Raw genomic sequence first — 70,713 nt, 5'->3', positions numbered from 1 at the left:
TAAGCTATAAGTTGTTTTCATGAGTTATCCTGGAAGATTATGGAAGTAAGCTAAAAACAACTTATATATGTCGTAAGTTGTTTCGTAAGATCTCGTGGATAATATCAGACAAGTTAATACAAACAGACCCTAAATTACAGAAAGTACAAAGAAAAACAAAACAAAAAACAAACACAATTTGAAAGGTTTAATGGTGAAGATGAAATTAAGCACTTGTAGCATAAGTGCTAATCAAATGAGTTTTATGTACAAGTTACTTTTATGACAAAAGATAAAATGAAATTAAACCAATTTTGTTGGTAAGTAGACAAAGTGACAAAAAACACAAAACATCACATGAAACTTATACACACAACTTATGCATTGTCAATTGAGCTAGGCTTTACCGATGAAATCAAACTATTTTCCTATAAGCTATAATTTAGGGAAATAAGTTGAAATCAGCTTATATACATCCTAAACCATTTACATAAACTCTGAAACACTCACACAAGCGTAATGCAAGTGGATAAAGTAAAAACAAAGCAAAAAACAAACAGAAACTGAAAAGCTAAAGCATGAAAATGAAATTACCAGGAATAGGAATAGCAAGAATATCACCAGCAGAGATCCCAGTAGTCCCCATAGCATTAACATTCATCAAATCAGTAAGAGTAGTAAAATACCTAGCAGCAATATTATTCAAACTATCCAACGGCTGAACAACATAAGACATGTAAATCGCGGGCAACCCATTATCAGAACCATTAAAACAAGTACAAGGAAGAGGAACAACAAGGTTCTGACCAACATCAAGAACATTCGGATCCGTAACAGAGTTAGCTTCTCTAAGCTGATCAGAAGAAACCAAACCACCGTAAATGGAATCAGCAATAGATGAAAGAGTGTCAGAAGGACGGATTTTGTAGTTGGTTGAAACGGATTTTCGGATTCCGTCTATGCAAGAGCATTGGATTGGGATTTTGAGGTAGAGTTTTGAAGGAAGGATGTGGTGTTCAACGTCAGGGTAAGAAATGTCTATGGAGTTTGCAGTGAGGAGTGAGATTGGGTCGATTTGGAAGAGGGAAGAGAGTTCGGAGACTTTGAGGTCTGTGTAGAGAGTGTAACCTAGGAGAGAGTTGCATGTGTCGGAGGTTGTGCATGGTTCTATTGTTGATTTTGAGGTTGTTGTTATTAAGAGTTTGAAGAGGAGGAACAATAATAGAATGTTTTTGTTCTGCATTGTTGAAATGCTGTGATGGGTTTAGGGTTTTTGAGTTGTTCTCACTAACTTTCAGAAGGAAAAAGAAAAGGAAAGTTTCAGTTTGAAAGAGAGAAGAGAAAAGGGAAGTAGTGGAAACAGGTGTGTTGCATTATATGCATAGAATAGAAGAGGACAAGTAAAAAAACACTGGTCGCATAGTCAGACAGATCCTCGATCATTGAGATTTCAACGTTAGCTGGACTGTTTTGTCCCTCTGTCCGAATTTATCTTTTTTATGTATGCTAACTATAAAGATTAATAATTTTTGGGTTTTTCTATCATGTGTAAATTTACACATGTTAAGAAGTTTAAATTAATAACTTTAATTTGAAACTTGTGTTTTTTATATTAAATATGTAATATTTAACTAATAATTATTGATTTTCAATGAAAAGTTACTACTTTTAATTACCTTAACATGTGTAATATTGCACATGTTAGATAAACCTATAATTTATAGAGCTGTGATGACAAAATTCTTTTGATATTTAAGTATTCTCTAAGCTGGCTTGGAATTCAGATCCATGAAATTGTTAATCTAAAAATATTTTTTACCATCTCATCTAAATATGTCCAAATTATTCAATTCCTTTCATCATTTTGTATTGCATATAATTGATAATTTGCTTTTTTACTCTCATCTAAATATGGTTTAGATAAAAAAAAAAGTTGCTAATTTTAGAGCTGTATTTTAAGGATATTTTAATTTTGTCTTTTTCATGGTTAGATCTACGGGTAGAGGGGTGTTATTGTAATTTAGAGGTTTGCTTTTCTAGTTTGTGGACAATCTGCTGTGCCCCACGTTGGAGCTGTATTGGTTGGTATGGTAAGATTATGGTATACTTTTCTAAGCATTTGGGCAAAGTATTAAAAACTGCGTTGCCATCACATTTATTTGCGAAAATACTTTTTATTTTCATGAAGAAGGTCTTGGATTAACTAGAGAAAAAAACTGAGGTAGAATCTTTGGCATCATTTTTTTTTTTTGAAGTTCAGAATCTTTGGCATCATTAGGGTGGAGATAGAAGATCTTTGGCATCATTAATACTTTTTTTTTTAAATATGGAAATAAACTTTTGTAGAAGTTTATTTGTAGCTAAACTCCGATTTATTATAGTGTTTTTTTTTCTCCTGACAATCGAATGGTTGACACAAGAAAGAAAAAGTCAAATTTCTTTAAAATATCATATTAAACACATTAATATAAAATATATGTTTTTAAGTATGCTAATTGTCATATAAGACTTTCACAATGTCATACAAAAAAAAATATAACTTTATGACAAGTTAGAGATTACACTTAGATTTTAGAGCATCCAGAATGGTAGTTCCTTAATAGAGACTCTTTAAATAGATCCCACATTATACATCACTTATTTATAATATTTTAATAAAGGTACTTATTAAGGACTCAATGACTCCAATGAGAGTACACTAATAAGGACTCCAATGAAAAATACTTAAATAGGTCCCATTAACTTTACATCATTAAACAAAAAAAAATTATTTATAAATTACCTCATAATATTTAATGGAAAATGGAAAAATTAACATTACAAATTTTACATTCCTTCGTTAAAAAATAATAATAATAATTTGCATGAATTACATTTCATTTAAAATGATGACAAATAGATAAAATAATCTTTAAAACAACTATTAATTTTTTTTTAAATCAAAACAACTATTAATTATTAGAATATTACTTCTTTTGTAAGCGGGACCACATAATACATGTTTTATTACTTCTTTAAAACGTCCGTTAGTTGCATAGGGGAGAGAAAACCCTTATACAATTACCCGTTTTTTAATGGAGATTCATTTTTTCTTCCTCCAATGGAGGGTCCTTAACAGAGAGTGGTCCTTGTTAAGTAAGGACCTCCCATTGAATATGCTATATGATAAATTAATCGAATAGAAGAGCAACATGCTCAACAATGTTGATTGAAAAAAAAGAAGTGGATGGGCAATATGCCAGCATATGAAAAATACTTATTAGTTACTTGTTGCGAAAAACAGATAGAACTAGTCTAATCTATCATACGTAGTATCGTGAAAACTTCCTCAAGCGTAAGATAAATAGGAGGTAGAGATTGTATCGGTTGTCTTGGTCTATTATATACAATAAGAGAATTCTAAAAAAATGTTTCAAACCAAGTTTCTCCACCACAATGATTTTAGTTCGCAATGCCCACATTTTCACACAAAAGAGAGTCGTTGAAAATAAGTTTATAGGAAAAAAACTTTTGTAGAACGATTGTGATGATCACGAAAAAACTTTTATGAAAAGACGATCGACAATCGAGATCAAGAAAATACCACTAATAATCTTGACAATTGTTTGGAATACTTAACTAAAGAAAACCAAAGAGTCCGGAACATATGAGTTTATAATTTATAATAACAATTATCTTTTCCCTTATACTATCACTAGCCAATAAAATAATGATTTTATTTCTTAAGGAAAAAGAAAAATAATGATTTTACATTGGGAAAAACATGAATGAAAATTGAATATCACACATATAGCCTAAGGCGGGAACAAATCCGAATTCCCTCCATTTTTTGTTGCGATAAAATTTCAACTTTCACTCATACTCCCCTTTTCTCTTTCAACCATTACCCTCAAATTCCAAAACCCTAATCAATCAATCGCACAATTTCAATTCTACGCAATGGCCGATCCCGTCACAGATCTCAGTCCCTCCGGCGACGACGCCCCGGTCCGTAACGTCCGCCGGAGATTAGTCCAATCGACGCTCTTCCCTCTCAAGCCACCGCTCAACAAGCCAGAAGAAAACGACGATAGCGGCGATGAACAAGATGAGGATTATTGCGACACGAAGAAGAATCGTAGGAAGAGAAAATCCAAAGGAAAAATTACTCCGTTAAATAAAGGTTCTAAGGTCAGTGGTCCTCTTTTTGATTTTCAATTTTTCAATTTTATATCATGGTGTTATTCAAATTCATACAGTATTGAGTTTGAATTTAGTTATTTTTATTTGTGTGTACATTAACAGAGTGCCACACCAAAGAAAAGTGCTAGTGGAAAGAAGACTAATGAAAAAACCTCTATAGCTAATGGAATTATGGGGTCAACTTCGCGGAATGTTTTGTCTGATTTCGATAAAGTTGTTACACCGAAGCCTGATCTGCGGTTAGAGGCAAAATTGTCAGCTGAGGTTAGTGTGGATTGGTTCTGCATTGTTGGTGTTTGTTGATTTGACGGGCTATTGTAAGTGGTCGAGCGAAATTCATTGAGAACACTGTCTTTAGGATTAGGGTTGTCGATGAATTTTATGATTTGAATTGTGTGGATTGGCGAAATAATATCAACATATGCATGCTATAATTGTATTTCAGTGAAGACTTAAGCTTGAAACTTTCATGAATGTAGTTTTGGTTCGATACTTCTCTTTTTAATTTGATGCAATGTAACAATCTGACTCTTCTGGGCTTGTTTCTTTCTTTTTGGTTAGGAAAATTCAAGGTTGTTTGCAGGACGGAAAGTACATCCACTTTTTTCATCGTGTAAAGCGGGGAAGAAAGTTCAGGAGCTGTCTGAATCAGGACGTAATTTATTCAAAGCTAAGAGTGGGGATGAAAGTATTACCTGCGGTCCTATTCATGTATTTGAAAATATCAAGGTAGCATATAAGTACTTTATCTCTGGGTTTTGAATTCTATAATATCACATTCTTTCATTAAGGTGTAAAATTCGTTAATGCAGGATGATACCTCATCCCTAGACTGGAGAAACTGGACATTTTTGGGAAATTCCACCTATGTGAATGGTTGTTCAGAAAGTTCAAATTCATCTGTTTTGGAGGGTTCTGTTGAATGCTTAAATTTTGAGAAGATTCTCAGTACTCTGAATCCAGCGGCAGCTTCAAATTTTCATAATGCCTCAACTTCTTTGGATAGTTTTTCTGTGCTTCCAGAAAATCTGCAAGAAACAGAGGAGCAAACAATAAGTGCTTCGATGCCAAAAGATGCCAAAGTGGTATATAATTTGTTGTTCTATTTTTAATTTTTTTTACGAATGCCATTGCCTCTGTATTACTGTGCCATTAAGTAGAAGCTATTTCAGAGGGACAGTATACACTCTCACCCAAGTCACCTTTCTTCATTTGCTAAGGAACACTTATGTAGTCACAACCCTAAATATAAATCATTTGGGCACACTCACAACTTGAAAAAGGTGAAATAGAAAACAATTTAATAATGTGGTAATTTGAAATAATTAAATGATATGTGTTGTTATGTTTGTGTTCCTAAGTGATTTTTATTTAGGCTTGTAACCATGTAAGTATTTCTCTTGCTAAATGTTGACCATTTTCTTTTTCCAGGACTTTGGGGTGGATGAATCTCTTGCTTTTTCACTGCAAGCTGGCTATTTTAGAAAATCATATACTGAACCATTGAGTAGATTTCTTCAAGAAAGGTAAATCCATGCCAGAATCATGCAACATCAATATAATCATGGCAATCAATAATATCCGTACATTTGACCATCACCATTATGCATTTATTTTTTTCATTTTTATTTGTTTCATGCATCTGCTAATGCTTATGGGTAGGTAAGACCTTCTGTTAAAAGTTTTCTTTGCTATCATATGTATAATCTGGGTGAAATATGTGGAAGTTCTTTGTAAATGATACGGTGAAGAGATGGGTATTTATTTCATTAAATTTCCAGAAGTTCTATGCAAATGCTTATGCTCATTATAGTTCTTTGCTAATGCTTATTATTCGATTAAACTTGTTAAAATTTTCCCCGTTATCTCTTTTACTTGTCTGTTCAAATAAGCATGTTTATAACTAAAGTAGTTGCCCGAATTTTACAGGAGAAATGTAATGCTTCTTCCATATAAATCCCAAATTGCCTTTTGACTCATCATAAGTCTTTTAGCATAAATTAATAACATGGTAGGAAAGTTCCCAACTCTTACTTTAATTTGTGCTGAAATCAACCCTGTAGTACTAATGCTAGGTTCTTAAAATGTACCCAAGAAAGTGAAATGGTTTTGAAATACTAGAAAGTCTTGCAATGGTTTCAGTCCTTCAGTTCAATCATCTTTTCACTACCATTGTAGTCAGCAAATTGAATTTTGAATTGCAATTGCGTGACACCTAATGTCATTAAAAATTTATGCCCTTATCGATGGGTCTATTTGTGATTCTCTTGGTTTAAATCAAAGTGGTTGTGCAGTAATTTTTGGTGATGATATATTGATATTCAGCATTTCCTGATGCCAACAATTTATCTCTGCTATCTTCACTTTCTCTACTCTCTTTTAGTCTGCTTTAGCATGGTTTGGTGTACTTGAATTCCATGGGTAGTTAAGTGTTCAGAAGTGGAATTTATTAATCATTAAAGATAAAATATTTTATACTCTGTTGTTTTTCTAACGAGTCTTGCTTCATTTTTTAGATCAGTGAGCTATATGATTGACTATAATTTTCCCCCCTGATAGTGGACTGTCCTTGTGTTCTATGCTGCAGTATGAGGTCATCCTATGTTGGTTGTGAGGATAAGGCAGAAGGCAGCTTATGGACATACAGATACAAGCCTACTAAGGCCGTCGAGGTAAACTTTTTTTAATCAATCTTGTATTTTTTTTATTTTCATGGTCTGAAATTGCGCTTTCTTGTTTCATGATTTTTTGTTGTTGCAGGTATGTGGTAATGATGAAGCTATGAATTTCTTGAGTGACTGGCTACATCAGTGGCATGAAAGACGTTACAAACCCAGGAAGGATACGTCTAATAGGGATACAAGGATCATGCAAGACGACGACGATGATGATTATATCTGTTCTGACAGTGACTATGATTCGGAAGATATGAATGAAGAGGATTCCCTGCAGAATGTTCTTTTAATTACAGGACCAACAGGGGTACGTGGAAATCTAATTTGTCAAAACTGTGGCATGCACTTCATTAAATGAATTGCTTCATGTGCTCGCCATTTATGCATCTATTCAAGGCAACTATTGTTCTATAATATAATTGTCAGTTTCTGAAAACAGTATTAAAATACGGGGGTATAGTATAGTTCCAGGAAAAGAACCAGATCTTGAGATTCAAGGAACCTTTAAATAAATATTTCTGTCAAAATAAAAATAGAAGCTGATGCTGAATTGAAAAAGGTGAATCCATGGGGAAGTAGCATGCAAAAGATCAAATGAACAAAGTGAAAAATAATACAATCACTACATTGAGCTATTCGAACTGTACCAATATAATTTGATGACTGCACAAGATATGGGGACTTTTTTATTCTTAAACAAATGGAGACTAACTATCATTGCATATTTCACTTAAAGACCTTGAAAAAACACCACATCTGGTTTCTTGTGCCCCTGTTACAAAACCATTTTGCTAATAAACAGAGCCCCAGTGCTCTTGAATTTCCATGGGCCATTACTCGTTAGCAAATCTACATTTACACTTTGTACCGTTTATACTTTTAGTGTATGGGCCATTACTCGTTAATGACCCTTCCTGGCTCCAAGTTTATTTGGCCATCACCCTGTTAGTAATTTATCTATATCTACCAGTTCGTAGAATTGATGTTTCATATCGGTAGCTAAGGCACAAGTCTATCATTTTGCAGAGTGGCAAGTCTGCAGGAGTCTATGCTTGTGCCCAAGAGCAAGGTTTTGACATATTAGAGGTATGACTGGCTATTAATATATTTTGACTAATTAATTTGTCATAACTGATGCACTTTTGTAATGATATTCATTTTTTTTTACGAATTGTAATGATATTCATTGATCGTGTACATTCTGTAAATAACCACCTCAGCTTTTTAAAAGCATTAATAAAGATCAAACATAATAGTTTATCAGCAAGATTTGGATTTAGTCTGATGTATTATGAATTCGAACTTTGTATTATGATAATAGTGGCCAAACATGAGAAAGCGTGTTCGGACAATCAACATACTTTTATACCATTTGCTTTTGACACTTTCAGTTTCCTAGCACCAAAGGCTGTTGACCTTCTACATAGAGTTCAAAAAGTCATGCATAGTAATGTCATGTCTCCTAGGTCCATGAATGTTGTGTTCACGAGGATTGGTTTTGCCATCCAAAAAGGTCTAGCGGCGCAGCTTGTTGCCCGCTTGCCTTCTATTCAAGTGTAAATAATGGTTTATATATATAAATAATCAATTATATTCTCTGAACAAAAATTTAAGACTGTCATTCGCTGCCCAATGTGAAGAATGTTAGTCTGAAAGATTGCTATTTGTTATAGTTGAAAAATCGTCCAGAAGTTATGGTAGAAAATGTTACCTGTATCGTCCAGTTACTGTCCTGGTCTTCACTAGAAAGTTACTGGAAACAGCTGTGCATGTGCACAATTCCCCTAACACCTTTCAACTTATTTCTTAGAATTTCTACTATCTGTTTTCATTTCACCCAAAACAGAAAACAAAAGCATCTGTTTTCTTATGCCTGTCCTGTTACCCATGAATATACCCAAATATAACGGAGTTTATGGCTTGTATTGCTTTGCTTCAACAGCTCAATACATCAGATTGTAGAAATGGGACTGCTGTCAAGGAGTTTTTTGGAGAGGCTCTTGGTTCACACGGGATCAAAAGGTTTGTTTATCTGTGCTGTCTATGCTTGCTGATAACTTCATGTTATAGATATATAGTATAAAAACTCTTCATGTATTTTAACATAATAGCTTCAGCTTTAGGGATAGTTAGTTCAAACATGGCATTAGAACCTTTATGGTCAAGTGATGGCTCGATCCTTATCACCCCCATTCTTCAAATAAAAATGTTGAACCTCTACGCATATTGAGTGGGCCTATGCACCAGACTTCATGTTTGAAGGACCCTTGTGGAAGCGTGTTAGAGATATAATGAAGAAACCCTTTATGAATCTTCACCGAACAGTTTAAGCTTGAGTTATTATAATCAAATGTACTTGCCTTATATTATGCATACTTTTTACTTATCTTCAGTACTTTGTTGGGGTAGTTGAGTGTTCTTTTCTGAGTAAGAACATTTCATATTTCACAGTAAACTGTTACTTTAATAAACATGAGAATGTAGATCCGTTTTTACAAATGGATAAAAATTAGTGTATTCCATATTACAAAAACGAGTTGTTAGTTGCTACACTGCAAAACCACAGGTCTTCTCTGTTTATTGTCTCCGTGCCACTAGTTGGAGATTTTTACGTTATATTATTGTGATCATCCAATGGGTGCGCCAGAGAACCAAATTTGTTTGTTAAGGAAAATAAGAGTATGTCACTTGTAATAAGATTGTACCTTGATTCAATCTAATCCTTAGTAGGACCAAGGTACTCATTATAAGCTTTTTCTGTGAATCTATTCTGTGATATTAATATCTTACTTGATGTTAATATTTAGGTTTTCAGAACACACTGTGAGTTCGCAAAAGATAACTACAAAGTTGCCCCCAGCTCCTGCTTTAGTTAACTGTAAAACTGCGGATGAGGTGAATGACGGAGTAGTTGAACTGATAACCTTATTTGATGATGAAGCCAGCCCTGGTGAAACATCACAAAAGTTAATTGGCAAGAATAATGTAGCTTGTGATAAAGGCCAAACTTTAATTTTGGTTGAGGACGTGGACATACTTTTTCCTGAAGATCGTGGATGTATTGCTGCCATACAACAGATTGCTGAGACAGCAAAGGGGCCAATTATATTGACCAGCAATTGTAAGATTACTAGTTAAAATAATGTATTTTTGCTTAAGATAGGGCTTTTATCAGTTATTCACATTTATGAAAATGTATTGTTGTATAGGTGATAATCCTGGCCTGCCAGATAATTTTGATAGGCTTCATATTTCGTTCTCATTGCCAACACCAAAGGAGTTGCTTTGCCATTTGTACTCTGTATGTGCACGAGGACTTTCCTGCTTCCTCCCTCAAAAGTAATAAAGCAAAATTGTTGTCCAAATTAGTATTAATGTTATATATTATGTCAATGACCTACAGGTTTGTCTCAGAGAAGGAGTCAGCATCCATCCTCTTCTACTGGAGAAGTTTATACAGTCCTGTGATGGAGACATCCGGAAAACCCTTATGCATCTCCAGTTCTGGTTGCAGAGTAAAATATTTAGAAAAGGTGTGCCATGCAGCATACAGTTATTCTCGTTGTCGGACATATACTTGTTTATTGATATTCAATTAAGACCAGCTATTGTTAATTCGTATTAGCATAACCCATAGCATGTGCACATCAAGGATTTGTTTTTTAGTGCATGTAATTGCTATGGTACAATTTTAAGGTAAAACTATGAAAAGTAAAACTATGGGGCCAGCAAAATTAATTGCATGTCGGTGATTTGTCTTCATATTTCCATGATCAGAGTTATTTTCTGGATCAGCATCAACATGTATCCACCCCCTTCCCCTCTTTCTGTCTTGCTCTTTCTTTTGGTGTTGGTACATGGTAAAGTTGATTTTTGGTTTCCACGTGGTTTTAAGAAGTGTAAAGTGTTTAAGAAAGTGTTAAGTAATTTACATAAGTAATTTTCTAGTCATAGGATTAGCATAATACACTATTAGGTACCCAGTGCTATTTACTCCATAAATGTTCTAGTAAATATGTTTTCTCCATAAATGTTCTGGTACCAGTGCTATTTTTTCACCTAAGATGCAATCAGAGTTAACTCTTAAAGCTTTTTTTGTTATGATGTTTGTGCTTCGGGAATTAATTTTGGAAAATATTATTATATGTCATTCCATTTATCTTATTACCACTCTAATTGCTTAGGAAACCTTATGAGTGCACCTTTTTTGTACAGATCGAAAAGTGCAGACGGGCTATGTCTCACTTCCATTTGATCTTGAGGTTGGTCATCAGATACTACCAAAGATAATGCCGTGGGATTTCCCCTCAGAGATATCCGAACTAGTTGAGAACGAATTTGTCAAATCAATAAATAAAATGGAAGAGGATTCCAGTGTGCAATGGTTAGTTGATGACGAGCTTCACATAAATGAAAGTCAAAATGATTTAGATGAGCAGTATATGGAGACTGATTATATAAAAGCCAAGAAGGTGGAGATGATTCAGAGAAATGGGTCTATAACAGATTACAGTGAGCTTGAAATTCAATGCAAAGTTATATCTGAGTTTTCCAATTCTTCTGGATCCCCTGTAGCATCCTATCTGCAAAATGGTCGAAGGAAACTTGTAGTAATGTCCTCTGATTCTGAGGAGGAGGATTCAAATAACCGATATCCTCGAGACACCGAAGATGAAGCTAACCAGAGACATTCCATCAAAGGAAACAATGAATGTACGTCTGAGTTTCAGTTAAACGATAACTGCCCCAGCACATCTGTTCGTAAACTGGTTTGTTCTGAATTGGAGGATTCAGTAGAGGAGCATGTTAAATATTCAGAAATAGCTAATGTTACCCCAATAAATGAGACATCTGAAACGTTTGATATATCCTGTGTACCAGAATCAACATATGTTCCTGAGACTGCAATTGAAAGTGGAACAGATACAATGTCTGGAGTGGTATCTTATGGCCACTGTTTAGAAGCTTCTATGAATAATGAGTTGAAACCGTTAACTTTCAGTGTTCGCAGGCGCTTATCAAAATTGTCAGAAAATTCAGATATGCTTATGGATACTGAAATTCCAGAAACTACAATTATCAAGGTGATGGATGAGTGCAGTCGTGTGGATTTCAAACTGAAGTCAACATTTGTCGAGTCCAGTCCATCACTGGAAACAGATATGGTACAGAATTTGTGGAAAAAACTCCGACAAATGGATTTAAAGCAGCATACTATCTCAGAACAGCTAGGTGCTTCTCAAGTTGTTAAACTTGCTAGCGGATTGAGCAATCTCATTTCAGAAGCGGATTTGTTTCACAATTACCAGCATAAACATGTAAGTGCCTTTTATAGCTGAAATGAAAATTGTGAAAGTTTTCTTTCTTTTGATGTTCTTCACTAAATTACGACAATTCATGAATTTGCAGGATATTTTGGAGCCCCAAAGCTTCGTTTCTAATGAAGCTACAACCAGTTCGTACAATGATGAAACAATGACGTCCACCATTGCTGTACATGGGTTTTGTTTTTTTGTTAAACTTATAGCAGATGTTGGATCAACGTTGGGTTGTGCAAACAAGATTGATTTAACTTCTGAGATGTTGGCCTCCACAACTAATAGTATGGCATTGGGGAAATTATCCGGACTGGATCTTGCCAAAAGCACGGGTATTTATACTGGGAAGGAGTTAGAGTTAAACAACCCAACAAATAATATGAAGAAGAGGTATATAGACTTCCTTTATTTTACTATGGTTAAATACACAATTTCATCAGTGTTGTGACACTTTGTTTGAATTTTTTTCCTTTTATTTTTATGGTTTTTGGGGTCAAACCCTTACTTTGGGAAAATCTGTAATACAGTGAAAATAAAGCATCTCTGTTTGAGGTTGTCCAATCCATTGTTCCTGCAAGAATATCCTTAGCATTGAAAGGTGATATCTTCAATGAATATCTATCTTCATTGCGCCAAATTTCAAGGTCAGAAGCAGCCTGTGTTTCACAAGGAGTTGAAAAGAGAAAAGCAAGGTATGCGTTCATAAAATTCGGTTGTTTCCGCATTTTGATTTCATTTAGTTAAACAGATATCCTTAAATAGGTGCTCAATTGCATGATGTTTAAACTCAGGTCGCGGGGTGCTCAACATTATTTGAGCAGATGTACAGAGTTGTCTCCTGAAGATATAAAATTGGTCAGTGAAGGTGATTTGTACAGAAAGACATCTTCACAAAAAACTAATGCAGAAAGTAAACTATTATAGCATAGGTTTAATAATACAGCTTTTGGTTCTGATATATCGGTAAATGGCTGCCACAAGCAACTACAAGAACGCCTTTATGAATGACATAGCGTGTTTGGAAAATGCAAAAACCACCGTGTTGCTGTTAAAATCTCGGTGAAATGGCATGTATTGGAATGTGGGAAAATGAGGCAAGAATCCGATTGAAACAGATCGTAAGCAGTTAAATTCCATTTAGTTTGTTTTTGCCAATGATGATTGTCTTTGGACTGAGATTGTAAATCAAACTAGAGCAGTGATTGATAGAAGTCAGAAGAGGTAGGAGTTGACTCAATTCTGTAAAATGATTTACTAGTCATATTTTTGTAAAGCTTAATTACTAATACGTGCACGAATTCTTCTTGGCTGTTTCATGTTTCCGACAGTACAAAATAACATTATGCAACTGATTGAGTTTCAGGAGAGTTGTGTTGTTAATAACAGGCATTACTTGTTAGAACTTCGAACCGTAATGAATTAGAGCATTTTTTCTTGAGATTTCTAATCTTCTAGGATACAAATTTCATAAAAATTGTACAATTAGCTATGTTTTGCACTCACCAGGGGTCTAGCATCTTTTACCTTGCAATAACTTTTTTCATAAAAATAGTCTTGATGGGACATTGACTCTCCTCCTATGAAGCAACTCTTAAAAGAAGTTCACTTTCAACCCCGATGAAATCTCAAAACCTTGAGACCGCAAATTCTCCATCGTAGTCTTCCCAATGCAAAGAGTGTCATTGACATATTGAAGATGATATATAACTGCACTCCATCTTCATCTCAAAATCTTTACTAAATTCCGACTAACCGCATTTTACATCAATCCACTAAAACCTTTGTCACCATAAAACGAGTTGAGGTGAGTATGTCAGACCAATGTGTTTAACCCGTTATTTTAAATAGAATGGGTTGAGGTTTTAGACCCTAAAATTTAAGTTTGTTCTCATTTAATCCTTTGAAAAAACAGGATATTAAAGAGGTGGTTGGCTCGTCATTTCATTAGCTTTTTTCTCGCTACATGTAAATAAAATTAGTTTTACTACCTGGGTAATGATTGTTGGATTGCATTTTAGTCAACTAGGATTTTTTTAAGGACCAGCTAAACTAAAATTCAAAACATTTTATTTTCCTTTGTTGTTATTGGCAGATCAACTCACCGACTAAACAACCCATTGAAGGACACAACAAAATGAGAGTTTGAGTTATCTATCTAAGTTGGCCCGCCCGGTCCCGTCCCTTAAACTAATAGCGGGGTAGGCAAACCCTTGGTTCTACTAATTACCACAAAAGAAGAATTTTTTACTTTCACATGCATGACTCTCATTTTCCCCTAATTAAAGTGACTAGCACCTACGAGCTTGCTCAATGTCACTTGAATTACGTTTAACTAATCACAATACTTTGCAGTTTGCACATTGATGTTTGGACTAGAAAGAAACAAGTATACAAGGACAAAAATAAAACAAAAAGAACTGAGATGTAACAAAATATATATATATTAAAGAGATCACTTTAAAATAAAAATAAAACATTCACATTCATAAACCACCAAATATCACTTAAAAAGTGGAAAATAAAACATTTTCTTTCTTCACTCAAATCATGTAGGAGGGAATCTTTTCTATTGAAATGGCCATCGATACATTTTTTTTTTCCAACGAAATGATCATTTAAAGCATCTAAAAAGCATTGATGTGTCCTGAATCTCCTGATGGAACAGTATTATTTTTGTTCTTTTTCATTGCTTTTGTCCTGAATCTCCTGCCACTTCCCCAACCAAGCTTGGTTTGGCTCTTGATCAGTCTCACACAGACCTTTTGTGGCACAGGCTCTCATAATTGCCATCACTACATTTTACTTTTGGTTTTCCTTTACCACCACAACAACACTAACACGTATTGCAACTTCAATGAAACATTGAAACCATACACCATCACTATTCACCACCATAGAGAGACGAGGGTTAAATTTAGCCTCTGTTGGCCAAAAGCAATAAATAGTAAATAAAGTAACGATAAGGGATGAATTTATGACCGATAGCAAATAAGTTAGCTACTACTAATTAAGTTTGTAATTCACAATGCTTATCCTTCATGTGGAAGCTCTTTCATCCATATACACTTATATTTGTACTATTCTAAGCAATGTAGGATTTTAACTTATACTTGTGACATAGTAATCATGTACCTCTACACAAAGTTGTATAGACTAATTCTTTAAGTTAAATAGAACCGCAATTGATGAAAAGTTCTCCCTCAACAGATTTAACACTGTTGCATTTTCAAAACTGGATTCGAATCTAGAACATTTAAAATAGCCGAAAGAAATCTCATACCATTTAACTCAAATGCTCCTTTTTTGCGGGGATAATTCAAATGATGTTGTGTATAAATTAAACTAACCGATAAATATAAAATGATAAAAATATATTCAAATGATGTAGTATATATTTTTCAATTATTTTGACGATACGAATAAATTATTATGAAACATTCCTTTGGATTATACAAACTTATAATCTATAAGTTATTTACTATAACCTCTTTTTTCTTTAAGGAATTTACTATATCCTCTAAAATTGGTCTTCCAAATCAGAGCCATAACATATTGAATATAAAAGATGAGGCCGAAGTGGAAAGAATTATAAGTAGCATCTAATGCATATTAATGGTGAACTATAACATAACTCTCTCACATTATTTTCATGAGGCCAAGATCATGACCACTACGATTTATTATGCCTTGTTGTCTTATTGTATGTTCTTTGTCTTATTGTGATGAAATTATATCATTTTTTGTCTGCACACTAATACACAAGCTGCGATGATTTTGATGCTGAACACTAATTCGTCTCTACTCTCTTTTTCTTTCCAATCCTTCCCTCTTCTCAATGCTCAATTGGATGAATGTCATGGTATATCCTTAGTGTACGAATTTTATATTGTTATTTGGTGTGTATTAAAAATAATACTGTAAAACAAAAAATGAAATAGAACAACAGCGCAATTTGTCTATAACGAAAGAAAAAAAAACACTTCACAAAACAAAAAACTTTTAATCAATGTCTTAAAAAGTGAACTACACAATTAGACCGATTAAACTATGAATCGGTGTCTTAAAAATCAATTGTATATATTTAAGAAAGTCGGATAAAAAAAGATATCAATTTGTTATAAAAAATAAAATAAAGGATTAACTTGTTCATTTTTACCGATATAAATGACAAATTTGGACTATTTAAAAACTAAGGATGTGTTTGATTTAAAAGGTAAGTGTTGGACTCAACAAAATATGACAAACTCTTATATTATTCAACAATTTTTTATCTTATACAATATTTGATGGACAAAAGATTATTTTGATATTTTAGACGACTTATATTTAAGTCAAAAAGTTGTATTGTGATTTAGCAAGTAATAAAATTTCAGTTTTTATCATATCTCTTGCCTCCCTATTTGTCTTATCCTTGAAACAATTTTATAAAAAAACACAATACAAATGAAGTTGTCATATCATTTATTTCTTTGGCAGATCAAATACACCCTAAAATGATTAATCCAATGTAAATGTTAAACTTAAAAGATCTTATAATACATTTGACCTAAAAGATAATTTAGTAAAAATATCAATCTATATATTCACCTTTCTCAATTTGTGTGAAATGAACAAATAAGTTGCTTCTCAATCTATATATTCACTTTTCTTCTTCAAATAAAAGTTCCTGATTTTAGGATCAAGGGAGTATTGTCCAAATAAAAATATCAAATCAACAGTGTAAGTGAAATGAATGAAAATGAAGGCGATGTCCCTACTTTCAAATGCATGAGCCGCATATATGCAAGTAATCGCTGCTGCACACATCTATGCATTAACAACTCGTTTGGTTTTTTTTAGTGTTTAGTGAGTTAAATACTATAGAGACTAGGGAGTGAATAATTTGGCAAGGATGGTCTACTCATTTCAGTATTTTAAATTTGATCCACCAATTTAGGAAATCATGTTAATGCTACCTGACAACAAATTAACCACTATGTTTCTCTTCAAAAAAAGTGATCTTCCTATGGCAAAAGCAATTTTATTAGGTTTGATTATTTCGTTATCCAAATTTATTTTACCTTTAAATCTCAGTTAAATTAATGCACCTTCTCTTTAACGAATTAAACGAATACACTTTCATTAAATTCATTTCATTCAAAATACTTATAAACATTCACTACTATCTTCATTCTTCAGCTCTAAAGTGCGTTTTTCTAACTTTTTGGATATATGCCAATAATAAAAGAGATAGATAAAAGTATATGGGAAATTTTTTCTAGGTACATTTAAATAACATAGAAACTTCTTTTCCGTAAAAAAAAAAAATGGATAAACTTTTTTTTTTTTGAGTAAATAGTTATTTCGGTCACCGAATCTGTTACGAGTAGTCACAATAGTCCTCAATGTAACAAAATTTCAAAATAGTTTTTGATAATGAACTATGTTTGTCAAAATAGTCTCTCACGTTAAAATGCTCCGTTAATATTGTCATCAATATCTCAATATACTTACTAATTATTATATTAGAGTTTATATATATCTACTCACTATCATATCAATCCCTCTATAAAAAGAGTTAATGTTAGATATGTAAATTGATATCCAAGGACGCATATAGGATAATATTCGTGTCCGTCCCGTTTAATAAATATGATATATGTATTCTCTCTATATTCGCATGGATATCCGTTAAGTGGATAATCCACGGATTTTGAAGTATCCATATATGTATGCAGATATCCATAGATAACATTTGTTTTTTTATAAAAAAAATTAACAAAAATTCATCATATTCATTTTCTTCTTTTTACCAAAACATACTAATACTTATACATTACAATAAAATTATCCATTTATTTCATTTGTAAAAAATAGGCAATTACCAAAACATACTAATATTTATTTCATTTTAACAAAAATGTTTGCCTTTAATATCTTTTGAGTCAAAGATAAGAAAAAAAATATAAATTTTCAAGTTCGGGGTAATTTACTTCATTTAAAGTAGTGTTATTTGAACAATTAAATGATACAACTTATGTGACAACTTTTTTCTCTCTCTTTTCATTGATCAAAAACAATGGAGAGAGAAAAATGAAGAGAAAGAATAAGAGTATAATGTGAGTATGAGAGAGAAATTTATCAAAAAAATTGTTAGAAAGTGGTTGTACAAATATCTTCCTCTAGTTGAAATATCCGTTTATTTGATCCATGAATAACAATTAAGATATCCACCTCGTGCCCGTTGCGGACTTTATCCGCGGATATCCACGTGTGCGGATTTTTTTGCCATCAAATAAATATTTTAACTAAGGAATATCCACGTGTGCGGATATTATAAAATTAAAAATAAAATAATCCCATATTTCTTGGTAGCATTGATGGACTATTTTAACGGCAGAAATTATTTTAACTAACGAAATGCACAATCAAAAATTATTTTAGAATTTCAATACATTAAGGAACTATTAAACTTTTTAAAATGACAAAATCGATCATCGTAAACACAACGTTGATAAACCTAAGAAATATGATATTGTTGTAAATGACCCATTTAACTTTTAAGTAGAATGTAAAACTTATATCAATTGTGTAGTAAATAAAAACTCGTTTGAAAATGATTTGAATTAATGACTAGCATGTTATGTGTGGTCAATAATAATACAGATAGGGAAGGCCAAGATGGTAACTAAAGATGAAGTGTGGTAAAGTATACTGAATTGAAACTGCATGCATAATTGAGTTGAGTGCTTGAGTTGGTTCAGCGATGTAAGCGGGAGCAATTATTTGGAAGTACAAAGTTCTGAGTTGTGATCACAGCACACTCACCCGTCACCATTTACTTACCCGATATCAAACAAAAAACAAAACCCAATTCACGAGGGCTCTCTATTCCTTTCTGACACCCTTCCTTTATCTGCATACTTGATTCTGCATATTTTTACTACTATTAGTACTAAAAAATAAGACATGTTAAATCCTTTCACTTCATATTTATAAAAAAAATATTATCTCAAGATATAAATCTAGTTTTAAATTTTGTTAAATGACTAATGTTCTGAGTAGTACTCAAAATTTACCCATAAACTATAAAGGGACTCACACTGATGGTGGATCAATGAGGTAGAAATAACGACGATTGAGAGATATATATGTAAATACTTTGAAATGAGACATAAACTCGAGCCGGGTGAAGAGCTTACAAATGAGGCATACCTTGTAGGACTATAGCGTGATGTTTACATAGGCTAGTAGACTCTTATGGGTGTGGTATTGACTATTATGGATGTTAATTCATGTATGTGTATTTTTCAACGTGAATGAGCAAAAACAGATGGAAGAAGAGCAATTTTCCAAAAATTTAGCCGAGAACAATCAATGTTAGTAATTACTTGTTCTTTTGTTATTTTTTTTTTGGCTTAATTACACTTTTGGTCCTCGTGTTTTGGCCTACTCACGAAACTGGTCCTGCCCTTTTAAAACAGAACAAAACGGTCCTTCAATTATCATTAAATTTTTGTTGCATTTTTCGTCCTACCCCCATTTTATTCTCCAAAAACGCAGAGAAATGATAGTTTTAGACCTAACCCCTATGTTCAACCATAAAATAAACAAGGAATAAAGCATGTGGGTACAAAGAATTCACTTTATTCAACACACTAACCAAAAAAATCCTAATTTCTAAGATATGTTTCAAATTATGGTTTTTTTGGTTAGTGTGCTGAATAGAATAGATTCCTTGTGCCCACATGTTTTATTCCTTGTTGATTTCATGGTTGAGCATAGGGGAAGGTATAAAACCGCCTAAAACTGTCATTTCTCTGTGATTCTAGAGTTTGAAAATAGGAGGTAGGACGAAAAATGCAACAAAAATGATAATTGAAGGACCGTTTTGTTCTGTTTTAAAAAGGCAGGACCAATTTCGTGAGTATGCCAAAACACGAGGACCAAAAGTGTAATTAAACCTTTTTTTTTTACTAATTGTTCTTTTGTTAAAGGAAGGAGTTGAGTTAATCTTGTTTGATCATAAGACCAAATACATAATGCTTAAAAACACACACGACAATCACTTTTTTCTAATAATAAAAATAATTAATTCTACTTTTTGTTGATGTTTTTTTTTTTTTTTTGTGTATGTATCTAAGCATTGTGCATTTGATTTTGTGACCATGCAACATTAACTTATGAGTTAAATTTATGACCTCTTTGTCACTGTCAATCTTATGCTTCCTCCAAACCACCTTATAATTAACTCCCATCTAGCATTTTGTCAAAAGGAAAAATCCCCTCTAGTTTTAAATTATTAAATTAAACATATTTATTATTATTTTAATTATACTTTTAATTAATACTACCAAGTGTATATTGCATTTTTTCCTTTTTCTATATAAACATTTTTATTAATATGTAAAAATTACAAAACAAACTTATAATACGAGACAGAATAAAAATAGTAGATTTAAGAATACTGTTAATTTTTACAAATTATCATAATCCAGTTAACTAATATTTATATATTTAATTTGCTCAAAAAGAAATATTTATATATTTAATTTAACGAGGAGGTACTATTATTACTGTATTCAAATACAACATAAATTAGTAGCAGGTCCGGATTCTTTACTCCTGTGTCTGACTTCTGAAACGAGTGAATGAGAAGTAAAGTAAAGAAACCGTTCTTTTTTAATATTTTAGAAATTGGTACAGTGAAATATTACTATACTCTCCTTCAATACGCTGTTATACTATTATTCATTGTTTATACTTTATACCTATCGATTTTCGTGAGTTTAACTTCACTTGTTAGGAATAATACATAATATATATATAAGGTTGGAGTTCGAATCTAAAACATCACAGAAAAAGATACTTTGTACCCACCAAAGGATGACGATTTATAGTAGGATTTTTAATTAACGGGGTACCTTATATCAATTTTTTTTTATCTCTGACAGAAAAATCTAAGAAATATTGAACTTTTTTCAGTAACTATACTTTTAAATGTTTATATATATATTTTCTTTAAGATAAAATTTAAATGTTTTTTTTATCGTATGTTTATTGAAATTTTTATGTCTATCTGCTCGAATCTCTAAGCCAATAAATTGATTTTATTTTTGGAAGGTGAGGCTGTCTCAACGAAGCTTGCTAAAATGGTGAAAACTTAAAAATCATATCCATCTTCAACAAAAAACTAGGATGATGAAGTTAAAGCTAGCGTGACACATTTCCTAAAATATAAAGCTAGCATACCCACATCAATGATTTTTTAAATAGACTTTTTTTTTTTTTTTTTAAGTAACTTCGTAGATAGATTCATGCAGATTATGCGTGGAGAAATGAGAAATCTGAGTTCGAAACTCGACCATTGCACATAATATCTTTGATAGCTATCAACCGAGCTACAATTACGGGTCGACTTTGTTGTTAACTAATTAATAATTTAATTAATTTCAGTACAACTTAATAGTACTATACACCTCCATCCATATTCTAAATACATCAATGTTTCCCTTACGTTAGCTGTATTTGAGACATTGATTGATGATTTGGTTAAAGTGAACTGCCTTGCCTTAATGTCCACCTACAAATAATTGTAACATATTAAGTATAGAAACGGACATCAATAACTAATTTTTCGTATTTAAACTAAAAACAAGTAATTATTTTATAAAAAAAAAAAAAAAAGCGATTAAATCCAAACGTGTTGTTATCGTGATGCATCAAACTTACATCATTTAACGATATAAAAAGGCATCATCATGATTAACCATGAGAATGTATGCAAGCAAACGTTGAATTTTAGATCCATGCATGAATTTGCTTATGAAAGTGTAGAGTCTCTCTCCATAAATACAACAATAAAATACAGATCTAACTAATGACATTAGTCTTTATTGATGGACCCCTCTACATCATGTGCATCATGTGACATGAAGTAATTAACTCATCATATGTTATGGGTAACTTTTGTTTTCTATCAATATACACTCCAAATTTTTTATTGTTAATATTATTATCTTCAGATTATAATTATTGTATTATGAGTCAGATTATAATGACCAAAATCTAACCAAAAACAAATAAAGATTACAATTGTACAAAAGAATCTTAAATAAATGAAAGAGATTTTACAAAGATCTAGTGGTTTTTTTTTTTCATCATGCACATAATTGACCAAAGATTCCCGTGACACTTTAATCTGCACAAAAAATAAAACCCCTACTTATTACGTTTCCCCCTCACATGTCCTCTCTCTCTCTCTCTCTCTCTCTCTCTAAGAAGTTCTGTTTTCCCATCTATAGTAAGTAATAATCTGCCAAACTGAACCTCTGCTACACTCTAGCTCCCTACACTCCCTCTTTCAGCTATTCAACTAGCAATAATAGTTACATTTGTGGTTGCATAAATAAGGCAAAAGGAGTTGTGAAAATGCCAAGTTCAGCTTCATTTTTGAGGCAGTTAAGTGCAAAGGAGACTTGGAAATCAACATCAAATAGGTGGAGTGGAAAAAACACATACAACAACAATAGTTTAGGGGTGAGTTGTGAGACAAATTTGAGTCAAATGGAAGGGTTTAACATTAACATGTATGGAAATGAAGAGAGTTGTGGAATGATGGTGAGAAAGAGAGTTATGGTTGTGGTTGATGGTACTTCACATTCTAAGCATGCAATGATTTGGGCACTTACTCATGTTGTTAATAAGGGTGATTTGTTGACTTTGCTTTACATTGTTTCTCCTCAAAGTGCTTCTGACTCTTATTCTTCCACTTATCTTGTTAACCATCTTGGGTCCCTTTGCAAAGATTGCAAGCCAGAGGTAACTTGGTTTTGTTTTTTAGTTCAATTAGATTTTGTTCTTTTTTCAATTTTCATAGTGCTTTGTAGATCTTTACTCAAAAAATTATGTTAATTTTCAATGTTGTTCAATGAGAGTTAATTGGAGTAATTAGGAATTATTATGATACTCACTCCCCTTTTCTCTTTTCAACTAATTTTTCTTTTGCCATTAATTATTTTCCTACTTTTCTATTCTTTAGATGCCATAGTGTCTGAACTTTGAGCTGCATGGACTAGTCTCTTGTTTTATTTTCAGCTTTTCTTTTAAGTTTTAACTAACATCTCTCACTTTTTTGTCCCCTTCTCCTCAAAACAAAGATAAAGGTTACTGATAATGTTATGGTCTGACATAGGTGGAAGTGGAAGCACTTGTAATTCAAGGACCTAAACTGGCCACAGTGATGAGCCAGGTAAAGAAATTGGAGGTCTCTATCCTGGTACTTGGCCAAAAGAAGCCATCTTCTTTCTTTAGCTGGTAAGAGTCCTATCATCCAAACACAAGCAATTTGCAACAGTCCATGATATGTCAGCTAAGTGTATAGAGCTTGAAATTGTAAACAGAGTTCAAATCCTCTAATTGACAATAGTAAATTGAATTAATCTCTTTAATTAATCATAGTTTCCATCACCCCAATTGTTTTGTTTTAAAATTTTTGCAACCTTTTGATTTCATACTTCCAAAATTTCTCTTGTTGCTTGGGTATTTTGAATTTTTTAAAATTCAGTGTTTGTAATTAATCATTACTGTTTGTTTACAGTCTCTGTGGAAGTAGCAGCAGCTGCAGCAGCACAGAGGAGTTTGTGGAGTACTGTATCAACAATGCTGAGTGCTTGACAATAGGAGTAAGGAAGAGAAGCCAAGGCAATAATGGCTACCTTATCAGCACCAGGTGGCAGAAGAACTTCTGGCTTTTGGCTTAGATTATAGTTTATCTGCTAGTACTAGTTTAAGATCTCATACGAGGGGAAAATGGGGAAATAAATTAACCTTGATATTTGTATTCTCATCTAGTCTAGTATAATCTATCTCACTATGTAACTAATTCTAAGTTTCTAACTATATATGTACTTTTTACTAATGTAATAAGTCTTGTCATTTTAAGGCACTATGGTAATTGGTACCAACTACATGTTTGAAAATCACCGACTTGCCAATGCTAGTGAATAATATTTGACTGTATTTCCCACCTTGTACCTTTTCTCGCGAGCCCTATTTTTTTTTCAATTTTATCCTTGATCTGGATTTCGTTTTACGGATTGCATTGTTAGAATTTTGCATATGTTTCCAGATTTAAAAATCCGAAATAGTGTTTTTCCAGAACTTTTACAATTTTAAGCTTTGCAATTTGAAAAATAAAATGCGAATAAGGTAAAAGACAGAAATAAAAAGACACAAACATAAAAACAACTCATTTTATTAATATATGAACAATACATTACAATAATTTTCAAGCTTTTTAAGCTTATTTTATAAGATCTTAAATCTAATTCTAATCTCCTAAGAGCCTAACCACTGGTATGAGATATGACATGCTAATAGTTTGCCTATTGGAAGAAAATCGGAGGAGGAGGGAAGAGGAGGGTGGGAAGAAGAAAACAATGCCCCTAAGGGAGGTGGGTGGGTGCTCAAACTTACACTTAGACAAGTCAAGCTAAGAACCACACTGACCCACATGACCCTCAGATGAACCGCACTTCGTTGCAGCGCGGTTCTATCCTCATTGACCGTTTATACAAACCCTGAAAGTTTTCAACGAGGCCCTTATCTATGAAAGGTCAACGATGAAAAACCATGGTTGTAGAAGGAAGAAGAGGAGGAGAGGGTGGGAGAGGATGGTGTGAGAAATGGTGGTGTTTGGAAGGCTATTTATAGGGAGGGGTGGGTCAAAAACAGTTGGGAGGTCATAAATGCAGTCAAAAAAAAGGTAAAAAGCGTTTTTTTTTACTTGATCATCGACAAAAACGTGTGGTGCAGACCATCGGCCATGTCTGATGCATTTTCGGAATATAAAATCCGAAATGCACATGTGTTTTCCGGATTAATGCGATAATGGTGAACGAGGGAAAAGTTGGCACTTCCTGTATGGTTAAGGGCTTTCCGGAATGTAAAATCCGAAAAACTTCAGCATTGGGTTCTTTTGAAAGAGAGCCATTAATGTGGGTTTGGACGGTTACAACCACTAACACGTTTTCATTAACTGTATTAATGACCTAGGACTTGTTTTAGGCTATAAATAGGCTTCCATCTTCAACAAATACCTTCATTCTTCACTTCACCTCTTTTCTTCCCTTTTCTTCAAATGTTTTTAGTTTTTTAGGGGTGTTGGTGGTGTCATGGTCATTGTTGACCGTTCATATGAACCTACAATAGCATTGCAGCTTGTGTGGGGTTCATATAACGGTCAACAAAGACCCTTGACATCAAAGAAAGACACAGAAAAGCATATAACATCTGGTCCGAATTTCTGTTTCCGGAAATCACTTAACAATCTGGTCCGAATTATGTAATCCGGACCAGGGGTATTTTAGTAAATTTTACAGGGCACGCGAGAAGGCAGCAGGGTGGAAAAAGTAATAGTCATAATATTTTCACCCATGTTATGTGTAAGATTATTCTCTGGCACAAGATCTAGAGAGAAAAAAAATCATTGTAGCAGATTGCTAATTGTTCTACAAATATTACAATAAGTATCTTGCATTGATTTAATGCTATAACTATATTAGTCATTGTAGCACATTAGTAATTGTACTGGTAATTGTACCACACGTATGAAAATAGATAAGTATCCTGCATCGATTTAATGCCAAAACTATATTTGTACGATTATATCACATGCATTAGAAACACTACTAGACAAATTACTGTTAGGTATGTTAAGTCAAACTCATTGCAATTACAAAAACAATAACTTAACAATCAACGCCCGTGGGCTACAACCCATAAAACTCTATGCTAGACAAAAGAAAATTGAAAAAGGAGGGTTAAAGAAACAAGACAGAACCCTGTATTCAAATATTTGGGGGTATTCTAACCAAACCACTTTCATATACCTATAGTTATAACTGCCTTTCAAATGGAAGAAGAAACCCCATATATGTAACTAAACCAATTAGAACTTATTTTCTAATTTATCATTTACAAGTGGAAGCGACTCCATCTTACTCCGAGGGGTCCGAGGAGTTCCTGGAACTGGTGGCTGTTGGGAGAGCAAGTGTCTAACATAACCATAGAATGTACAACCCACAAGAGTGATGGCACATCCAACAGCATTTAAATATGAGATTGGGTTCCTAAATATCAGCCAAGAAACAAGGACAGCAACTGCAACCTGTACAAAAAACATGATGGTTAATTTCAAAATTGCAAAATGACTTGATAAAATATCGTAGTTTTGTTTTACCATCACCAACCCACTATACTGCCTCAACAATAATAACATTCAATAATCCATTTACACAACCCACAATGCACTTTGTGACTAAAATGCAACGTTGAAAAATTTTGATCGATGAAACCATGAATTGAAACCAATTAACAACCAGGAGTATTTGAATGTTAAAAGACTGAAAAATATAGTTATTGGGTTGAAACATTGTCGTATATATCTCACCTTAAGGTTCCCAGCAACGTTAAATGTTACAGCAGTAGTGGAGTGGATCACATAAAAAATGGAGAAGTTAAGACAGAACGCCAGCACCCCAGAACTAAAAATAATGATGAGAGCCGACCAAGGATATGGATGAGTATTAAGCCATTCAAGAACTCCATTGCCTTCAAGTAACATGGCAGGAAGCACCAAGATCATGGTCGCATAAGGTGCCATGTAATAAACCGTGTTTATGCTAAAGGTAACATGAAAAGAAAAATTAGTTGGTGTACTGCAGAAAAACCTTGGTAAAGCAATTCATATAAACCAACACGTTCATAGAGTGGAAAAAGTAAGCATGTCAAAGATAAATGCAAGGAATAAAAGGTGAAGAGAAATAATCGAGAAAAAGTCTAGGATGCGAGAATAAAAGATGAAAAAAATATTCGGGAAAAGAAAATCTTGCATCAATGAACTAAAAGGTTATTTGATACACAGGTAGATCTACCTATAGGATACAGTCTATTTGGAGAAAAGAGGGCACAACTCACAAGCATCCAAAAAGCATAATACAAAATGCAACACTGTTGCACTTTACCACTGGGACATTTGATTGCAACACTATTATTGCATTTCACTGTGGTGCAAATTTCAAATGCAAACATGAAAAAGACAAGTATTTTGCAAAAGTTCACCTGCATTTTCTAACACAAGTTGCTCCATTTGATGGGTTTGATAGTCCATACCCATCGGCAACATCAAGATAGAAAGGAACTATTTCACACAAACATGCAAAGATGAAATCATCCTGGTTTTAATTAGAAAAACATCTGTTTATTTTATTGATCAGTATGATTCTAACTAAGAATCATGTGCAATTGTGTCTTGTCTACACTACAAAGCATTTCTCTATTATAATATTATTGTGCCATACAAACATTGATCATCAATGATTACAAATTTACATTCACTGTGTAAAGGACTGATAGAAACCCAGAATAGAACTCTGGTTCAGTGGTCCATTATTAAATATTATTGGATATATCCATTATAAAATTAACAAATATTATTTTAGACGATATAATTTTTTTTTAATTACAACCCAGTCCTCAATCTTCTGAGTTCTCTACATCAATTTCTTTAGGCGTGATGAGAGACAGTGTTGTTTCTATAAAGAACTTCGTCCTCAACACCCAACCCTTGAAATGGTTAGTGCAATTGGCAATTGCACCCTTACTAGCACTGGAAGCACCACGGAACCTGGAAACCCTGCAGTTTACACATTAAACACGCCGCCACCGCCATGACAGCTCTATTTGAAGTTACCGGTCAAGTCTGACACCAATTTATTATGGGATCCAAGTCATCCTCACAAACTAGGACAAAGAGAAACCCAATTCCATTGACAATTAGGTTGCTCATTAGCTGGCTTCCTACACCACTCCCAAGTCCAATTTGAAGGAGAATCCTTTTGCTGAAACATTTGTTACAAGATTGTTTATATCGAGTTTGAAGGTAGGGTTGGACATTCAACGAGTTAACTCCGCCATATTTTTTGTTGTTCCTCTCAGTCTTGTCAGACTCTACCACAAGCTCTACTGCAGGAATGAGACAGGGAAATCATTGCCCTTGAAATGGCATCGCAACAGCATTCCTCTTCCCTCTTAGGATTTAAGGCAGTGGTGTTATTATTGTTAATGTCCTCCAACATCGTTAAGAAATTGGGGTGGGAGCCAGAACTCCCAATCATCTAAATTTTTAGCCATGGAGAGTGAATCTTGACTTGAATTTAGATTTAGGTTGGGAATTTGGGCATGCCCCAGAAATGTGAGTGGGGGAAGTTACAAGGTAATGCTGATGTGGCAAGTTTGTTAAGAGGGAGGATTATAGAGATAGGCATTCACTGGCGTTCTTTGTATCTTCCGGCCGTGGCTGGGATAAGGAAAGTTCATCCACGGAAGGAGCTTTGCATTGAGGGATATTTTATTGAGCAGAGCATTCTCTTTTGTACACATTGAATAATTTTGAAGGAGGGGACATTGAGGACCATTCAAAAGAGGACCAGGCCGCCACCAAGGCTGCTCCATAAAAGGTACAGAAAAAGAGGAATAGATGGGGCCAGTCTCTGGACAGTGGCACTGCTAAGAAAGTAAAAATTTCTGAACAGGATATGTACGACACGATATCGAGATGGTGGGATGCCACTTTCATGCTATGGAGAGTAACCAATTAGATGTTGTGGGGCGGGGGAGTAGATAGGATGGAACATTCACCGAGTAGATTGGTGTTCATTGTTGGGAGGTAGCAATTGAAGGGAAGGATGGTGAGGATGCAAAGGTTCTCAACAAAATCTAGACATGTGAAGGAGGGGCAAGGCAGAAAGAAATCATAAACGAAAGAATGAGTATTATGCAATTTCAATTTGATGGCACACCGGCAAGGCATTATTATCAATGTCTTGCCCTAGACGGCGCCAGTTCAAAGAGACGTTCATTGAGTTAAAACAAAGCTCAAAGAGCCTTCACAATGACAAGGAAAGAACAGAGCCTAAGCTCCTCATAAAATATTCTCTTCCTAGCTGACCTAAAAAACTGCCTTTTTTCTCTTCATGTATACACCTGTCTTAAATACCCCTTTCCCAAGTGAATCATCTCCCTCCAATGCTACCCAACTGCCAACCTCAGTTACTTAACACAATCAAGGACAAGCCTTCCATACCGTGGGCCTTTTTATTGCTGACCCAATAATTGGACCACACTCGTTACTGGATCATTTTCTGCATTTGCATTAGAACCACAGGTTCTATTGGACCTTCTATCTTAAATATCTTCTTAACAAAACTACCCATTCGTAAGCCACTTTTGTGAGAGGTAAAGTTCAGTAAATTTATAATCATAGCTTAAAAGTTAAAATACATTTGATTGTTATGCCTGCAAGGTACTGATTTGTGATAACATTTGCTGGCTTGCTGCAATCAAAATTAGCAGCATCCATAGATGTGATTAGCTCCAATATAGAATACTTCCTAGTCTACATTGGAGAGAAGTTAATATAAAATGGACTAACAACATCAATGTAGGAGTTAAAAGCCCGTTGTCCATTATAAGGAGTAGGTATTAGTTTTATTACTGAATACTGACACAAAAATAACAGGCATGTGGATAGTCTGTACAGGGGAGAATCCAGAATTCCAGACAAAAATTAGAGAGAAAAAAAAAAAATCAAAATATGAAGTTACAAACAATAAAAATTGCTAGCATAATGATAATACCTGTCAAATTTGTATCCATGCAAAAGAGATTCTGCAAGGATGGTCTTTGTAGATGTAGCCAAACAGCCAAGTAAGGCCGCACAAAATCCAAACATATTAAAGCTCATCTCAGTTACCGATGTGAGAAGAATCCCCCCAACAATGGGTATAAGAGAAGCCCAAATACGCCAGTCAAAATATTTCCTCCACACTAGCCATTGCAAAACAACTGTGCAAGTTCACGGAGATCAGATGAAAGTATTCTAAAGTTTGAATATAAAGCAGGTGGCAGAAAAGTTAACCCTTAAAAATCGATTATTGAATCTTACCAGTGGTTGCAGGTGTGAATGACTTAATTGTCTGCATAAAAGAAACTGGAATGTATCGTAGACTCACATTCCCCAGCACTATGTTAATGCAGAACACAAATGACATCGGAAAGATTCTTTTCCAGCGATCTTCAGGGTCAACAGTTATCAGTGGTTTAAGCTTCAGCACCTTAATTACTATATATGCTCCAATGGCTGAGCAGATAAAGTGGACACAGGATACTGATAGGGGAAACTTGAAATCCAATTTCTGCAAATAGAAAACAAAATAAAATAAAATACTGCTGTAATCCATAGAAGTCTTTACTAAGATCAATGATGATTGGGAGATTAAGGTGAGGATTGAGGAATTTTAAATACCAATGTGGATTGTGGAAGTTATAAAGGTTGATAAACCTTTTCTTCACTATAAAATGAACAAAAACATAGAAGATCTAAACAGTCTTGTGATTATAATCATGTAGGTCCTCGTAATTTTTTGTTTATAGACTTCAATACCATCATTAAAGAATCCTTTAAATATAATTGCCTTCTTTTCTCCAAAAATAATAAACCCTTTCCAGATGTAGATCATATTTCTGATTTCTGGGAACCAAGAGTACAGCCTAAGAAACCACCAGACCTCTTTTGACCATCAAAACACAGAATTTGATATTTAAGATACATTGGGAGAAAGCCTCTTCATAAGAAAAATGATACATTTCGAGAAGCACTGAAAGGTTGATGCTATGCTTTTTCAGAAATTAACAACACATACCACCTATCAAGGTCATTTTTAATTCATTTTACAATCAAATTCATACTTGTGTTCTACCGCAGTCTAGAACAGTTACCAGTGTTATCGATGGCGGATAGTGGACCATGGTGGAAAACCAAAAATCCGCCATATGGCGACACAGTCTTTCACAAGCTGGCCATGGCGGTAGGCAAAAATCTGCCACCGTAATCCGCCATGGACGATATTTGACAACACCATAAAGTTTTTTTCTTAGCATATTTTGGTTTCATATTTCTGATTCATATGATGCAACCCAAGATTGATTTAAACTCGATCATCTGGATTTTCAAATGAAATATAGAACTCGCCTAGATTGATTTAAACCCAAACATCCGAGTTTTCAAATCCGAGAAAATCAATACTGGGTTTCACATGTACTGAATAGCTAAACAACTCAAGACTTCATGGAAATCTAGGACATGTAACATAAGAGTATGCAGATCAGTAACAAAACACAACTTTGGAACCATAACAGCTCCAGTTCAATGAACAAGCTAGGAGGCTTGGTTATGATTTTGGGAAAAAAAAACAACATTAGTATTGTTCTTTTATATAATTACAAACTACTTAAAAAAATATTATAAATGGAGTAAAGGACAAAAGATTTTGTGTATGCCGGTTCCAATTTGAAGGGCCAAAATTGATTCTAGACTTTAGAATTGATTCAGACTTGTTTGGTTGCTTTCGAGTAAAATAGATTTTGCCTCCATAATTATTTCTACTTGGAAGTTAGGATTTGTAGCTTTTGATTCTAAAATTGATTTTTACACACAAATTTAGAGTTTAACTCACTTATACATGAACATGAATGCATCCAAACACAAATCACTTTATCTTCAACTAACTTTTAATCAAAATCAATTTTACCTAATCAATTCACCTAAAATCAATTCTTGTCACCGAAGAACCAAACGTAAAAAGTGGAAAAGCTAAAATTCTATGAATTTAAAGGTAACACCAAATATAGCAATTAACAAATACAAAAGTCCCTCCCCCTCTGCCCAACTAGTGACTCAAAGGCATGATTTTTTTTTTTTTTCCTAAGAAACACGACATCATTCGTTCAAATTGCTAGAGTACATCAGATACAAACACAAATTCAACATCGCAGAAAAACAAAAACAATAGAATCTGCGAACTAACTCATAACATGCTTAAAGAATCGATAAATTAGAAAATTAATATAGAAAATCACAGAATTTCATGAAATTAAGTATGCATAGCATTTATAAAAGTAAAAAAAGAAGAAGAAGAAGAATGGAATTAGAAGAAACCTGAAAGATCCACTTGTTAACGATGATAACGGTGACATTGAAAGTCCACCATTGAAGAATACACAAGAGAGATCTGATTACGCTCCATTGGAAAAGAACAGAGTTTTCTTCCATTGAAGAAGAAATACGAAGAAATGAAGAAAGAGTAGTTGTTAAAGGGTTTTTCTTCTTCTTCTCATGCAATTCGCATTCTCTTCTACTCTTTCTTCACACTTTTCTCTTTCTTTCTAACCCTTTTATTGTGGATTTTGGTTTTTCAAACGTTTCTATTTGTCACTTTCTCTCACACTTTGGAAAATTATGGCCTGCTTTTATTTTATTTTTTTAATTATTTATTGTGTTAGGGGGTTTGTGTTATTGTGGGTCCATAAGGATTTGAGTTACAAGGTTTAGGTCAGTTTGCTCCTAAAACGTTACCCTTTCTCCTAAATGTCTTTATGCTATGCTATGGTTCCTTCTCAATATGAATTTGAGATTGAGATGGTAGAAAGGGAATGTTAACTTTTGGGCACATAACATACTAAAGAGGGAATGAGTAAGTAATAAATTTATTAGGAGGAACAAGATTCAAAAAAGTCATTATAACGTGATGAATGAACTAGAAAATGAACGATGCTTATTAAAATGACAAAGAAAAATATGATAAATAAAAAAGTAAGGACTACTTTAATTCAATTGAAGAAGAAAATAGAGATACTATGACTCATTTTTATGAGTTTGATAACGTATACAAAACTACTAATAAGTAATTTATATGTTTGTTAACTTGTACTACTTTTTTTTTCATTGGTTTCCGACCCATCAAAGGTGGACGACTAATCTGACTCATGCGTAAATACATGCGCACCGGTCAAGTGTTGGAATGAACTCTTTGTCATTGGAGTCCAAACAACTTAGTTTTTTTTTACAAACCGAAACAACTTGGTTAACTTCTACTACTTTAGTTCCATAGTTTTGGAGGACAAAAATATTAAAAACAATTTTGTGCAATCATTTAAGGATAGATAAAAATATTCAATGCTTCTGTAATTAATAGAGAATAAAAGTTGTTCAAAAACTATAATAGAGATCTTTATAAACAATGTAAAACAATTCTTTGTGCAATCTTTTAAGATGTAAGAGAAGGACACAATTAAACTGTGGAAAAAAAATAGTATTTACTCACTAATAGACATCCACTCGAAATGATATTCAATAATAATTCATATTACAAACTGTTTTCCAATATCAATAATATTAATATTTCTATACCAATGAAGTATTTAATATTTTGATAAAAAAAAGGTATTAATATTTATTTTATCATCATATTCTTTACCAAATTAAATTTAAGAGTTAAATAGATTTTTTGATCCTAAAAGTATTTTAACATTTTCATTTTATCGGCCCTAAAAACTTTTATGATATTCTTTTTTCTGGAATAAAACGTAGAGACTTGTTAACGAGTGCCCTCAAAGCACTCTTTAAGCATTCTAATTTAAAAAATTATACACTAAAAACGCCAATTTTCAATTTCCAATTCATTAAATACAATAATTATCATAAAAATGTATCATTTAAAAGTCTTAAAGGATGCTCCATAAGCACTTCTTAACCTTTCCTTTAAACTCAAATGTGTGTCTCGGGTGTTGGGAGATTTATTCATGTCGACGAATGTACGGTGGATAAAGCTCGTTTTGATTTTGCATGTATTCTTGTATCGACTCCGAATATTGAAATTGTGAATCAGTCAGTTGAATTTATTATTGATGGTAACAGGTTTTGTATCAAGTTAGTGGAAGAATGGAGTTGTAATTTGGGAGAGGATGCTTTTATGACGGAAGTGGAACCTGTTTCTAGTTCGGAGGAGTTACATCAATTAAAAAATGCCAAAGATTTGGATGAGGTTCAAGGGGAATGGGAATTGGATGATTTGGTGAATGATTTGCATAAGGAATGGAGTGCACATGAGGTCAAGAAAAATGATACGGTTAATTCAAATGTTTCGGTGTCGGATCATAATGCTAAGAAAACACAATGGACAAATTTTTTTGAAGTGAATTTGTCTCCAGTTCTTTCTCCATTGCCGAAGCAAACTCGTGATGAAAGTGAGCTGGTTTGTGAAAACAAGTTAAAGGTACAGGAGACGCGACAGATATATATTAATAATATGGGACCTTGGAGTGCGGTCTTTACGCCCGCTTGCAATGAGGAATCTAATGAAGATGAGACTTTGGTTAAGGGTAATACTACTTCTTTGTCATCTAAGACGTGTTCAAGGAAGATGAAAAGTGGTAATGTTCAACATTCTGTTGGTTTAATGAAGAAAATTGCTCGCATGCCGGCTCATGATAGAAAACAAATTTTACACATTTTAAATAAGCAAAAGAGAAAGAACAAGGAATGGGCAGCAAAGAAGAAATCAAAAGACACAACTGTTTCAACTTCAAATACATCAAAAAATACACTTTCTTCGGTTAACAATGACTGAGAGAATTGGGTAAAGTTAAAGGGCAAGGCGGGGGTGGTGGATTTGGATGTTAGGGAACTTGGGAAGGTAGTGGGTGTGAAGTACCAATGTGTGACTAATAATAGATTTAATTTGTTAACAAGGGAGGGAAGGAGGGAGTGGAGGGCAGCAGGGGATGGTGAGGCGGTTCAAGGTGAGGGTGGAGCGATTAAGAGGGAGGGACGGGTGTGTTGAGGGAGGAGAGGGCGGTGGGAGTGTGTTGGGTGGGTGGTTATAATGAAGGTGCTGTCATATAACGTTCAGGGGTTAGGAGGTGGAGAGAAGAGATTGGAGGTTAGGAGGCTTGTTCAGGAGAAACAACCTTCAGTGCTTTGTATCCAAGAGTCCAAGTTGATGGCGGTGTCGGAAAGGCTGGTGGAATCGGTGTGGGGGGTTGCCCCTTGTGGATTTACAGTGTGGGATACTTCCCGGGTTGATGTTTGGTCTTCCATGAGTTTTGGTCATGTATTGATTATCAAAGGTAAAGATATTACTTCTTCCGAAGAATTTATCATTGTTAATGTGTACGCACCTTGTGATTTGGAGGCTAAAAAAGAGTTATGGGAGCGGTTGTGCATTTTAGCTTTGAGTAATGAGAATTTGTGCTTGTACATGTGTGGTGATTTTAATTCAGTCCGTTGAGGAGAGGAAAGGAAGGAGTGGTGTCTTTAGGCAGGGGGATGCGGATGTGTTCAACACATTTATCTATGACAGTATGCTTATTGATTTGCCAATCTGCGACTGACTTTTTACTTGGTATAAAGGAGATGGTGTGTCTATGAGTCGATTAGACAGGTTCTTATTGTCAAATAAATGGTGCGAGAAATGGCCCAATTGTTTACAGGTCGCTTATCAACGGGGGCTATCAGATCATGTTCCTTTATTGTTTTATGTTGATGACGTTAATTGGGGTCCGCGTCCACTTCGGATGCTCAAGTGTTGGGCGGACTATCCGGGTTATGAAGATTTTGCTCGCGAAAAGTGGAGATCTTTTGAATGTCATGGATGGGGCGGTCATGTGCTGAAAAAGAAGTTAAAATTGATGAAAATTTGTTTAAAGGAATGACATAGTCAACACTTTCAAAATTTAGAAGGTAGGATGACGAAGGTAAAAAATAAATTATCTCTTTTAGATTCGAAAGCAGAGTTGTCAGTGCTTCAGGAAAATGAGGTGCAGGAGTTACATGAATTATATGTGAACCTTCATTCTTTGGCTCATACTTAAAATAGTGTTAACTGGCAGAATTCTCGAATGAAGTGGCTGAGAGAAAGAGATGCAAATTCAAAATATTTTCATGGAGTTATGTCAGCTAAACGGCATCAGAATGCTATTAGGCAAGTGTTTGTCGATGGTGTTATTGTGGAAGGGGTGATAATTTTAAGATCCCGGGGCCTGATGGTATCAATTTTGGCTTCGTCAAACAGTTTTGGGATTTGCTTCAAGATGACTTCATGGGTTTTTTGGTGGAATTTCATCGGAATGGGAAACTCACAAAAGGTATAAACTCTACTTTTATAGCTTTAATTCCAAAGTTTAACGGTCCGCAACAGCTCAATGATTTTTGGCATATATCTCTAGTTGGGTGTTTGTATAAGGTGCTTGCTAAATTTCTTGCTAATCGCCTCCGTTTAGTTATGGGTAGTGTGGTGTCAGAGTCACAATCGACATTTATCCAGGGGAAACAAATTCTCAATGGTATTTTGATAGCTAATGAAGCGGTTGATGAAGCAAAGTGTATGAACAAAGAGTTGTTGTTTAAAGTTGACTTTGAAAAGGCGCATGACTCAGTTGATCTCAAGTATTTGGATATGGTTATGACGAATATGAACTTTCCAAAACTTTGGCGCAAGTGGATTTATGAATGTGTTGGGACAGCAACGGCGTCAGTTTTGGTGAATGGTAGCCGACGAATGAATTTTCTATTGAGAGAAGCCTTCGTCAAGAAGATCCTTTATCACCATTCCTTTTTTGTTGGCTGCAGAAGGGTTCAATGTGTTGATGAAATCTGTGGTTGATGCAAATATGTTCACAGGGTATAATGTTGGCGGTGCAGGTGATGTTTGTTTGACTCATCTATAGTTTGTGGATGACACCCTCATTATTGGTGAAAAAAGTTGGTTAACTGTTCGAACTATGAGGTCGATTTTGCTTTTATTTGAAAAGGTTTTTGGGTTGAAGGTAAATTTTCACAAGAGTATGTTAACGGGTGTAAATGTATCTATATCTGATTCTTGGTTGTCAGAAGCAGTGTTGGTGATGAATTGTCGAAGGGGTTGTATCTCATTTGTCTATTTGGGGCTGCCTATTGGTGGTGATCCAAGGAAACTTAGCTTTTGGAAACCTTGTCGATCGCATTGTTTCGCGCCTGTCGTCGTGGAGTAATAAACTCCTTTCCCTCAGTGGCCGTTTGGTTCTTCTGAAATCCGTCTTGTCCTCCATTCCGGTTTACTTTCTTTCCTTTTTCAAAGCCCCTGCAAGTATAATTTCTTCTATTGAATCTATTTTTTTTTAAAAAAAATTGGGGTCGGGCCGGGCGAGGATTTTAGGAAAATTTCTTGGATAAATTGGGAGTCTATTTGTACTCCAAAGGAGGATGGAGGGTTGGGGGTTAGGAGGGTTGGTGCTTTTAACATGGTGTTGGTGGGGAAGTGGTGTTGGAGGATGTTGATTGAGAAGGAGGGGTTGTGGTATAAAGTTCTTAAAGCCCGTTATGGTGAGGTAGGGGGCGGGTGAAGAGGAGGCCGTTATTGCTCTTCGTGGTGGCGGTCGGTTTGTAGGATTCGGGAGGGGTTGGGTGAGGGTGTTGGGAGGTGGTTCGATGACAACATCCGTAGGTCGATTGGCAATGGTAGGAATACGTTATTTTGGCATGATAATTGGGTGGGGGATGTACCTTTACGTTGTAAATTTCCCCGCCTTTTTGATTTTGCTGTCAGTAAGGAGTGTATGGTGGAGGATGAGAGGTTGAAGGTAGGGGTGGGAGTGGCGTCGGAGGTTGTTGGCGTGGGAGGAGGATAGTGTGAGGGAATGTTCTGTGTTACTTTGTAACGTTGTTTTGCAGGAAAATGTTCTTGACTCTTGGAGGTGGTTATTAGACCCTTCCCACGGTTACACGGTCCGGGAAGCTTATCGCCTTATTACCCATAATGGTGACTCTGTGGACAGGACACTGGTAGATGATGTATGGCACAAGTATATACCGTCCAAGGTGTCCTTGTTTGTGTGGCGCCTCCTCTGGAATAGACTTCCTACTAGAGACAATTTGGTGCAACGACGAGTTCCTTTGTTAGCAGACTCGGCTTGTGTGTCTGGTTGTGGTGCGCAGGAAACCGCAACTCACTTATTTTGTGGTTGTAATATTTTTAGCTCACTTTGGGATCATATTTTGCATTGGTTAGGTTTATCTGTGGTGTTTCCAGGTGACATACGGCAGCATTTAATCCAATTCACTAATTTGGCCAGTCTACCTAGAGCCACGCATCATTTCTTGACTGTAATTTGGTTTGCTTCGGTTTGAGCTATCTGGAAGGAAAGAAACAACTGTATCTTCCAAGATACAGCTTGTGACTCTTCTACTTTAGTTGAAAAAGTGAAACTAAATTCTTTCATGTGGCTGAAGTCATCACTGACATCTTTTATATATGATTATCATGACTGGTGAAAACATCCACTCCCTTGTATGGGTGTTATTGTGTAATGTGCTCTAACTTCTTGATGGTGCTCCTTTAGAACAACACCCTACTCTTGTATTTTGGCAGGTTGGTTTACCTTTTGCATGTCTTATGCACGACAAATTAACCTTGTTTATAATATATATATCTCATTTTAGTTTCTTAAAAAAATAATAATATTATGAACAAATCATGTAGTAATAAGTATATTCCTAAGGGGAGGAAAATATTACTAGTATATACAGATACTATTAAAAAAATATTCATATCTTAATTTTTAAGACAAATTTAAATTGTATGTTCATCGACATTTTTCTTTAAATGAATGTTCTATCGACATAAAGAGTTCACTATTTTACCACGTCAATTTTTTTTAACAAATAGTATATCTTAAAATTAATCATATAAAACTGTAAATCGTAGAATATTATCAAACATAAGCATATTGAATTTGACGACCGATTCATGAAACCAGAACCGGTTTTTAAGGATGAGTTAGGCCTCCAATTTCATTATGGTATCAGAGCCTGTCGAAAGGATGAGTTAGGCCACCAATTTTATCATGGTATGCCCGTCGAATTCAAGGGTCACCTACCGATTCACGCACCAAGCCCAAAGAGTGCTGCTGGGCATGGGCCGATTCACGCACCAAAGCCCAAAGAGTGCTGGGTGTGACGGGTGTGTATAGGGAAAACTCATGTCCCACATCGGATAGATAAGACTCTTGATAGGAGTTTATATAGAGGAGATAATCATCACTATATGAACCGGTTTTTAAGGATAAACTAAGCCTCCAATTTTATTAGAATGTGTCATTGCGTAGTTCTACGACGTTTTTGTTGTATTAGTATTTAGTAGTATTTTGTTAGGTGGAGTCTACTAAGTGCAACATTAACCGATGCCAACCCTCTAATTCTAAAATATCCAAGTAAAAGGACAAATACCATATAGCCATTTTGTTTGCCTTGGTTGCCGCTGGATTCAACGATGCTTCTAAAACGGACGGTTCAAAAAGTCCACGTCAACTAGCTCACGTTTCCATTTAGTGTATTTTTTTGGGTAGAAAACCACTATAATAAGCATGGCATTTGACATATCCACATAGTCTGCTTGTTGAACATTGCTCTTTAGATTTGAAAGAAAACGATCTTCAATACCTCCAACTACAGTTGGTTGTTTAATTTTTCCTTTAGAACGAACTGTAGTTAATTATCGTTTAAAGTATTTTGATAATTTCCAAGTGTGTGATAGTAATCTTCATGCTTGTAGGCTTTAATTAGTCCTTCAAACCGACTATGATTTAATCGAATGTTTTCATTTTGCTGCTTTTTAGGTATCTTAATTTCCACGGCTAGCTAACAAATTGAGCCAGAAATATGGCTGTCGCCGCAAGTTTGGCAAAGTAAAGTACATGCAATAGAGACTATGATTTAATCGATTAAATGGATATGTACAATTAACAATAGAGACTTCATAGTGTGAAAGTCTTCAATTCAATGTGATTTGTTTCTTCAACCTGAGATACATTGTTTACATTTTTGGGTTTGAAAAATACGGACGTGCCTTAATTGTTTCTACCATAATTATACCAACCCTTTTTCTTTTTTTATCACTATACGAACCCATATATAATATGTACTCCATTGTTTAGAATTAGATATTTGCACTGTATGAAGTTTAGAAAATATTTTTTTAAAAATTGAGGAAAGGAGAGATTAATTTTTATTAATTAAAATGATACTGATGATTAATTTGCAACCGTTTTGAGGAGATTCAAACTCAGTATCTTTGAGATTGTAAAATTAAACTCTTGACACTAAATAAAATTATGATATACTTAAATGATTTTTTTTAGGGGTATCTTAAATGATTAAAAAAACTTACATTATTAGTGCATGTAAATTAAAGCTTTTTTTTTTAGCTTATAATCTAAACCTTGGTATAGTTTTTTTCTTCAAAAAGTCATATTTTATAGGCCATTTTGAATTTTGATAAGGGTAAATATCATCTCCATAAACTCAAATCATAAGAAAGATAGACACACAAATGAAATATTAATGTGACCAAATTTTAAAATATTTTAAGAAAAATAGATTGTATCAATATCATATTTGTGTTTATATTATTCAAAAAAATATATTTGTGTTTATGTCTTTCATAAATTAAACTTTTTTATTTTATTTTTGAGAAATTGAGACGATCTCAGCCATGCTGATACACTAAACTAAATCATGTTAAAGTAGTCTAATATAAAAAGATATAAGTTTTGTCACTTTTAGTCTCAACAAAGATAGTGATATCCTAGTTACAATGAATTCACTTGCAAGAAATGTACACCCTCGATGTAACACGTATAAAAAGAAATATTTTTGGCAGGCTCTACTTTCTAAAAAAATTGTCCAATGTACCTTGCATTGAAAATAAATATCCAACATGCCCTACTTTCACTTTTGCCCTTACATAGCTCCATCTCAGATGGCGCCATCCTACTTACTTTTATTTTTTATTATTTTTTTATTTTAATTTTTTTTTGGCTTATTAATTAATATCTCCTTTAGGATAGCTCCATCTCATTTGGCACCATCCTACTAGATTCTTTAAATTGTTTTTTTGATTATTTTTATGCAAAAAATTTATTAAATAGAAAAAAATATAAAATAGCATGATAATATAGATTGATATATTAGAAGAAAAAAAATACAAAGAAAGTACTACTGGCGTGCAAGATTAAAATTAGGGCAATATTTGTGATAATGACCCTCGCCTCGGCTCAATCCACATTTTCTTGGAACCTTTTCAACTTCATCCATTTCGGTCCTAATGTGGGTGGTATTTGGACGACCCTTTTTCGGTCTTCGCGTTGACAAATTCGGGCAAAGTTCAAATCCTACATACGCCAATAATATCATACAAGATATTTAAATGAAAAATGAAATACTGTACTGTGATTCAAAATATAGTTCGCCAATAACTCTGATGTAAATTGATCCATATTTTGTACAACTTAAATTTTAATATTGAACAATGACATGCCATAGCTGGCATGTTCTAGCTTTAGTCATGACTATTCTTCCTATATAGATCCAGTTTTCTGAAATAAGAGTGTATACGCTGTTTACAATAGAAGTTTCAATTCAGGTCACCACCAGAGTTATTGGCCCGCATATGTAGGATTTAAACTTTGCCCGAATTTGTCTACGCAAAGACCGAAAAAGGGTCGTTCAAACACCACTCGCATTAGGACCGAAATGGATGAAGTTGAAAAGGTTCCAAGAAAATGTGGATTGTGCCGAGGCGAGGGTCATTATCGCAAAAATTGTCCTAATTTTATTTTGCATGCCATTAGTACTTTCATTGTATTTTTATTATTTTTCTAATATATCAATCTATATTATTATGTTATTTTATATTTTTTCTATTTAATAAATTTTCAACATAAAAATAAACAAAAATAAATTAAAAGAACTTAGTAGGATTGTGCCAACTGAGATGGAGCTATCCTAAAGGATATATTAACTAATAAGCCAAAAAAAAATTTAAAAAAAAAAAAAAAAAAAAAAAAAAAAACAAGTAGGATGGCGCCATCTGAGATGGAGCCATCATGAAGGAACATGGTGCCATCTCAGATGGAGCTATGTAAGGGCAAAAGTAAAAGTAGGGTATGTTGGATATTTATTTTCAATGTAGGGTACATTGGACAATTTTTTTGGAAAGTAGGGCCTGAAAAAAAAAATCGTATAAAAAATTTGAACCATATATAAGAGGTGTGCATAGCCAATCACCTTTTTCATAAGGGGTCTCTTTCTAAAATTTGCTATCGTATAATAGGTATATATTGGCGTGCTGGTTGCATATGATTAAACCTTCTAAGGGGGCATGTATTATCTACTTTATGAACAAGAACAGTATGTTAATATCGGTGTAGTTTCAATTTAAGATATGCAACCTTATTTCAAATAGATATGATTAGATGTCACCATTTGATTCAACAAAAAAACATGATGACAATGAGCTCGATTTTGTGGGTATTCGACTATTCGTTTGGATCCATTATGAGTAATTTGATAGGAAAATTCTACTTTGAATGGAATAATTTAGATTTTCTCATTTTCTTGAAGATAGGAGTTAGAGACACATATAGGTGAGTGTCCAACCATGTCTCGAATAGAATTACATCAAACAAAAATATCCATGAGAAACAAAAGAAAATCAGAAATTTAAGATATATCTTTTGTTTTTCAACTATATCTATGATTTGATTTTTTATAACCGAGTATATTTATACTCTTGTAAACAATCAAAGATAAATATATGGGCATTTTATAATAAAAAATTAGGACGAGGGGATGATGCTCAAATCCAAGACAAAGAAGACATTGTGGCTCTAAAAGCATTTACAAAGTGTTGATGAAACAAGATTTTTGCCGAGGTTCGATTTGTGTCCTCAACTGCAATTCTTTCTTCAAGTGATTAAAGCTAGGGGATAAATTTTGTTCCTTAGTTGTGGATTCCTTAAATGCTAAAGTAGAGCATTAGTACGGTTATCTTTGGGTTTTGAGCTACTAGGCTAAAAAAAAAGAGCATAAAAACGATAAAGAAAGACATTTAAAAAAAGATTTAAATAGTAAAATAAACTGTGTTTAATTGGACGTGTCTTTTTACAATGTATAAACTGAGTATTTATAAGCAAAAGTCGTCCTTATTAGGCAAACGACGTGACCTATCGTGATCAACATCTGTTCCGACAATTTCCTCCTTCAGGACATGATTCGTCAACACGATCGTTGATGCACAACTCCTCACGATTGTGCTCGCTCGCACATCGCTCATTATGGTTAGTGATGTTATAAAATTGGAATGTGGGTTTTGAGCCTCTTTGTTTGGTCCTACTAAGCTTTGACTACGTCTAGGATTCCTCAAACCCACGTTTTTGGTCAGTATACTTGGGAAATAATCGATTCCTCCTTGCTCAGCTGTCCTAGACTTCGCCCAACCTTCCCTTGTCTAGGGGATATCATCTCCTAAATCACAATCACCTATCAGTCGATGTTGGTTAAGAAGATAATTATTTTTAGGTGTAAGGGAATGCCCCTTGCGTCTCACCATCGATATACTAAAATGTTGAAAGAAAAAAAAAATCATATGTATATCAAACTTCATACATGACAACATCAACCTATAGCTCAAGACTTGAAAGTTTATTTCTTTTTTCCAAATACCTATCACTTCATCAAAATACTAAAAAGTTGAAGAAAAAAAATCATCAACAAACATGAAACTTCATACATGACATCATCAAACAAAAGCTCAAAACTTGCAAGTTTCTTTCAACTTCATCAATATACTAAAATGTTGAAAAAAAATCATATCTATATCAAACTTCATACAGAGCAACATCAACCAAAAGCTCAAGACATGAAATATCTATATCACTTCATGAATACACAAAATATTTGAAAAAAGAAGGTAACTCACGGCAATGCAGAAGGAGGTTCAAGTTGTTGAGGGTTGACAGCATGATTATTTTCTTCCATTGTAGAGGTTCAAGTTTTTTAGGTCCACTAACTTTAGTTTATTTTTTGATAGAGTTTAGAGAGAGTAATGTTTTGGCTACTCACCTATTTGCCACTCAAAAGGTGTCATTGAAACTCACCACTAAGTTGACAATTTTTTATCTTATTATTCTAAAATATTGGTCCAAAGCTTGTTGTCCAAATCTGATTGGTCCAAAGCTTGTTGTCCAAATCTGATTGGTCCAATGCTAAAAGAATGAACCCTACCCCATGGGTGTCACTCCATGATTGGTCCAAATTGTTAAGAAAAGGACTACCTTTGGAGTTAGGGGCCCCACGTGTTTTACTAGCAACTATTTTACTACCAATTGTTCTTCTACTTAAATACATATTAACAAATATTTTTAAAATTGTATTAGTTTAAATATTATTTTTTTCCTATAAATACATACTCTCAATTCTCAATTGCTCACACACTAAACTTATTCATTTTTCATTTTCAACATATCACCGTCGCCGCCTATTACAATACGTTGCACCGTCAAATTTGAGCATATTGCTAAAGAGTTTGATACTTGGTACTTCCCACCGATCGATACGCTATCGAAACTAACTGACTATTTCAACGAGTATTTCACTAGATATCAAGAACCTACCCGTAAGGTGAAGAAAATTTCCATTATAACACCATACTACTCGTTGAATACTGTCCATAACGACTGAAAATTAAGCTATAAGTTTGAGAGTCTTGAAAGCGACTCTAATGTTCAAGACATAAATTTTCTCGCGAATATATCATGAGCCACAATTTCACATACATTTATGTGTTAAAAGCTATTAAAACCAGTTACACAACTACACAAGTAACCGCTTGCTACACCACTCTCCATTTATGTGCTTCTTTTTATTGGAACATATAATTGCTTGCACTAACCGACTCTAGCACTTCTATCAAACAAACTTCTCTCCACATACTCATTTCATTTTTAAAACTAAATATAATTTTCTGTTTATTACATATGTGTATATAATGATAAAGGTTTAACTAGCACATGATTATTTAAGATCAACATAAAAGGAAAAGTAACAACGCCATAAGTTTAAGCTAGAGGTGTTGATCTTGTCGTGAACATTGGACAAGATGTCTAACTTTGTTAATTGGAATGAGTCTCACTGTGATGGTTAGTGCGTGGAGAGATTTTGTTGTGCCAAGAGGATTGAACGGTGAAGTAGAGCAATAAAACAAGATTTTCCATATTCATGGCTTTTTCATGAAATTATTGTCGCTATATTAAGCATTATCCCTCTTTTAATATCACTTCTCGCTACCAATGCCCATAGTTACATGTGTTATACTAATTTGTATGGTCCTCACTAATTTCCAAAATATAATAGTTGGTATGATCTTTCAAAAAATTCTATAAAATAGTAAGTGTAAATATCTTTTTAACATGTATTCAAACTTTGATTTTATCATATTGGGATAGTTTAGTTTCTTCTATTAAATTCAATCTCATGATGGTATGTTTTGATTTACGGTGACTTTGTCGAAACCACATTGAGATACAATGTAAAAGATATATTTTAAAATTTTAATTTCTACAAAATAATTAGATCACCATGATTTTATCAAACCCGCCGTTAATTCAGACATTCATTAAAAGAACTTCTAAAGATTAAATTCAAATAGAGTTTAATGTCATAGACTGAAAAAATAGAATATACTTTGTCAGAAAATAGTATAACCCCTACACTTGTTTTAGCTTACTTTTTATTCTAATTATAAAATAGTTAAAAAAAAAAAAACACAACAACAAGGGAATTTTTGCGCCTTCATTGGATTCACGCGAAAATGTAATCGTGCCTTGCTGAATTTCTTATTTTTTTTTAATGACACACACAACAATCTTTATTATAGAAAAATTTGTTTAAATGTATAATTGGGATAATGAAAAATAAATATATATATATATATATTCGTTTTGTTTGTTACACTTTTTAAAGGATAAATGAAAACAAACTATATATATATACTCATATCGTGTTTGTTACACTTTTATTTAATATTTAAATTTACTCTTATGGTTATAAAAGTTCCACCAAAATCCGGTATGGAGTCGATGTAATTTAGTATGACTCAATTCTAAGAAAGTGTGTTATAAACATTTTTTTGTGTATTATTAACTATGATAAACATTTCGTTCCTCCACCATTTCTACTAGCTTTATCTCAAGTAAAGATTTCTTTCTGCCCACATTTTTGTTGTTTTCAACCAATTAAAATACCTCATTTTGTCCCGTGAGCCTAACTCAGTTGATAGGATAATGCATTATTATATGCAGGGGTCGGGGTTCGAACCCCGAACACCCCACTTATTCACCTTATAAGGTGAATTCTAGCCACTAAGTTACCTGACAAAAAAAAATACCTCATTTTTTTCCTTTTTAATTGTGTATTTTCCTTTTAAATTTTATTCAGTCATAGACACCTTAAAATTGTAACAGAAACACCTTAAAATGAATTATTCTCTTCATCATACTAACTGAATCTGCCCAATCATAAATAAAAAAGAAACAAAAAATTAAGACAAATAGTAGGCAGCCAGCGTGCATGTATCTACATACATGTAGCAAGGAAAACCACATTTATATATATATATATATATATATATATATATATATATATATATATATATATATATATATATATATATATATTTGTAGTATTTATTATCAAATGAAAACCACATCACAGATCTGATCCAAAGTTTCATAATTGCTCAGAATCACATTAATTTTTTTTATAACATTAGGGGCTCAATTATTAGTTCCCGTAATTGATCTTTTTTGCTATGCTTACACCATCCAAAATAGTGTAACTCTTAATTGGATGCTTAATAGTGGACCTTACATGTATATTGCTTTTTCTTATACTATTTTTATGCATTTTTTTCGGCTTAATTGCACTTTTGGACCTCTATCTTTCCAAAAGTTGCGGTTATGGACCCCTAACTAATTTAAATACAAAACAGCCCCCTATGTTTTGATTCTTTGACAGTTTTGGACCCCGAGTCCATTGTTGACTCAGTCAACGCTGACGTGGCACCCTAAGTGAGGTGCCACGTGTCAATTTTTTTTTACCTTGGGGGTCCAAAACTGCCAAAGAATCAAAACATAACGGGCTGTTTTGTATTTAAATTAGTTAAGGGTCCATAACCGCAACTTTTGAAAAAATAGGGGTCCAAAAGTGCAATTAAGCCTTTTTTTACTGGTTTTAAATGTTAGTACCTAATATTTATTCAAAATCTACCATAACAAAAAATTACTAAAGGAATTCTACAAATAACTCCACATAATTACATTTGGTATGCGACATTACTTCAATTTCTGACACATCAATTTTATCAGATGGTTGGGTGAATTCATTAACAGATTTCAGCTTTATGTTATGGTACTTTATTTGAGTGAATTCTAGTCCTATATTTTAGTTGCAGTACTTCATTTTTTGCAGTTTAGACAGTACAGGATTTCAAGCAAATGGAATTTAAATTCATATGAGTGATTCTGTACCAAACTTGAAAAATGCAGGGTGTATATATCTATCTATGAAGCAGCCACAAATAAATTACCATCGATAATAATTTGAAAAAATTGAATGATTGCATATTAGACACTAATACAGAGACATTTGAAAAAATTGAATGATTGCATATTAGACACTAATACAGAGACACAACATGTGTTGGTGTTATGTCTCTATTAAACATGACATATCAGACATTGCACATGCTTTCAATATGAAGTGTCGGTGTGCTGCAGAGGTATCTATTGATCATAACTAATTTTGAAGCATAGACATATAGTTTATCTTGATCATGAGAAATGACATCAATACTATGCTTTGCACATCTAATTCCCAAACAAACATCATTCTTAACACATTAACAACTAAAATTTCAAAGATTTTTTTTCTACAAGATGTAAACTATCTAAATAACAACCAAGGAATTCATTGAGATTAATTTAAAGTGCACCATGGCTTACAGTTGCATTCTTCATGCTCCCAAAAGGATAGCACCCTCTAAATCCATTTGAAAATTTATTTTTCAAAGAAGTTGAAGAGTGAGGAGATCTTGAAAGCCTTCCATCTCTCGTTGAAAACGATGACGATGACGACGACGACGACCAAGACGATGAAGATGAAGAAGGTGACACATTATGAGATTTCCTTGAACCTACAAGCCTAGGCAAAATGGTAAAAAATATGTTGTTGACTTTTGAATTTCTTCTCTTACCATTGGACTTGTAATTAGTACTAGAATATGAAGGTGGAGGTGTGAGAGGAGGCAGAGAAGTTTCTGACAAAGGATGTTTAGGTGTTCCTGGTTGTGCCTCCCACATGAAAGGAACAGCAACAGATGTTTCACCATAATAGAAAACTCTCCTTGAAGATGAGTTGGCATTTGAGGTTTCCTTGGACATTAGCCTAGAAAAAAACCTACCATCTTGTGTTATTCTGAAGGACATTTCAGATGGATGATGATGATGATGATTGATACCATCATTCAAAACCATTTTAGATATTGGAAACTATTTTTGAGTACTCTCTAGATATCTTAAAAACTTAGATCTAAAAAAATGCCTCTAGATTAGAGTCAAAAAACATCTACATGTGTAGACTCTAGGGACATTATTATCTTATGGTTCTGACTCTTAGGCAATATAAATAGAAAGTTCACGTTCTTCAACATAAATAAAGAATGGAAAATGCTAATAAGGGAATAGAGTAATTTTGGAATGTAGTTTTTTTTTTTTTTTTTTGACATTAAGGCATAGTTGTGAATCAAGAAAGTGGGGACTATGTTCAATTTTATAAATGGGTGTATTTTTCTTTTGGAACGGGACCAATTTAATTCTTATGAATTTAATGTCTGAAATTACTTCTTGCCCACTTAATTGATTGGGTAGCTGGACCATTTTTTTTTTTTGGAAGATTATGAGCCATTGATTTGGAGATTGATGCATACTTGTGGTGGAGCATGGAACACTTATATTATTATTAATCAGTAAAGTCTACTACATCATCATATCTACGGTTAATCATCAGTAACAATTGTATGTGTGAATGCATGGTACACGTGTTACGTGCTCGGGTCCATTGTAGGATAGAAACTCTACTGTGAGGGTGCATGCAAGTTATATTGCTCCCATCAATTAATTACCACATGATGAAAATTAGAGGGTGATGTGCCGATCACAGCGCAAATCCCTCGAGGACAACAGACATTTTGCACTAGGAGAAAAGTACACATTTCATTTCGTTACATTCATCTTAATAAAAAATTGACTTGAAAGTCGAAATACTTGTAGATACAACATTCCATTAAGATGTAACAGTGATGCTCTCCTCCGTGCTTCATCAACTCGGTTGTCATTTTTGGTCTATCTCAGACAAGTACCCAAATTCAAAAAGATATACTTAAGAGTTTCACTTTGGATGATACATATTTTGCTTATACAAAATTTTCATCAATTAGACTATAACCACATATTTAATTAACTAAATTATTTGCCAACTTTGTATCATGTAAGTGTAACTATTGTTGGATCTATCAAAAACATAAGTATTTATTAGAATTTAAAACATGAATAGTTGTCCACTCACTCCACCAAATAAATAAATATAACTCAACTCGTTCAAAAAATATTGTTGAACATAGGTAAGGGGAATTTGTTGTTTAATTATGTTGGGATGAACACTAATAAATGAAAACATGCATGTCATGGTCCCATGACCCCATGAATGAAAAACTTTGTTGGCAATTGGGCAGTGAAGGTTAGCAGTACACGTAAATGTACAGAGAGAAACAAAATCAATGTCTTGTCGAGTCCTAAGCAGAACTCATACGTACCACCCTTCAAATGTCATCTGCCCCACCCAATTGTCAAACCATTCACATTGTTCTTGATCTTAGCACAATTAAAGTAATTCAGCTTTGAAATTTTTTAACCATTGAGGAATCATGCATGATAAAGAGAAGGGTAATAGCAATTTAATGAGATGAGCTGTATGATAAGCTAGTTCTGTGATTTTCTAATTAAGTGCTATTGTTATGCATGGTTTTGATCTCTTGTATTTGATTATTTGAACCCACCCTACAACATCACACTTTAATGTGATAGTACCCGATTTTAGTGGATTTTCGCACATGTCCAATACATTTCTTGTACACTGATTGGATCTGTATAAACTAAGTGGACTCAATTCGTCCATGCATATTATATGACCGAAGGAGCAACAAGTAAATAATAATTTAGCATCAAGTCATCAACCACCTTATTGATTAATTTGATTCCGTCCAAAAAACAAATTTAATTGCTTTTGCATGTGAAAATTGTACAGGATACGGTCCATTGAAATGTATAAGATTGGTGTGTATTAATATCATATCATTCTCTTCACTCTTCAGAGATCAAACCGGCACCAACATGCATTATGGAGCTGTCCTACTCTCAAACACGAATTTAAGGCAGGCATTTTGTTCTTCTTTCTTTTCTGAGTAACATATAATATATTAAATGATGTTAGAAATTGTTGCTAACTTGTGAATTGTGTGTGATTACTTGTTGTTACTTGTTACAATTGTTAAGACTGTCACCTTAAAAAATTGGAAAAAAATGATGAGGAAATTGTCTCATTTTGAAGGACTATAATGAAGATGAAGTGATGACAAATGATGATAAATTTATTAAATTCATATAACGATCATAATCACAATAATTAGAAAAAATTGAAAAAAATGCACTGTACAAATCCTTCCTACAAGAAAATTGATTATCCTTTCTCCACTACGAACGATTTCCACTATCATCATGGTGATTTTCCTTTATTTATGTGATTTTAAAATTATCATCTCTTTTTTTCTCTCTTTCAACCAAAAAAAATGCTAGGGACACACTCTCTAATACTATCATCTCTTTTTTCTCACTTAGGATATCTTATTAATTCACACTGTTACACTTACACCCATGTTATGAGATAAATCAACTTTTTCGAACAAAAAATTTATAACTTTCGATACTTTTCAAAAGATAAATAACCTAAATGAAAAAAAATATAAATGTTTGCTAATGCTTGAGATCCAAGAAGGCATGCCACTTCTTCTAGCGGATTTGTGGGGCACACAAAACGTCGTCGTTTCCCTTGCTCCAAGTCCAAACAACATAAAAAAACCTTTCCCCCGCCAAAAACTCAATCACACCATAACAACGCAAATCACGCTCAAAATCAAACACTTTCTTTCCTACGTGTCAATCCGTAATTGGCCAACACTCAACAATCGTAACCACCAGTAAAGCACACACTCATACACCAAAAGAAAGCTTTTTCCCTTTTCTTTTTCTTTTCTTCTTTCTTCTTTCTTCTTTCTTCATTCACTGAGTTTCTAACTCGGACCCGCGACATCATCATCACGCTTGCATAAATTCCACCAATGGATCTTTCTCGAGACTCCAATCTTCATCACTCATTTCGATGCTTCTCTGAAATACGCGCTTGCTTTTCTACGAACTTTCGATGGAAATGGCGGAAACTCGCGTTGCCGGCGCCGATACGGAGAGCGGAATTAGGAAGGTCAATTATCGAGCTGAGATTGATACATCGCCGCCGTTCGAATCGGTTAAGGAAGCCGTCACTCGTTTCGGTGGAAGTGGACCTTGGATTCCTCTTTACAGGCTTGGAGAAGCTTTTGTATGTTTCCTTTTTATGTTGATGTTTCAATTTTTGAAGCTTTGAATTTGATTTTTTAGTTAATTTTTTACGATAATGATAATGTGATTTCACTTCTTAAATGAATTAAGTTGCTTGCTTGATGCGAATTAGTGTTACTATTTTGATTCCAGACTATTGATAATTTTCACTATATTGAGTAGTAATAGAGTACTGAAATGGCTATAATCTAATGAGTATTAGGAAAGTTGTTGGGTGAAAGCACATGAATGATTTTTATGTGATGATCTAGTTGGATTAGTCTCTAGCTTTTGGAAGCCTCTCAACTCAACTGCCATAAGTATTTAGTTTTTAACTCGAGGAAAAGCCCTTATAAGGTTATATGTATTTATACAGAAGTTAAAAAGGGAGCCTTTAAAATGTTTAGGCATAGTGGTTTATTTGCATTTATACGAGAAGCCATAATTTAGAAGACTCGAAGTCATTGCAGATAAGTAAAGACCATTTCAATTTTTCTTTTCATGGAAGTGCTTGTTTAAAAGTTTATCTGAACTTTTTTTTGTCAAACTATAGTTCAATATGACGCACTCACTTATGCAAGAGCCTTTTGAGCTCGTGGGCAATACGCATGTCTATTTATTTTTGTGCGGAGATTTAACTTATTATTAGAGAAATGGGGACAGCAAAAATCGATCTCTAGTCCACCAAGGCGGATCTGATACCATATAACTTGACCATCTCTAAAAATCTTCAACTGTTTGGTGAAGACACACGAGTGTCTTTTATCATATACCTCTAACATAAAGAAGGTAATTTCTTTTGATTGTGTGCAATATCTGCAATGATTTGGGATCTATGACTAGTAGAGAACATATAGATTTTTAGATATAATTTCTTGCAATTATCAGATCTATCATAGGAAATTTTCTTAACAACTTCTTTAAGATGCTAATGGCTATTTAGAGGGATTGGCAACATAATTCTCATTGATATCCTTGCAGAATCAGAGAGATTGCACTCCATTCGCATTTGTCCATGAAATCTTTTATTCTCTTTCTATTTTCCACTTGTACTTCCCTGTATGATTGATCTATTTAAATATAGCAGAGTTTTTTTACATTCTTGATGCCTTCCCTTTGTTAGTTTACTTGCTGATGTAGAAGAATATTGTCATTAGCAGAACAACTTTGACGATTTTGATATAAAGAAAGTGGAAGAACAAGCAGCAGAGTTGGAAAAGGATTTGATTGTCAAAGAACTTGAAACACTTGACGTGCTCGAAGAACTAGGTGCAACCAAAAGGATTGTGGAGGACTTAAAGCAACAGCTACAAAAAGAAGCATTGAAATTATCTGCTACTCCAGATTTAAATTCTAATGAACAGGTTGGAACTCCTGTTATTAAGGAGATGAATAAAGAAACTAATGGGAATAATGTCAACAACAATCAAGAACAGACATCGCATATTCCAAGTTCATGCTCTATGTCATCACCTGATATGATTTTAATGGACTTGAAACAAGCCAAAGTGAATCTTGGTAATACTATGAATGAACTTGAGGCGATACAATCGTCTGTTGAATCTTTAAATGAAAAGATGAAGAAGGAGAAAGTTTTTCTGGAGAAGACACGTGAAAAGCTAGCATCAAAGTTTGCAGCTGTGTCTGCTCAAGAGAAGGAACAAGAGCAAGCAAGATTGAATTCACCATCATCTAATGTGGAATTCACTTTTGATAATCATGCAAATATGAGGAATTTCAATTTTGATTCTGAGCAGCACAATAGAATGGTTGAGACAAGATCTGAAGTTTCAAAGCCCTTATCTGTGTATCAAGAGCAAGCAAGATTGAGTCCACCATCATCTCATGTTGAATTCACCTTTGATAATCCTGCAAATACGAGGAATTTCAATTGGGATTATGAGCAGCACAATAGAATAGTTGAGACAAGAAGATCTGAAGTTTCAAATCCCTTATATGTGTATGACGAGCACAGTTTTAGTGTTAAGACCGCCGAGATGAGGTGGCTTGCAGCCAAAAAGATGGAAGAAGCTGCAAAGGCAGCAGAAGCTATTGCTCTTGCTGAAATCAAGGCTCTATCTGGCGCCGAGAGATCATTTGAATTCGCTCGGCCTGAACCTCGGAAAGTCACTTTTGCTTTAGCAGAAAACTCTCCTCTAAACCCCAAGGCTATGATGATGCCTGAGGATTCAACCCCGAAGAAGGTAATAGATTCGAAGTTTCAAATTGATGAAACAAATATTTCTAAGCTGACTATTTTGAAAAGGCTGGAGGAGGCATCCGAAGAAATTTTAACAAGCAAACAAGTCTTATCTGATGCTTTAAACAGAATTGAATCTGCAAATAGAAAACAACATGCTGCTAGGGAAGCTCTGCGGATATGGATACCGGAGGTTGATCTAAGGGAGAAAGCAGTGTATAACTCTTTTAACTTTGACAAGTTTAATCAAGCTAGAGTTCGTCGAGATTCTTCTTTACCGGATGTAACCAGGTCAACAACAGGAAAAAATAATCAAAAGCCTGTTTCGAGGCCAACAACTTCAATGAGAGATGTACTTAGCAGAAAGCAAGTTCCTGAAGGATATGCTGCAAGAAAGGAGATGGAAGAGCATACTGAAAGGCGAAAGGTAGCATTGAGCCAAATGCTTCGAGCACTGAGGGAAGATCTAACCCTTTCACCAAAAGCTGAGAAAGACCATGAGAGCGATCAAAAGCAGCCTGTGGCACCGAGGAAGAAGTTTGGCTTCATCCATATATCACTCCCTATGACTAGGCCAAGTAAGAAAAGGACATGACATTTTCATTCTAAATTATCTTCATTGCGTTATTCATGATTCATTACTGGTTCATGTGTTTGATCTCCTGTTATTTATTTATGTAGAATAAAGTATGTGTGGTGTGACTGGTGTCTGATTTTGTTAAATACGTTGTGTTTGAGACTTTGAGTGAAGATGTATATTCTGAAACTAGCTTTTTGTGGAGCTAGTAGATTATGTTGTTCTCATTGGGTGCATTAGAGTGATGCCGAGTTTATTCTCTACAGGGTATGGATCTTACCATTGGTTAGTCTGATTGTAAAATTGTTGGAAATATCATAATCGGGTGGATGCCCTGTTGTACCAATATAAATAAATTTATATTTTTTTTTGAGGAAAAATAAATTTGTATTTTTTGATCTATAATTGGAAACTTCAAATCTAGAAGATTCATTTCAATCCATGAAAACAACATATATATTGGTACTTGGTATCAAAGGACTTTGCGAAACATGAAAAATTCAGAAACTCTTGTGAAAATCTGACCTACAACTTTTTTGAATGAAACCGATTCCAACAATAATAGCAATACAAAAACAGAAATTTGAAATAAAGACAACATAAACATTAACGTGGAAAGCTTTTCTCAGTATAAGATAAAAACCATAACCGACAAAATTGCACCACAATCAAGTGTAGAGTATACGGTGTTGAATGAAGGTGTCGATTCAGGGGCCAGTCTGTTTGCACGATATAGGTGGCAGACAGATAGTGTGGAGTGAAAAGGAAAGAAATGGATCCTAATCTTCTGAAATGAGTCAGGGAGAAAGTAGTGCAGAGAACGAGGAATATGCAGTGTATTGAAAGGGTGGATACTGCACTCCTTTGAAATTATGCATGGTTGATCTGTGCTAAGGAACATATGGTATAGAACTGGGGGTGGTACTGGTATTTGTGTGCAGAACTAAATAAAGCTTAGTTTAGTGGTTTTGGAATGGAACATGGTATTATCAGTATCTGTGTAGGAGAAATAGGTGTCCACGTTTATCAAGAAGGTGGTTATTAGTCGTGTATTGTGTATTCATTGAGTTGTTGTTAAAGAGTGCTCCAGGGGCACTCATTAACATTTCCCTTATAATATTATATGCAGCAATGATGCTGCTGGCTTTGTATTGGGAGGATTGGGGAGGGATTCATCATGCATTGTAGCAAATTATAACCGGTGGTGGTGACTTGTGTATCAAGGTGTGTATCAGGAGTTTTAGTGGGTTTGATTAGCACAGCTTGTGCTAATTGATTTTTCTAAGCCCTTAATAAAACTTGCATTTTTCATTTTTTGTAAAAGATAAGAAGATTGTTTGAAAGTTTCAAGTCTGCTGGGGGATAGAGTTTTTTATGCATGCAATAATGTTATTAGAAGTCTGCATACAGTTATTGGATATTAATACAAATTTCTACATGATAGAAAAACTCTAATACAAATTGTTAAGCAAACTTGTTAACCATCAAATGGATTATTAATCCTTATTTTTTTCGACCCGCTAACAAATATAAGGATATTTTTATAAAATATTTCACAACTTATTATATATTTTCAATATTTTTTTTTATTGTCATATCTACTTTTTCTCTTTACATACTCAAAAAACTTAAAAAATGCTCTGCTCTATTCCTCTACTTCCTTCACTTTCACTCTGTTAATTCAACTGAACTTGCATTATGCAATCTCCTTCATTATTTCTCTACATCTATCTTCTAACTCTTTATCTTGCTCTCAATTTCACTCTCTCTTCATTAATAAGGAACAATTATGTTAAAAAAAAGTTATAGATGAAAGTAAACATGGTTTTTTTTAATCAAACACAAATTAAATTAATAAAAAACAAATGAGTATAAAAGTTGGGGCATAAAATCTGACTCGGTAAGTCCACAGTGTAGGTCAACTCAAACGGGTTAAAAAGACAAATAAACAACATAATTAGATTCAATGTCTAATCAACTCTTCTAACAAACGTGCAACGATCACGGGCACAACCCAGTACGCTTACGCGAAATCAAGTTCAATAAAAAAAAAATCAATAATTTTACATTTATATATATTTTTTATTATACAGGGTTCCAAGTCCAAGGGATATCTAACTAGTAAATAAATGAATTAAAACGAGAAGAGCATGGAATAATAAAAATATGATTAAGGAGGTGTTTGTTTACGGACTCAAAATATATTCTTAGGAATAACATACTAAGGAATATAAAGACGGAAGTTTTATTTCAGGATATTTTAAAATAAAAAACTGCTTGGCACACTCTTAAACATTCTTAGGAAAATTAAAAGTTATTTTCTTTAAAAAAAAAACACAAAATTTCATGGGAACCCACTTTCCTATCATTTAACTTAGGAGAGGAATAATTTTATGGGAATGTTGAAAGTTTTGAGAAATTATTTTATTCTCAGGAACCTTGTTACGAGGAATAATGATTTCTAAATCTCATAACAAACATGTGTATATTCTTGTTCCCTATCATGTATTCATAGGAATGTAAATCTTAAACTTGAAACAAACATCTCATAAACTATCAATTTAGTCTCTAAACTATCGGTCACACTATTTTAGCCTATCAATTATACTAAAAATATGATAAGTAATCCTTAAATATATGGAACTCATCAATTTAATCTCCAAAGTATATGAAAATTCTTCAATTTTGTCTTAACATTTTAGTTTTGTTAAGAGGTACTTGTATATTTAAATAAGAGAAATGTTAACAACTGCCACAGAGCACTTGTTAAGAAATTATAAAAGTAAATATTATCTCGAAAATTGTGTATTATACTTTTTGAAAGTTTAAAAAATGTTATTTTCAATGCAAATTTTGTATTTTCTTTCCATTTTTAGTTTCTTAACCAATACTCCAGAGACATCGGTTGATAACACCCTTTAAATAATTTAGGAATTAAATTGAAAAGATAAGACTCGAGAACGATTTTTGATGGAAATGATTTTTGACCTAACATTTACCTACCTCACAACCAAACTTTAGATTACGAGACCCTTTTCTCAAATGAATCGAAAATTTAACAAAAAAATAATTAAATTGATGGTTGATTATAAAAATATAAACCCATTTAAGTATTTTTCCTATTTTGAATACATTTTTAATCAATTTAATATATTCTCAGTCAAAACAAGTTTTAATCAATTTAATATATTCTCTTGCTTCAAAAAAAAAAATTTAATATATTCTCAGTCAAAAGAAAATCATTTTAATATATTTAATTTAAAATACTTCCTTTATCCTATGTTTTACCAAAAAAATATGTTCCCTTTATAAGAAAAAGCTCGTGATTAATCACGTGAGTAGGAAAATAGCCACTACACTACTACCACCACCCACCAGGATGCACCACAATCACAAGTATTTTTCATTTTTTTGACCAAATTTTGTTTTTGACCAAATAATTATCCACAATCACTTTTGTCAAAAAATAAAATAAAATTATCCACAATCATGATATTTAAATCTTAAATTAAACCTCAAAATAAAGAAATAATAAATGAAATTTATGAAAACACAAACATAGAGTGAAACCAAAACCGCAGCAAAAAAACATCATCATCTTCTACTTCTCTCCGTAACAACAACGTTGTTGCGTGTCGAACAACAATGAACTCCACTACTTTCTCCAACTGCAGAGCCACTTCTCATTCAATTCCTCTCTCTCACCCTTCTCGTCTTCAATCTTCTCCTTCTCCCAATTCAATGGTGCAATTTTTTAGTATTTTTTTTGTTCATTTATGCTGAACTTTTGTTAATTTTTTTTTTTTTACTTGATATTGTTTTTACAGAAATTTAAGCGGTTGGGGTTGGTTAAGAATCGGTTAATTACCCGTTGTACTTCTGGGTCTGATGAATTTGGTTGTCTTAATGGAATTCAGTTAACACCTAATAAACTTTTCGTCCAAGAGGTAACTCTACTACTCATTTTTTTTTTTTCGTTTTAAACTTTATTTTAGTGTTCAAATTCATGTTAAAGACTGTTTTTTTATTGGTCCATGTGTTTGGTGTTGTTTCTTCAATTTCAGGCAATTGGGGCTGAATATGGGGAAGGATTTGAGACTTTTCGGGCGGATGGACCGTTGAAAGTTGATGTGGTATGGAATTTTTGTTACCATAAATGAATTTTTTGGAAGTAAGTAGTGTGTAATTGATGATTGAAATATGGTAATTGTTGTTGAAAATAGGACTATTTGAATGATAAGTTACAAGATGGTATTCTTCAGCGTATACGCTATGCTATGAAGCCAGATGAGGCTTATGGTCTTATCTTCTCTTGGGATAATGTGGTGGTAAGTTTTTTTTTTTAATTCATGATAACTCAAGTTTTCAGGTTTTTTTTTTTAGGACTGAAACGTGTCACATACTCCCATCACATGGTTGTCTACTTGTCTTTACTATAGTATTTTTCAGTGTTTAATTTAAGACATGTTAAGTTATGCAAATTGAGTTTCTGGCATATATATATATATATATATATATATATATATTATTATTGCAATGAAACACAAGTTTGGACACGGGACACACGATACAACACTGACACATAGATTTTGGTAATAATTTAAGAAATGGAAGTGATCAAAATAACACAAGTGTTGGTACCGTGCCGGTGTCCGACACTAGCATGTGCTGGACACTGGACACGTCTTCGGTCTGAAGTGTCGGTGCTACCACGATCACATGTGGCTGTGAGACAAAAAGCACAGATACCATACAACACAAACTGGTGCACCACGATCTTAAGTCAAAACTCAACCGAGAATCAATACTTTATAAGTCAACTTGAGTTATCATTAAGTTATCATAAAATGCTGTATATTTAATTCTTGCGGTATTTTCGTGTCTGTATTGGTATAAAGTTCAAAAAAAGGGGAAAACTACACAGTACAACCAAAAAGTGTCTGTGAAGTGTTTGACTGATAGAGTGTATAACACAACAAGGATACTCTTTTTAAAATGTCAGTGCTTCCTTGCTTGTGGAAGCGAGACAAACTTTTAAAACTATTGGTTTTTGAGAAAAGAGAACTTGATTGCACTGCACATAATATTGTGAATTCACTCAGTTTAAAGGAGTTATTGCTTATTATCTGGTAACTGAATGCAATTTGTTTCAGGCTGATACTCGAGCTCTGAAGAGGAAGGCATGGAACCAGCTTGCCTCTGAAGAGGGTATGTTAATCGTTGTGATTGAGTTTGTACTTTGTAGGACTTAGATGGATTGATTTTTAGCATGCCCTTTTGGATGGATGGAATAAAAAATTAAAGGATAGAATTACTACTACATGAGAAAGTATAACTTATAGCTTCATTTGTTCAACTCAACTATTGTAGTTGTATAACATTTCTATGCAGGAAAGGATATTCCTGAAGATGCTGATATTGAAAGGTTAATGCTTAATACAGGTGCTGATAATGTATTGAATAAGGTTAGTTGGTTTTTCTTTTGACAATTTGTTTTATGTTGTCATTGAATTATGAAGGAAATACTTATTAGAAGATAGTTCCATTATTAGAAATCTCAAACTTTGTATTAATTACGCAAATCTTATTTTTGCTGATTAGCCTTAATTTGCAGCATTTTCTCTCTAATAAGGATGAAAGTGAGCTGGATAGACTGAAGTTGAGGTTTTCTCAAATATATTACGATAATCTTCTGAAAGTAAGTTGTTTCCTTGATTTGTTGCGATGGCTATTATTTAGTGTCTTGATGGAATAATCCTGATGTATATAGCATATAAATTTGTCTAGGTTGAAAGACCAACGGAGGGCTTGAAAGACTGGTTGGAAGCGGTTTATACAGCTCGCATTCCCTGTGCTGTCGTTTCAAGTCTTGATAGAAAAAATATGGTAGAAGCTTTGCAACGAATGGGGCTCGATAAGTACTTTCAGGTTGGTAACATTTTGGGAGAGTTAAAAAATATGAATTATTGTTGCTTCCCATATCACGTCATTTAAAAGCATGTTGGTAGCATTAATGAAAAACTTTACTTGATCTTAGGTTATTATATTCAAAGAGCAGAAGATCCTTTTTTACTTACTTCATCATGGCCAATTATAATATAATTAATTTACGTAGTTTGCTGAGTGCTGGTTATAATGTCTACTATAGTTTGAGTTATTGTCAGTATATTTTGGAAGAATGCTGTTAGCATACTCGCATAAAGAAAAATGTTTTAATTTGATTTATGACAAGATTTATTATAGGGATTATTCTTTTTAGAAGTTTATTTTTCACGAGTAAATCCAACTTGGCCTCTTTATGGCTAGAACTAATTTTTAAGTTTTAACTTATATAAATAGACCTAACAAGATCATGAATTTGCCATTTTTTGATTGCCTTATTGGTTTTGCAGGCAATTGTGACAGAGGAGGATGGGATGGAGTCAATAGCTCATAGATTTCTTTCTGCTGCTGTCAAGGTACAATTCCACCTGTATATTGCATGTTGATGAAATATAACTGTCTTCGAATGATTATTATTTTATTATCACTATTTATTACAGTATAGGATAATTACATTTGGGCAACAATGCAGTTCTACTAAATTAGTAAATAGCAATGTGTTCTGAAAGTAAAAATATTAGTCTCCTATGTAGTAATGATGAAACATAAAGTCGTATTCTATTCTTGTATTTTAAAGTCGAAGGTATTATGAGGGCTATTTTTTCATTGAGTTATTCAGTGCAAACTGAGATGGGAGAATTTAATATTTTCCTTTTCAAAGATGTGGGCTGAGTGATGTAGTTTTAAAGGTCAAGTTAATGGTTCGTTTCACATTAAAATCCCGATAGCTAGAGTTTCCTAGTACAACATGGAATTCTTTTGGCTGCAATGATATTGTTCCTAACTAATTGCTGCTGCTAATCGTGTGGCCTTAGACATCAATAACAATAAATGCTAATGGCCGAAAGCGCCATTATTGAGATGTTGCATTTGGTGGGATTAGTTTCCACTACCTAAGTTTCGGGCAAATCTTCCATAAATTCTTTCTCATTCTTCCTATAATTTGGTGCTAATTTTTGACTTGTTTGCCTAAAATGCCTTGCAGCTTGATCGGAAACCTTCCAAGTGTGTTGTTTTCGAAGATGATCCTCGAGGAGTAACTGCTGCGCACAATTGCACAATGATGGCTGTAGCATTGATTGGAGCATATCGCGCGTGAGTAATTCTCGTTAATGCATAAATAAATAGCACACGATGTTAATATATGAAAATAAAATTCCATGAAACATACTCAAGAGTACATAAAATTCGGTTGAGTTAATAACATCAAATTAGTTGTATTCCCTTGTATTGAAATGAACACTTTAGTACATGAATTTTTTGTATGTTATTATTATTCTTTTGGCATTTAGAAACTGATGGATAATGAAACCTGCAGGTATGATTTGGGGCAAGCTGATCTTGCTGTTGCCAACTTCAGCGAACTTTCTGTAATCAACTTGAGGAGACTATTTGCTAACAAGGGCTCTACATTTATGGACTTGGAGAAGCAGATCATAGATAAGAATCCTCCCAAAAGGAGACTTGGAATAGACACCATTTTCTAATTTAGTTACCTCCCCATTCTTTTTGCCTCCCCCCCTCTGCCAATTTTCCTTGTAATTAAAACATTATGCAGCCTAATTTTATATTATCAAATAAATATCGCAATCAGTTCGATCTGATGTAATCCTTCTGTTCTACATGATATTTTTTGTTCTCCCGGTTCCCCAGATGTCTATGTGGACGCAATGCCCCCCCTTCCCTTAGGACAGCTGATTCCTTCCTTTTGAGGTGCTATAAATTGTCCAACAAGAGTGGCTTCTTTTCGTTGCAGTCTTCACATATAAATTCTTGAAGAATAGAAATGAATCTCTTCAGTCTAACCAGGAGTATGGAAAATGAGAAGCAGGTATGGTCTGTGGAATCTCAAAACCATTATTTGTCATGTCCACTTGATGTGGCGGATATTGCACGACATACTCTCGGAGAAATCATCTCTATTTAAAATAAAAGAGGAGTGAATTGCACTCCATTGAGTACTTTTTGTGATCAACATAATGAAACTATTGATCATCTTTTTATGGAGCGTGAACGGGCAAAATGGTCTGGTTTGCATGTCCTCTCGGTGTTACAATTCATCAATTGAGTTCTACTCCTTGCTCCTTCAATGCATGGACAAGACTAGATTATGACTATGACGATTTAACTAAAATATAATATCACTTTATTATTTAATTCTTAAACAATCTTTTCATGTGTCTTACTCCCTCCGTTTCAAAATGAGTGTCGTTTTAGGCAAAAATTGTTTCAAAATGAATGTCACTTTCAATTTTCAATGCAATAATAACTTTTTCTTTTCAATTATACCATTCAATTAATACTTTGTTACACTACTTCCAAAATATTATTTTTTCTTTAATAAAAAAAAATCAATAATTGATTAGGATAATTTGATAAAATTGTTATGATATTTGACTATTTATTTCATTCCTTAATATTAATTTGGTAAAATTATTACCAAAATGTTGGTTAATCAGATCGTTGATATCTTGCTTTGGTCGAAGCACTATTCCTAGACTCGTGTGTTGCGAAGCGAACCAATTGGCGATGTCTTGCCAAATATGGTCTTCAAATGGTTGGTCCTAATAGGATGTTTGATGTTATTACTCATTTTACATCTTTAATCTTATTGGTCAATGAGAGTGCCATTACCATTCATAGAGACTTTTAGTTTCTCTTTCTTGTTGTTAGAGCACCGGGTTTAACCCATTTCTTTAAAAAAAACGTAAACTGAGTATCCTTCGCATGCAATTGCATATACTAGTTTCTTGAGTCTTGTGATATCTAAATGGATGGCAAACTCTCATAAATTTTTTCAATATTACTGTATGTCTAAGTTCGAATTTGAATTTGAGACCTTTAGAGCCCATTTGGTGCGTATGATAGGATAGAAATAGGATATGAAATTGGATAAGAATATGATATGATAGTAACAGGGTAAACAGTTATCATATCACGTGTTTGGTGTACACATGATTAGAAAATTGATAATATTATTTTATCATATATGGCAACCGTTCGATCTAAAAAAAGGGTCCTGGTTAATTTCTAATTTTTGCACCACTCATCTCTTTCGTTCTCATCGCCTTTCTGCTCCTTTTTCTCGTTTCTGGTTCTGTAATTCTTTCGTTTTTAATTCTTTATAGAAGCCATTACTTCTTTGATTCATCCATCTAGAATCTATGTTAATTGTACAGCTCTTAATTTATTTATTTTCTAGTTGTTAATTTTGTAGCTTTTTTGCCCATTAACAGAGCAAGCCTATTGAATTCTCCTTGATTTCCATCGATGCACACTAAACCACCAGAATTTGTTGATTTTCATGGATTCACAACAAATTGGGTTATTATAGAAATTACCTTAAGAATTGATAGGATACGATTGGGGATATAGATATTTCCATGGATGCACAACGAATTCCATGGATGAAAGAGGTAAATTGAGGATATAGAAATTGAAGAATCGTTTAAAAATTACTTGCAGAGGAACGTGAAAGGTAGAGTATGGGAGTCGAACATGGTTCTGTTCTGTGAGGAATAAGAAATACGCTTGTTTATCCTATCAGGTTGCTAACCCAGCTAAAACTAAGGATTAAAATAACAAAGGATTGATAGGATAGAATTAGCAATAGGTTTCGATTATCCTTTCATATTGGTGCACCAAACAAAGGATTTAAATAGAATATGATAGTGTTATCATATCCTGTCTCTTTATCCTGCGCACCAAACGGTCCCTTAAGTTAGAAGAGATCAACATCATATGCAGTGGAAAAATAATTTATTTTATTAAATATTTGTGGAACAAGATGTCACATGAGGGGTAGAAAAAAAAAACGAGATGTTGAGAGAATCAAGAGGTTTCGAACCTAGTGATAAAGAATTAATATTGGTGGTGAAATGAAACTCTTGAACGTAAAATTAGAGTCAAAAGGAAATATTTAAAAGATTAGTTTAGGTGTCAAAATATCAAAGCTTGAGAAATTATAAGATAACCATGAAAAAGACCAAGAAGGCGGTGAGAGAAACAAAAACTTAAGATGTATTTTTTCTTTTCTTTGCAGATGATATAATTCTACTTATAGAGTTAAATGAGGAATTAAATGGGAGGTTAGAGACTTAAAAACGGGTCTTAAAAACTTATGGATACCGACTAAGAAGAAAAAAGACAGAGTATATGAAATGCAAGTTTAGCAAAAGGTGAAGTGTTTCTAACTTATAGATGAAAGTTGAAGATCATATCATACCACAAGTTACACAATTTAAATTTCTTGGGTCTATATTATAAGACGACGAAAAAATAGAACTAGATATAAACTATCGAATTCAAGTTTGAGGTACCATTTAATTTGGGAAAGGAGAGTTCTTTCCCACCATGGAAAAGTTGATCATGTCCATTAGATTAAATGAGGAACATATTCCTATCATACTCTCTCAACCACTAGATTATTTTTTTATACTATCTTTCACACTCCCTCTTTCATGTCCCCACACACCCATGTGAAAGATAGTATAAAAAAATAATTCAGTGGTTGAGAGAGTATGATAGAAATATGTTCCTTATTTAATCTAATGGACATGATCAACTTTCCCATGGTGGAAAAGAATTCTCCTTTCCCAAATTAAATGGCACCCAAGTTTGATGGTTGAAATGGAGATGAGCCTGAAGTTTTATGTGATATGAAAGCACCACTTAAACTAAAAGGAAAATTTGTACGAGACAGAGTATTGAGTAGCGTACGTCAACATGGCATGACAAAATAGAGAAATTCTAACTTGGTCACAAACACAAATAAAAAGGTTTAGGCACACACAATGGAAAAAAATAAAATAGAAAATAATGATATGAGGTGACTAAAATCTTTTTCCTTTATTTTTCTTCATTTATGTGAGTGTGCCCTACCCTTATTTATTTGTGTTTGTGCTCGTGTAAGTCTTGCTCGACAAAATAATGGCATTTTGTATGAATTTCCATTGGAGAAGTCAGCCTTGTAATTATCGTCACTTCATCAAGTAATAGTCACTTTGATTAAAAAAACATGAGTTATGGGAATCAATAATTTAAGTCGTAATAAAATTGAATATGAATAAAATATCAATATATTTGCTAAAATTGTGGAATCCAATATGAGTAGTTTTAAGTTAACCAAAAAATTAAGTGAATTGTTTCAAGATGATGTGGCATAAAACCTACAAAATAACCATCGGTGGAGTTTATCATTGGAAGCGTTCCAAGGATTCAGAGATTACAGATTTGGATAAAAATATAGTTTTTGATAAAACATATTAATATCAGTTGATTCATGTAGCCGATCCAAGTTGGTAGAGAATACTACTTGATTGTTGCATTAGTAAATACTATTTGTGTAAAATTAACTTGCATCACCCTTTCTAATTGGTTTTCAATATACTAGTTGTGATCGTGTGTAGCATAGTCCCAAGAATTCCACACTATTGCGATGACATGGCATAAGTGAGTACCCACAAAGTATGGACTACTAGATCATGATTGGGTGTTAGATTCCCTTATCCTTCCCATACTTCGCCCGTACCGTAACATAGCTGAAACTCAACTCAATCAAACTCAAACATTGCGAATCCAAAGGCAAAATCTGTGTCTGTCTGAAACAAAACACTTCAATTGAAATCAAACATGTTTTGCGGCGTAGTTAGCACTTCCTTCACTTCCATTTTACCCAGAAAACAACACCACTCCACACCCTTTTCCCCATTCAAATCCATTCAATGTTCTCTTCCAGGTATTACTTCCCTTTATTAGGGTTTTGAATCTTCTATCATTAACTTTTATTGTTCAATTTCACTAAAAACCTTTTTTTAAAAAATTTAATCTGGCCCATTATCTGAATTTTGGGAAATTATGTGTAGGAGCTGTTGCTGAACCTAAAACAAATAATGCCACAGAACCTCTTTTGCTCAATGCAGTTCGTGGATTAGATGTCGAAAGACCTCCTGTTTGGCTTATGAGGCAAGCTGGGAGGTACATGAAGGTAGATTTATGCGCCTAATTGTTTGTTATACTTTCGTTGATAATCTTATGTATTCGTATTAGAATTTGGGTTGAGGTTGACTAAACCTCCGGGTTGTAAGGGGGGACGGTCTCTAATTATAAACACATTGTCAGGTCATATGTTGTCTGAGACTCATAACGATCTGTGATTTTAGAACATCCAAATTTAGTGATTGGTGTTTGTAAATAAATTATTGAACATTTTTTAGTAGTTAGTGTTCTGAATTTGCTTACACTTTCAACCAAAACGAAGTACTTGAATAGACTCTGTGCTAACATGTGCAATGGGAATGTGTTGCTCTATCGAAAAGAAATTGCGATTGGTATTAGCAGATGTTTGTCTAATTCATTATGTTTTTCACTGTGTGAAACTAAGAATGGCTGGAGAAATGTTGAACATTTTCTGAAACTTATCTCCATTTTAGAACAGTTTCAACATTTTTACATCATGAATTCAGTTCAAATATTTGTTTGAATTGTCGCGTTCTGTGTATGGTTTGGTTTCCTATACTTATCCTGTTTAAATGCCACTAAACATCAAATTGGTTTTGTACTTCATAAATAAGCTTGATGAGTTATTTTGTTTACTGAAAGGAGATCTGATTTTTCAAACTTCATTGTTAACCAGAGTTACCAAATCATCTGCGAAAAATATCCGTCATTCCGGGAAAGATCTGAAAATGTTGATCTCGTGGTTGAAATTTCATTGCAACCGTGGAAGGTTTTCCAGCCTGATGGGGTAATATAACTCTCTAGCACATATTATACACTTTTATGCTTTGTGCAGTATTTTCTTTACCCTACTACTTCTTGTGCTGTGGTTCTGATTATGTTGGCAATAATAATTTGCTTGATACTGATTGTGTAACAGGTGATATTATTCTCAGACATTCTTACACCCCTATCTGGAATGAATATTCCATTTGACATTGTAAAAGGCAAGGGTCCTGTCATATTTGACCCAGTTCACTCCGCAGGCCAAGTTGATCAAGTGAGGGAGTTTATTCCCGAGGAATCAGTTCCATACGTTGGTGAAGCACTATCAATTTTGCGCAAAGAGGTTTGAGGATCTTATACTACCTTTGTATCCCTGTTTTATCATCTCACGCCGCACTTCTTTTTATTTTATAGCTAAATAAAAGTAAAACCTGTCTGTTTAGTCAAATTCCATAAGGCTGTATGTTTTTTAGATTTATTTGATTTAAAAGACACTGCATTTTGTGCATGTTCATTGGTTGCGAATCATAGATAGAGGGGTGTAATGACATTAATTGAGGATATAATCTTGAAAACTCGCAACACTGTCTGTCCTGCCAGTGGCTATCAAGTTAATATGAATCATTGAATAGATTTATGAATCATCGATTTGGTTTGTATGTTCTGATTGTATTGAAATGTTTTTTCACGTCTTAAATAATAGTTACCTGGAGACTAGGGCTGTTCAACCGAACCACAGAACCCAACTGAACTAAACCATATAGAACTGAACCATTGATTACAATTTGCAAATCGAACTGATATTTTGTAGAAAGTTAACCAGACTGAAATTTTGAAGAGTTCAGTTGGTGAAATGAAGTGAACTGAACCTAAACGAATGATTATTTAATAGAGGAAAGCTGCACGTGGTTTTTCATTTTGATTTAACATAGAGAGCTTCGTTTCATTTTAGGACAGAGGGAGGACGAAAGAAGGATTAAAATCTCCAACTGAACTGGTTATATTTTTTATTTTGTATTTTCTCAATGAAACCACTTTAAGTAAAAAATACAGTTATTTAATTTTTGATGTTATATATGTATAAATTGAAGTGATGTGACCTTCTAGGATTGACTATGTAACTTTTACTTGTTCTTATCTTTTGGTAGTCGTGAAAATGTATGTAAAACAAATATTAAAACAGAAAAATATTAATAATGACTCTTTTTAATATGAATATTTATCGAAACCATTTCAAGAAAGAGAAGGAAAGATCTTGTTAAATAATCAAAAAAACCAGGAACCTTTTTGTTTTATTTAGATGAGGATGCACTATATTTTTGCTTTTTTTTTTTTTTTTTTTGGATTCGTTTTACCCCTTCTCTGTTTATTGCATATAACTTTCTGTTTGTTTTACAATTCCATCAAATTTGTGTTTCTGCCAAGTAACTTAGTGGATACGTTGTGCCTCAGTGACTCAAACAATGCCTTCCCTTACTGAAACTTTATCTAAGAACGAAGAAAACAGACATATTTGATGTCGGTGCACAGTTATGTGGAAATTTAACACAGTAGCGTAGTTCAGTCTGAGATCAGTCATCTCCAGTTCGATTCAGTTTTGTGGACCATGTTGCTAGTTCAGTTTAGTTTGGTGTGGTTTTCTATACGAACCAAAGTTTGAACTGCCCTACTGGAGACTAATTATCTAATCTAAATTTCATATTGTTGTTGCTTTATTGTTATTGTCTGTAGCCCAATTAATGTATAATGCCCCTATGCTTTGCTTTTTTCTTTATTAAATTGAAAGTATTGTTCACAGGTAGATAATAAATCTGCAGTCCTTGGTTTTGTGGGTGCTCCGTTTACCCTGGCGTCGTATGTGGTTGAAGGCGGTTCATCAAAACATTTCTCTAAAATAAAGAGATTGGCATTCTCTGAACCAAAGGTAATCTTTAACCACCTTCGTCTATCTCGTAAGTAGGCGCAATAAACTTGTCTCCATGTAAACTTAGGATGTGCTTGTTTGATTTATTCAGCGGTTCAAAACCTGGCATGTTTTACCTGTCTACACAATAACCAATGAGTTCTTAAACTGGTCATTTAGAGCGGACATGTTTAAGCTATTTTCCCCTTGAAATAATCAATTATATTTTGAAATTTAAAGTTTGTAACTTGTTTGTTTATGCTTATGAAAAATATCAGAAGCTGAAATAGAAACCAAATTTTTATGATTATTTTGAGAAGGTAGTTTGAGTAGCATCTGAATAAAAGCTATAAATGTTAAATTTCTTCTTTATAATTTTGTGTATTACAATGGAGCTGTTACATTTGGAAAAGCTTACAAGGGAAAAGCTTGGATTATTGATCCTATGATTAAAAAGCTGTCCAAATGATTCATGTTTACCAATTTGTTTGCTTTATTATCATTTAGTCTCTATCAAGTACTAAACTTATACTATTATGCTTTCAACTTTCAGAGTGGCTACAAGTTCTGCATTATTATTTCTTAAAATCATCACACTGATTTACTTATTGAACTGTGATTTGTCCACAGATCCTTCACTCATTACTGCAAAAGTTTACAACATCAATGGCAAGATACATACAATACCAAGCTGACAATGGAGCGCAAGCTGTGCAGATATTCGATTCATGGGCAACGGAGCTTAGTCCAGTGGATTTTGAACGATTCAGTTTGCCATACTTGAAGCAAATTATCGACACTGTAAAGAAAAGCCATCCAGAACTCCCTCTTATCCTCTATGCAAGTGGATCAGGAGGCTTACTTGAGAGAATAGCATTGACCGGTGTGGATGTTGTTAGCTTGGATTGGACAGTCGATATGGCTGACGGTAGAAGGAGATTAGGACCAAATGTAGCTATCCAAGGTAATGTTGATCCTGGTGTTCTGTTTGGATCGAAAGAGCTGATTACAGATAGGATACACGATACTGTGAGAAAGGCTGGTAGAGGGAAACATATCCTAAACCTTGGTCACGGCATTGTAGTAGGTACTCCTGAGGAGAATGTAGCACATTTTTTTGAGGTTGCCAAAGGAATCAAATACTAAGTTCATTAAGATTTTTATTGATTTACTAACATTTTTATTCATTTCATTACAGTTAATATAAGATTTTGGTTTGTCAATATTTTATTTTTGCAGTAATAAGTTAGTTACATGACTAACAGTTTAGTTAACATTTTTATACATGTTGATGACACTTTGTTTAGTTAACATTTTTATCTCTTTGAGCCTCTAACTATAGAACGACATTTTATTGAATTAAATTCATCAACAAGTCCATTATGATTTTTCACATAGTAAAGTTTCATCTCATATTATTCCTTCTCTTTGACAAAAGTATATTATTCCGGATATTCATAGCTTGTTCTTAGAGATTTATGTTTAATATGAAATAAATTTATATTTTGTTAAAGTTTTTTTTTTTATAAGTATATTTTACTAAAACTATGTGTATCTTTTTTTTTTTTTTTTTTTTGTGATGGCCGGGGTTCGGG

The 70,713-nt window shown here is 33.6% G+C and overlaps 8 protein-coding genes across 9 annotated transcripts in view; 5 read left to right on the top strand and 3 right to left on the bottom strand.

The window, feature by feature from the left end:
• The window catches only part of LOC11418012 (lysM domain-containing GPI-anchored protein 1), a 3,364-nt gene extending 1,994 nt beyond the window's left edge, over window positions 1–1,370 (bottom strand). Inside the window, exon 1 of the mRNA XM_003600996.4 lies at window positions 574–1,370. Coding sequence (XP_003601044.1) covers window positions 574–1,222 — 649 coding nt within the window. The 5' untranslated portion in view covers window positions 1,223–1,370. The remainder of the gene's footprint in view (window positions 1–573) is intronic.
• Window positions 1,371–3,791: 2,421 nt separating this feature from the next.
• On the top strand, window positions 3,792–13,519 carry LOC11426583 (uncharacterized). The gene is made up of 16 exons (XM_003600995.4): window positions 3,792–4,149; window positions 4,264–4,425; window positions 4,723–4,890; window positions 4,974–5,246; window positions 5,593–5,687; window positions 6,749–6,833; window positions 6,922–7,143; window positions 7,863–7,922; window positions 8,779–8,858; window positions 9,644–9,957; window positions 10,046–10,137; window positions 10,240–10,369; window positions 11,052–12,154; window positions 12,246–12,544; window positions 12,682–12,846; window positions 12,946–13,519. The coding sequence occupies exons 1-16, from the start codon at window positions 3,919–3,921 to the stop codon at window positions 13,076–13,078; spliced, it is 3,612 nt and encodes a 1,203-aa protein (XP_003601043.2). The 5' UTR covers window positions 3,792–3,918; the 3' UTR covers window positions 13,079–13,519.
• Window positions 13,520–22,317: 8,798 nt separating this feature from the next.
• On the top strand, window positions 22,318–24,151 carry LOC11418006 (uncharacterized). The gene is made up of 3 exons (XM_003600994.4): window positions 22,318–22,954; window positions 23,328–23,449; window positions 23,733–24,151. The coding sequence occupies exons 1-3, from the start codon at window positions 22,565–22,567 to the stop codon at window positions 23,893–23,895; spliced, it is 675 nt and encodes a 224-aa protein (XP_003601042.2). The 5' UTR covers window positions 22,318–22,564; the 3' UTR covers window positions 23,896–24,151.
• A 1,595-nt stretch (window positions 24,152–25,746) lies between these two features.
• Window positions 25,747–32,448, bottom strand: LOC11410364 (UDP-galactose transporter 1). Its single transcript, XM_003600993.4, has 5 exons — window positions 32,193–32,448; window positions 30,141–30,390; window positions 29,833–30,040; window positions 26,586–26,817; window positions 25,747–26,303 (listed from the first exon to the last, which is right to left on the bottom strand). Exons 1-5 carry the CDS (start codon window positions 32,304–32,306, stop codon window positions 26,085–26,087), a joined length of 1,023 nt encoding a protein of 340 aa, XP_003601041.1. The 5' UTR covers window positions 32,307–32,448; the 3' UTR covers window positions 25,747–26,084.
• A 15,037-nt stretch (window positions 32,449–47,485) lies between these two features.
• On the bottom strand, window positions 47,486–48,708 carry LOC11408336 (uncharacterized). Its single transcript, XM_003600992.4, has one exon. The coding sequence runs from the start codon at window positions 48,437–48,439 to the stop codon at window positions 47,888–47,890; it is 552 nt and encodes a 183-aa protein (XP_003601040.2). The 5' UTR covers window positions 48,440–48,708; the 3' UTR covers window positions 47,486–47,887.
• A 2,604-nt stretch (window positions 48,709–51,312) lies between these two features.
• Window positions 51,313–54,770, top strand: LOC11406780 (WEB family protein At2g40480). 2 transcript variants are annotated; one of them, XM_024779363.2, is made up of 2 exons: window positions 51,313–51,614; window positions 52,771–54,770. In XM_024779363.2, exons 1-2 carry the CDS (start codon window positions 51,441–51,443, stop codon window positions 54,406–54,408), a joined length of 1,812 nt encoding a protein of 603 aa, XP_024635131.2. In that variant the 5' UTR covers window positions 51,313–51,440; the 3' UTR covers window positions 54,409–54,770. The 2 variants fall into 2 exon arrangements, with proteins under 2 accessions (XP_024635131.2, XP_013460788.2); XM_013605334.3 differs by having other exon boundaries at window positions 51,317–51,614; window positions 52,774–54,770.
• A 3,148-nt stretch (window positions 54,771–57,918) lies between these two features.
• On the top strand, window positions 57,919–62,144 carry LOC11408335 (5-amino-6-(5-phospho-D-ribitylamino)uracil phosphatase, chloroplastic). Its single transcript, XM_003600990.4, has 11 exons — window positions 57,919–58,134; window positions 58,218–58,337; window positions 58,455–58,523; window positions 58,614–58,718; window positions 59,544–59,598; window positions 59,782–59,855; window positions 60,005–60,088; window positions 60,178–60,318; window positions 60,783–60,848; window positions 61,478–61,587; window positions 61,811–62,144. The coding sequence occupies exons 1-11, from the start codon at window positions 58,036–58,038 to the stop codon at window positions 61,977–61,979; spliced, it is 1,092 nt and encodes a 363-aa protein (XP_003601038.1). The 5' UTR covers window positions 57,919–58,035; the 3' UTR covers window positions 61,980–62,144.
• Window positions 62,145–65,983: 3,839 nt separating this feature from the next.
• Window positions 65,984–70,392, top strand: LOC11419047 (uroporphyrinogen decarboxylase). Its single transcript, XM_003600989.4, has 6 exons — window positions 65,984–66,229; window positions 66,357–66,478; window positions 67,127–67,237; window positions 67,370–67,558; window positions 69,014–69,139; window positions 69,749–70,392. The coding sequence occupies exons 1-6, from the start codon at window positions 66,124–66,126 to the stop codon at window positions 70,262–70,264; spliced, it is 1,170 nt and encodes a 389-aa protein (XP_003601037.1). The 5' UTR covers window positions 65,984–66,123; the 3' UTR covers window positions 70,265–70,392.
• Window positions 70,393–70,713: the final 321 nt, after the last annotated feature.

This window comes from Medicago truncatula, chromosome 3 (assembly GCF_003473485.1).
Source record: "Medicago truncatula cultivar Jemalong A17 chromosome 3, MtrunA17r5.0-ANR, whole genome shotgun sequence".
NCBI lineage: Eukaryota > Viridiplantae > Streptophyta > Magnoliopsida > Fabales > Fabaceae > Medicago > Medicago truncatula.
This window is presented reverse-complemented; position numbering and strand designations above follow the sequence as displayed.

Excerpts from the sequence above, each read along its gene's own strand:
- LOC11426583 (XM_003600995.4), top strand. The coding sequence starts at position 3,919 with ATGGCCGATCCCGTCACAGATCTCAGTCCCTCCGGCGACGACGCCCCG. Across the intron at positions 4,150-4,263 it reads CGTTAAATAAAGGTTCTAAG|AGTGCCACACCAAAGAAAAG; the intron begins GTCAGTGGTCCT and ends GTACATTAACAG. Across the intron at positions 8,859-9,643 it reads GGTTCACACGGGATCAAAAG|GTTTTCAGAACACACTGTGA; the intron begins GTTTGTTTATCT and ends GTTAATATTTAG.
- LOC11418006 (XM_003600994.4), top strand. The coding sequence starts at position 22,565 with ATGCCAAGTTCAGCTTCATTTTTGAGGCAGTTAAGTGCAAAGGAGACT. Across the intron at positions 22,955-23,327 it reads GCAAAGATTGCAAGCCAGAG|GTGGAAGTGGAAGCACTTGT; the intron begins GTAACTTGGTTT and ends GGTCTGACATAG. Across the intron at positions 23,450-23,732 it reads CCATCTTCTTTCTTTAGCTG|TCTCTGTGGAAGTAGCAGCA; the intron begins GTAAGAGTCCTA and ends GTTTGTTTACAG.
- LOC11410364 (XM_003600993.4), bottom strand. The coding sequence starts at position 32,306 with ATGGAAGAAAACTCTGTTCTTTTCCAATGGAGCGTAATCAGATCTCTC. Across the intron at positions 26,818-29,832 it reads CATGGATACAAATTTGACAG|CATAAACACGGTTTATTACA; the intron begins GTATTATCATTA and ends TGTTACCTTTAG. Across the intron at positions 26,304-26,585 it reads ACGTTGCTGGGAACCTTAAG|GTTGCAGTTGCTGTCCTTGT; the intron begins GTGAGATATATA and ends TTTTTTGTACAG.
- LOC11408336 (XM_003600992.4), bottom strand. The coding sequence starts at position 48,439 with ATGGTTTTGAATGATGGTATCAATCATCATCATCATCATCCATCTGAA.
- LOC11406780 (XM_024779363.2), top strand. The coding sequence starts at position 51,441 with ATGGAAATGGCGGAAACTCGCGTTGCCGGCGCCGATACGGAGAGCGGA. Across the intron at positions 51,615-52,770 it reads ACAGGCTTGGAGAAGCTTTT|CAGAACAACTTTGACGATTT; the intron begins GTATGTTTCCTT and ends TATTGTCATTAG.
- LOC11408335 (XM_003600990.4), top strand. The coding sequence starts at position 58,036 with ATGAACTCCACTACTTTCTCCAACTGCAGAGCCACTTCTCATTCAATT. Across the intron at positions 58,135-58,217 it reads CTCCTTCTCCCAATTCAATG|AAATTTAAGCGGTTGGGGTT; the intron begins GTGCAATTTTTT and ends TTGTTTTTACAG. Across the intron at positions 59,599-59,781 it reads CCAGCTTGCCTCTGAAGAGG|GAAAGGATATTCCTGAAGAT; the intron begins GTATGTTAATCG and ends ATTTCTATGCAG.
- LOC11419047 (XM_003600989.4), top strand. The coding sequence starts at position 66,124 with ATGTTTTGCGGCGTAGTTAGCACTTCCTTCACTTCCATTTTACCCAGA. Across the intron at positions 66,479-67,126 it reads AAGCTGGGAGGTACATGAAG|AGTTACCAAATCATCTGCGA; the intron begins GTAGATTTATGC and ends ATTGTTAACCAG. Across the intron at positions 69,140-69,748 it reads TGGCATTCTCTGAACCAAAG|ATCCTTCACTCATTACTGCA; the intron begins GTAATCTTTAAC and ends ATTTGTCCACAG.